The 72,089-nt window shown below is 37.0% G+C and overlaps 1 pseudogene; it reads right to left on the reverse strand.

Moving 5' to 3' along the window:
* Positions 1 to 36,484: 36,484 nt before the first annotated feature.
* On the reverse strand, positions 36,485 to 38,711 carry LOC139736810 (neurotrypsin pseudogene; annotated as a pseudogene).
* Between the last annotated feature and the right edge of the window lie 33,378 nt (positions 38,712 to 72,089).

Genomic DNA, 72,089 nt, shown 5'->3' on the forward strand with positions numbered 1-72,089 from the left:
TTCATGGATTCCACATAAAGTTTTTTTTTTTTCGGTGGGGGGTGGATACTTCAATCCTTTTCGAATTCTTTATCTCAATCTTAGTAACCTTGATTCACAGAACTCGAGCATCACTTTATCGAATTGATGCTCAAGAGTTACCACTCAGTTGTTTGTTTTTTTTTTTTTTTTGGTTTTTTTTGGGTATTTTTTTGGTATTTTTTTGTTGTTGTTGTTGTTGTTTTTTTACCAGACGATACAGTAGTTATGATCTTTGGTGAATAGATCATCAAGGAATCTACCTGATTAAAACGTCGGATTATGGAGGTAGTTTCTTTTCTGCCTCAGGTCAACCATTTTTTTCCCCTGTTTTGTTGACCCTTCTCATTCAAAATGACACATTTGTCCAGAATAGACTGCTAAATAAATACGTCCAGGAACTAGGACTTGTAAAATGGCAAGCATTTACCTGTCGGTATACACTCTACACCAGCGTCTTCACCATGCCAACAGTTGTGCATTTCGTATCCGCTGTGTTGGCAATCTGCCAAGTTACCCTCCGTACCATTACAATGGACATCGTCCAGCAGAATCGGGCCAGATCCTTGGCCATACTCGGCGCAGCAAGAATAACGTAAGGCACCCTCAAAGCCCAGCATTCGACACACCACGTTGGCCTCTTCGATGTCCCACCAGTCGTCACAGACAGTCCCCCATTGACCATCGTAGTAGATTTCCACTCTGCCTTGGGTGTTGTCTTCCCCTCCTACAAGTCGCACTTTGGGCTCTGAAATCAAAGTTGGGCCTTGATCATTTACCTTGATTGAGCACCATTTGATATGCCAATTGATTTCTCCATTGATAACTATTTAAAGCTACTTAACAATTTTACCAAGGATCTCGTCAGTACATTGCCCTTTGTTTCAGTCATCTGCATTGAGGAAGAATTTAGGCCTATGTTCTTCTGTTTCAGCTCTGTCAACATCGACTGCCATCGACTTTGGGGCAAAGTTAATATTTCTTTTAGCATATTTAGTGATATTTAGTGGTATCTAATCAGAAATCAGAATTAGAAATAAACTTCTTGACAACATAACATACCATAACTTTGAATATTTGTCGTTAGTCAAAATGCTCTTTTTTTTCTTTTCTTTTTTTTTTTTGTTCAGCAGTTCGCTGAAATGTAAAGTGAAAGTAGACATTCTGTTCTATCGAATTCGGATAAAACATAATTGGATAACTTTGGACTTAACACTGAACTGGAAATTATATGAAAGCACATGATAGCGATTTGACTTTCGACTGACATGAAGTTAATTTCATGCTTATAGTGAAGTATAACTGTGCAATTACACCGACCAATATAAAGTGAGAAAACGAAGTGGAAAAAAAAAACATGTGTACAATAGAAACAACAAATAAATGTTGCTCTTCCAGCAGTTTTTTCTTCTTTTTTGTATAATATAGTAATTGTTAACCCGCTGTTCATGTTACCATCAGGGAATTAATCTCGGGGATGATACAAATGCCAATGCAATCAAACGAAAACATTTCATATCAATACCGTACAGGTATATCTTACGGCAAGTGTAGCACGACTTTTGTGTTTATCAATTGAAATGACATTTATTATCTTGCAGCTCAAAACAACCATTTTCCAACTCATCGTTGGGAATCTTATTTGTCGTTTTTTAGTTGTTTTTTCAGATTCTCATGTTTTCCTTCCAAGGTTTCTTTAATGTTTTTTAATCTCCCAATTATTTCGAAATTTAGATGTCACTGCGACAGTAAAATTATCATTTTAAGAACTTCATGCATTCTTCTGGAATTTAGGCCAACATTGATAGCTAAAATATAGCGTTTCTAATGTGCGTGTAGACGAACGCGTAGAAGTGTATTACGACTTTTATATTTATTAATTGAAATGACATTTACTATCTCGCAGCTCAAAACAACTATTTTCCAACTCATCATTGGAATCTCATTTCGTTTTTATAGTTTCTTTAGATTGCCATGTCTCCTTTCAAGTTTTCTTCAATGTTTTTTTTTCTTTCTTTTTATCTCCCAATTATTTCTGAATATAGTGGTCACTGCGACAATATCATTTTAAGAATTCCATACATTCTTTTGAGATTTAGGTCAACCTTGATGGCGACAATACAGCGTTTCTAATATAAAAATAGGCGACAAACGCTGTCTCATTTTGCATTTCATTGGTATAATACAATCATATCTATACCTCGTGGGCAGAGTCCCTCAGAAAGCACAATGTCGTCTATGGCGATGTCACCTTGGTAGCTACTTCCACGTACACCTTCCATGGTAATGTAGAATGGCTGGGTGTAATTGTCGATGGGAATCTGATTTAAAGAAAAAAAAATATGATGTGACGTTTTTTCTTATAACAATCTAAAGTCGCCAGAAAAAGCAAAAGATATTATCTATGTAATCGTTCAGTGTATGTTAGCGGTGAGTGTATGTTGACGGCGGATATAAACTGGTACTGAATACTCTTTCTCACAGTGTATCGGACTCACGATTTCGTCATAATATCGCACACATATGGGTTAACGCATGCATAATTGTAGAGCCTATAATGAATTATGTCTCCCAATTCGTAAAGGACAATGATTATTTCTCTATACTTTATATATGAAATGCAAATTGCACCTATTCCCACAAGTTTCCAATATTCCAGTATGCAAAACACAAGACCTGTCAGGATCCTGTTGTCAAAAAGTCAAATAGAAAAGAAAAGAGTAACTGACCAGATAGGTTTTCACCGTACAGATTGTCACGCAGGCATATTATGTTCACTAGAAAAATCTTAATAGCTATAATCTATGAAACAGCGGATGTTAAAAAAAAAAAATGTGGACTGCTATTGTTAAATTAGTTTTTTTTTTAAATTTTTTTAACATAACATTTACATTTTCCATAATCCGTCCATGCACGAATTCGTTCGATGAACACACATACATCTTATGTATTCACAAACAGAGTTTTGAAAAACATCTGTGTCATATTAAACTAACCTCTTTTTCATACCACGCATTTCCTCTAGCTCCAGTAAGTGAGAATAACACGTCATTTGAGCTTGGTGTCGTTGATGCCGACAAGTACACATTCAGTGAATTTATTGTGCTGCCGTGCATGTGGTACCAGAATATCAGACAATGGGGCCCGTAACGGTACTGGGAGGAGCTCGTTAGGCGTGCGTCTTGCCCGGGAGAACGTGGAGAAGACGTCTCGATGTACATGTAATATCCGTCTGCGAAGTCAGTGTAATTAAAATGAATACATAAGCAAACAAAGTAAAAACAGAATGTACGCTCACAGTCTGTTATCCCGAAAAAAGGGGGCGCAAGCAATACTATTTCTTGTGCTACGTCCGCGTTTCATTTCACATTCTTTTTCTTTTTCTTTTTCAATAACAAATAAAGAGGGGGCGAGCGCCCGGTGCGCCCCCTCTGCGAAAGCTTATTATTTCGATAGTACGATATTCCAAATGATTGTCAAAATCCGAACAAAAAAAAAAATGTAATGCCGAAACTTGGTTTTTCAAATAATAAAATAAGTTCGTTTTTTTTCGATCGTTCATTAATCCAAAATGAAGATATTACTGACATGTTTACATCTACATTCGGTAAAATGACCTTGCTATTGTACATGAATTGTTTATGATTGTAAAATATCGATCGGGCCACCATTATATTTTTGTGACTCGACATCAACTTTTGGACTTAAATTGGGCCAATGTCGAGAGCTGACACGCTTTTTATTATCACCTAACACATCATAGCATACACGCATGTGGGTAGTAGAAATTTGTAGCAACAGCTTTCAGGGTATGGTAGTGTCTGTTCATCATTTACTTTTCATGTACCGTACATCCCTCCCTCCCCCTCCCCCCCCCCCAAAAAAAAAAAAGTAGGAGTAAAAAAAATACGGTGGGACCGTCTGCAATGATAACTTTACAAACAGTGAATCAATCCAAACACAATTCCAGGGTGTGAAACTATAACTTATTGCCCACATCTTACAGAAAACCCCCTCCGATTTCCTCCAGTCGTCAAAGAGAAGTAAGGCGTTTTATAGAGAATGTCAGAAATCCTTCCATCCAGGTTCTGTCCATTGTGTTCACACATAAAGCAGTTCCGAGAGCATATCCAAGTGCCTAACTTGGAAGAATCTGACCCATTACATGCTTTACAACAATTCGCAATTCTCTGTGATCACATTACCAAATTGAATGGAGTTTTCTGCATAATACAGCTAAGATGTTATATTCTAAGCCCCTGAGGTAGCATTTAGACGGTTAAATCATATTGGGAGATATCAATAAGAAGTTTAAATTGCTTTTTTTGGGGGGGGGAGGGTACATATACGTTAAAACTATTGTTCTTCTTTCTGCGCAATGAACAGAGAAGAAAAAGACAACGATACTGTTGCAGCGTTTGTCTGTTGTTGTTGTTGTTGTTGTTGTTTCAGAGTGGACCATTTTTCCATGCAGATATGGTAAGGTTTATGCAAAAAAAAAAGAAGAAAAGAATGTTAAACGTACGAAAAGGCAATAAATAATGTAAGAGCTTACAGCCGGTTGTATGGTCACCGCTTGGTCCGGTCTGGTACGACGAGGTGTTACCACTATTACGAGACCAGTCAAAGTCATCATAGTATGATTGCTGCCAGCCACAAGTATCGTATTCAAAGTCACAGTCAATGTTGTTTGACCCTGGAAGATATCAACGTAGTTAGATAACGGTCATTTTTTTTTTACTTCTTAATAAGATGTCTAGTAAGACAGATAACATCAGTCACTCTCATAAACAAAATGTGCCTATGAATTTGTAAGACAACGTATAAAACATATCATCAATAAAGTTATTTTTTTCACTTGCAGTTTGTATACTTTAGCGCCTGTTACAAAACAGTGGGTATTTTGTAGTGTTAATAACATAACTTTTATACTTGCTATAAGAAATTGGAAAATGATCCCGATATATCTTACCGTTGAGCGGTAGTGTTGTAGGTTCATAACGTCCGCCCGTTATGGTAACTAAATCAGTTGCTTCTACGTGAGAAAAAGACAAGGACAGACATGATGTCTCAAACCAGCTCCTTTGTCAGACATTACTGAATGTAGTCAACCATGCAGGCTTAGAAAATAAGAGATATAATTTGTTCTTTTAAGACACCATGCTGCACAGAACACGATAGTGTCCCCACAGTGCTTCACAGTGTGAGTGTATGAACACAGAACACAGTGTCAGAGGTCTCTGACCCCACTAAAAATCCTTTCCATTTACTATACATAGCAAACCATTTAAGAACTCAACAAACTTGAATTCACAAACCAATTTTGTTGACAAAACACACACCCCTGTGTGCTGTCATTCCCTAATAAAAGTCGGACTTGACGTGAAATTCAATCAAGTATTGAACCCTCACTATTGTCGTCACTCGAGCACTACTTTCTTTTCACATAGTTTGCCATAGATAAGCAATTAAACATACGATAAAATCATTTCAAATTTTGACTAATATTGGTACATTGTTTTTATCCTCTCCGATGAACATTTTTCTTTGAGATTACCAACAAGAATCATGTTTAATATATCAATTTTCTCATGGATTTCCAATGGATAGTTTGGTTGTTTTGTTTTGTTTTTTCTCGATCATTCCAATAGCTGGCTGATGCGGTAACGTGCACATTGCTATGCATTTTCCATCAACAAACACTCAAAGCTAAATTCCATTTATTTCCTGAGTTGACTCATCGGCATACCTATTGCCCTTTCTTTTTTTTTTTCTTTTTTTTTGATGAATAATAATATTGTCTTTGGGATTGCCCCCCCCCCCCCAAAAAAAAGAATGACAGTGAAATTAATCTTTGAATGCTAATGATCGTACAGAAGAAAGCGCCTTGTTATACAAGCCTTGTAAATGAATTCCAATGAGAAAAATGTAGCATAACCATGACGTTAACCATTTTCTCCTGAAGTTCGTTTTATTGATGGCAAGTGTCTTCTACACCCCTTTTTTAAAAGAAATTTCATTACACGTTAAATATGTAATTTGACCTGATGTATTTTTACGGTGTTTATTTTTTTTTTCAGATCATATAAACTGGTGAACCGTTGCCTTGGATCGCAGCATTGCCAAGAATAAATCTAATGAAATGAAATGACATGAAATGAAGAAAGATGATATTTTTTTTAAACAAATTTCAAAATGGAAAGATAATTGTTAGAAAAATGCCTTCCAGTGCTGTTAAAGCAAATAAGCCTATGGTATAGTAATGAATATTGAGACGTATTAAGGCCTTCATTATATTGGACGCATCAGTTACTAAAATAAACAAACAAACAAAGACAGACCTATAGCGCTCAGTCTATGACTCTTTTTAGGGGCTGCTTTAATGAAGGCAGAATATGATTGTGGCATAATTTCTACTACTCATGACATTTAGAAACAGATAAACAAATATGAGATATATTCATACGTTGCATTAAAGACATGCATTTATTAAAAAATTATATAGGTTTTCCCAGTCAATTTCATACTTTTGCCATTCAAATTAATTAATGTGTATTCAAATTCACACAACGCAGGCACGCGAAAATATTCGGGCATTCAAATTCAGAATCCGAGCGATCAATTTCACTTATGGGCATTCTATTTCGTTTTCGTCAAATTAAATTCACGATTGGGCGTTCAATTTCCAAATGCGAGCACCGACTTTCCTACTCGTGCATTCAAATTCACACGATAGTCGTGTGATAGTCCCCATGAGCTTGCTTGGAGCGTTCAATTTCATTTTTAGACAATCAAGTTCCTATTATACTTCGTTCAATCAATTTAACGAAGAAAAAGGAGTAGACTTTTGAAGAAAGGAAAGAGGGCCAACACAACCAATGAAGGCTTGCATATAGTGTAATTATGATTGTTTACAGGTTCTACATTGTTCTCTGTTCACGTATTCTTTGTTTGTTTTTTCATCTCAATAAATTTCAAATTGTAAGGTCCAATCAGCAGTGCATCCAAACAACACAACAATTTAATCACATTTCTTGATAATACTGCATGCTGACAACGCCCCAACACCAACCACATAATGACAATTCATCAGTTTAAAGACAAACTGACACACAATGATCTCACATAGTCCCGCAAAAGTAAACCAATAAGACAGCAATACACAACAAGACGTATAAAATGTTCATGTATCAGTTTCAATATAGTCGAAATTATTTTTTTTTTCCTCGAAGGTGTCAACCCTCGTATCTCCTCTGTAGGCCTATACAGTGCCTAATGTTTGTTTGTTTGTTTGTTTCGTTTTCCATCTAAGAAGATGGCTGGATAACCCATATTCAGCTGCAATAGCTGGTCTTCCATATGGGATCCAGTTACACTTAAACAAACACCCGGCTCTTTGCGATGAAGAAATGAAGTGGAATCTTTTACGTGCATGAGTTGTGACTCTCTCACACATGGGACCTCCATTTTATGTCCAATCCGAGGAACATGTGCCTGTATATTCCTTTTCGCTAAGCACGAGTTAAAAATTGTCAATGAACAGGTGGACCTCTACTGCAAAATAATCATCAGAAATCCCAATATATTCAAAGCCAAATGAAAAACACACGCATACACTGCCCCAAACTCACTAGGTTTCAAGACTTATTTTAAATTGAATGCAGTTATTTGGAACATGGTTGCCTATTCACGAATTTGAATGAACGACGAGATTCCACGGCCAGCTTGACATGAATTTGTATGCTCATTGATGAAATGTGTGCTCCTTTCTTAAATTTGAATGCTCCGACAGTGAATTTGAATGCTCCGATAGTGAATTTGAATGTTCCGATAGTGAATTTGAATGCTCCGACAGTGAATTTGAATGCTCGGATAGTGAATTCGAATGACAGGATTTTGAATTTGATTGCTGATTCAGTGCTGCGAGAGTGGAAATCGAATGCTCGGAATAGGAACTTGAATGACAAAAGTATGAAATTGAGCGGGAAAACCTATACTTCATGGACTCGATACAAATGGATATATATTTTCTCCCATACCATATTGCCTTCTTTGATCTGTGTTCTACATGAACAGTTTACAGGGGCGCCATAGAATTTCATTTGATCAGAATGATGTCGAATAGTTTCAGTTTAGTTTCCAGCAAAGTGACAGCAGCTGTACATTAGATAATTGGCTTTAAAAGCTCTATACTCTTTACTTTACCTCGTTCTTTACATCATAAAAGCATCAACATAACTTAAACAGATACTTCGTGGAGCAGGGATGATTTCTGCTTCAACTCAACCACCTACTTTTTTTTATTGACCCTTGTCATTCCAGCACTAAAATGTCTTTATTGCATAATGCGCATGTGTTAATACACGCATTCAACTGACGTAAAGCGATGTCGTTAATTTTCATTTCATTCGCCTGCTTTAATCTGTTTACATGAGTAGTTACTGATTGTGTCAATGAATCGTATGAATCTAATTAAATTTGATCAGATTGACCCCGTAAAGTTACCATTCACATTGCCTCCAGGCTACAGCTAATACCCCAAATACACGCCATCGCATTGTTCTTCTCATTGTCAATCAACACATCCTACAGCAACGATGCAGTGAGGAAGTAGGCTTTTGTTAATTTTATTGAAGCATCTCATTCGTTAATACATTAATTGGTCAGCGGATACGTGAATGCGCATTTACCTGTTTGTGATATGCACTCTACGCCAGCGTCTTCATGGTGCCCGCAGTCGTGCACTCCATATCCGTTGTGTTGGCAATCTGTCAGGTTACTCTCCGTGCCGTTGCATTCAACGTCGTCCAGCAGAATCGGGCCAGATCCCTGACCGTACTCGGCGCAGCAAGAATAATTTGAGGCGCCCTCAAAGCCCAGCATCCGACACACCACATTGGCGTCTTCGATATCCCACCAGTCGTCACAGACAGTTCCCCATTGACCATCGTAGTAGATTTCCACTCTCCCTTGGGAGTCGTCTCCCCCTCCTATTAGACGGACTTTAGTTCCGCCATTTTCATCTAAATTGTGAACAGATAATGAAATTTATGACTACGGCTGTACTTTTTAAACTCTGTAACTCTTGGGTAGAGCTAAAAGAGGGGGTACAAATGAGGCGCAATGATAGCAAGAAGATTTAGTCACGAAGTATAATATAATATACTGTGACATTGCAGCACAAAACGAACAAAAAGTCGCACCCCTTGATTTTATGGTAGGACTCCAAAAAGATGAAAACGGTCACCCAAGTTAATCTTAAGTTTTAATATTTTTCTGAAAGAGCTATTCTTAATCCACATTATTTATAAGTTTGGGGTTATAAAACGAATTGAAAGGTGTATATTTTCGTAGAGTAGTGAGATTAGTTATGTCTTTAGAGGTCACTTTTCATTTCTTGAAAATTCTTTGCACACCCTTCACTTTCAACTCTAATAACTTTTGAAAGGATAGTGCGACCGCCTTGAAAGTTAGCAGTAATTATGGACAGAATATGTTAATAATGCACATTTAATTTCATTTTAATCTGATAATCCCTTCGTTGTTGTTGCTATTGTGGTTGACATCCTGATTTTTTTTTGTCCCATTCATCGCGCAGCCAGCATGGCTTGGTAAAGATTAAGTGCTTGAATAGACGCTGTACTTCAGAGCCTCTTTTCTCAGTTCACACTTTTTCAGAAGGTGTGCTTTCTTTCCAGTATATAAATAGGTTAGGAGAGTCCTTTTGAATTGAGTTATACGTCATTTTAAAGCTTGGAATCTTGCTCTTTCAGAATCTGCCCTTAACTAAAAATCCATGTCTTGCGACTTTCTGTTGGTTTTGTGATGCAGGGTCACAGTTATATATACATATCTTCTTTAGCCTCGGTCGTCCTCAAAGACGGTTTTCAGCTAGAAGCAACACCTCCATACATTCCCCACAAAGGAATTTGTCCAGCATGTATATTCGCGAACTGCATTCGTCTTCTATATTCGGTTTTTATACACGAGTAGCTCTTGATCGTGATATTGAAACACGATTTTTATTTCATCAGATTGATCTCGTCAAGTAATCATTCAGTTTTCTCTAAATCTGTTATACGTTTAGGCTTTAAAACCACGAAACTCTTAATGTTTTCTTATTGTGCTTCTCAGCGCAACTGTCAAGCGTCTTTTTTTTTTTATTTACAAGATGTTCAGCATATAATCTGTTGGGTGAATTATTAATGCGTTGGGTCTAATAAAAAGAATTTACCTGTATGTGGTATGCACTTTACACCAGCGTCTTCATAGTGATAACAGTTATGCACTCCGTATCCTCTTTGGTAGCAAACTGCCAGATTACCCTCTGTGCCTCTGCAGTGGACGTTTTCGAGAAGAATCGGGCCAGATCCCTGGCCGTACTCGGCGCAGCAAGAATAATCTAAAGCACCCTCAAAGCCCAGCATCCGACACACCACGTTGGCGTCTTGGATATCCCAAGAGTTGTCACAGACAGTCCCCCATTCACCATAGTAGTAGATTTCCACTCTCCCTTGGGTTTCGTCTTCCCCTCCTACAAGTCGGACTTGAATTCCGGCAAATTTGTTTAAATGGTAAACATTCAAAAACCATCACGCCAGTTTAGGACTATGCTAAAGAGGGGCCGATAAATCAGGCAAATTTCCGCGAGAAGTCATCAGTTACGAAAATTATTCACTTCGGATGATAGCGTGCTCGAAAGCAAGTTTGGCTAGAAACACACAAGGAATTTGTGTCTTCACTCCATTAGTCTCATTACTTTTTAAATCTATTGTACATCAGCAGTTCCTGAGCGTGTCATTGAAACATAAACTTAATTTGACCGAGTTGATGCTGTACAACATTCACTTCGCTAAAAGATTACAGCTAGGCCCTATATAGGCCTACACTTTTGTTTTGAAAAAAAAAAAATTGGTGCATCCCCAAGGACTGATTCTGGACAAAACCATCATGGAAAATGACATTACATGATATACTGCTTTTCCAAGAAGGTATTTTTTTTTTTAGTTTATGTGTGTGTTTGTGTGTGTCTATGTTGTGTGTGTGCGTGTGTGTACAAATTGTGAACAAAATCATACCATCTTGTTTTTCATACATCGCAATTTAAAAAAAAAACGGTCACCTGACCAACATTTTCAAGAAGATATAATTAGATCTTCTCAGACTCACATAAATGTCACTCAATCATTACAGTTTGCCTGACTAGAACCCATTACTCGTTATTTTTACACTTTCCACTGTAAATGCGTTGCCGATTAATTTGATAGAAGCGTACACATGCTTCACTTTCCAGCGTCATGCTTCCAAAGCCTCATTTCCACATGATTACACTCATACTTTGAATTCGTAATGAAATTTGATTCATACGCCTGTAAACTTGAGTCACTACATGTCATTTTTTTTGTCTTCACCTAGCTCTCATTTTGTTTTGTTTTTGTTCTTGTACTTATAATCTTTCTCCTTTGCTATTTCAGCCTTCATAACACTTTATAGCAATGTCATCAGTTTGTGCCCTTTCTCAATTGCAAGACGTATTCACATTATAATTGTTCCTCGGTTCCCGAAGTTACCAACTATACTTTTGCGCTTCCTTCATATTTTACATCTCTAATGCTGTATTTGCTTGTTTGCACTATATGTATTATTTTTTATCAAAGTGAAGTCAAATATGAGTGTGCCGGAACAGTGCATTGGTTTTGAATGTAAGACTGATGCAATTTTGTCGTAAAATTCAACTTCATTTCTATGTTATTGGTGTGTATGGAGAGTGTTCGTCGTTCTATAGCGTAAAGTTTATAAAAATGTTGTAATATGGATGCCCAATAAAAGTTTGCGTTCACTGTAATTTCTCGGGACATCCCCCCTTTTATGAGATCGTTGTTAAAGGGACCGTACAGAACTGATTTAAGTGAGGATTCAGGTTGATAACATTCGTAAGTGAGATAATGAGAAACCTCTTATGAAATATGAAAGAGCATGTAATTTTAAGGATTCAGTGTTTATTTGATGAAAATTGGTTTTCAAATGGCTGAGATATCCAAAAAAAAAGTGATAACAATAAAAGACTACAGGCCATAACTTTTATTAAGATCTATTTGTTTTATCTTGTTTCTTTTATATCTCACTCATTTCAAAATTGATTTTCATCAAATACATTTTTGATACCCTTTAGAATTGCATGCTCCTTGACATCTCACAGAGTGGTTTCTAAACATCTCGCCAAATGTTAAAAGCTAAATCCTCACCCCAATTAGACCTCTACAGTCCCTTTAACTGTCACGTTGCGTGCAGTGTAGCATTGTGACTCGTGACTGGTCTGACTGGAATGTATTTGAAAAAAAAAATGATCATGTCAGTATGGAAATAGTTACTTTACAGGTTCAGTTTAATCACCAATCTTTTTTTTTTATTATTATTATTGACCCTTCTCATTCCAACGGTAAATTCGTCCAGCAGTATTTTTTCATGGTATATTACGTATGCATTAGGATTTGTAAAAATTCTACCATTTACCTGTCGGTATGCACTTCACACCAGCGTCTTCATAGTGAACGCAGTCGTGCATTCCGTATCCGTTGTGCTGGCAATCTGCAACGTTTCTCTCCGTGCCATTGCATTGGACATCGTCAAGCAGAATCGGGTCAGATCCCGGTCCGTACTCGGCGCAGCAAGAATAATTTGAAGCACCCTCAAAGCCCAGCATCCGACACACCACGTTGGCGTCTTCGATATCCCACCAGTCATCACAGACAGTCCCCCATTGACCATTGTAGTAGAATTCCACTCTGCCTTGGGTGTCGTCTCGCCCTCCTACAAGTCGGACTTTGGGCTCTGAAATCAAAGTTGGACCCTAATCATGTCCCTTGACTGAGCGTCATTTGATATGATTTCCCCAACGATAGGTATTTAAAGCACTACTTTTCAGGTTTGATTGATCTTTATTCGATTCGATGAAAATTTTCGTCGATATTCCTAAAACAAGGACACAGGGAAATCGATAATTGTGTACTACTGATCATGAAAGAGGAAGGTCTCAATACAAGAACTGAGACTTATCTCCGAAATTACAAAGATTAGTATAACCACATAGTCGGCGACACATGGTCGATATTACTATCCGCTCTCGTCCTCTACGAAAAAAAAAGAACATTTTGTTATTAAAATTAAAAAGGTCAAAAGTGTTATCATGGCTAAGCGAATTCAGTTGTATTGTCTCGATGTTGTTGTTGGCGTCCTTTTCTTTTCTTTTTTTTTAGAACTATGCATCATTAAAAGAACGTCTTTCGCTGCGGTTGAAGTATGGACTTAAGGTAAAGTAATAAGTAAAGTGACGTAGGCCTTCAGGTACAGAGAGGGCTTCATATGTTGCATCACCCCTCCCCATCCCCCGAATTACATCACGGACACACACACACACACACACACACACACACACACACACACACACACACACACACAAGCACACACACACACACACAGAGGAAAAAAACACAGACACTTTTTTGTACCAATTTCGTACAAGAAGAAATTGCTGTTAGGAATAAATCGGCGTTGAAGGCATATCATATTATGCGTTTGGAAAGTTAGGGAAACATTATCTTAATGGTTGATAAAGAGAGATTCATTACTATAATAGAGCTGGGGATTTAAAGTGGACTCTCTGCTTCTCTTGGAAAGTACTAAAAGAAATGAGAAAATCCAGCTGTTACTGTGGGCTGATTCAAAGAACAATATTGTGCGAGAAACAGTATTTCATTGTTTACCGTTTACAAAGGGGTTTGTATTTTCGCCGTATATTCATCTTTTTAAATCGGCCTTTTATAGTTCTGTCACGGAAACATGAACATTCAGGCAAACAGCCTACTGGCTTTTAGTAACCTGCACTAGGGAAGTATTTAGGCCTAAGTTTCTGCTTCAGCCGACCCAATTTTCTAACTCCAACTGCCAATTCGTTCAGCAAATATCTCTTAAGTGAATATTTTGATCTCTTTAACATTATGTAGTGATATTAAAAGTCACAGAAAATGTGTAACTATGAACTGCTTGACAACATGACATATCGGCGATGAATATGTTTTTTCTTCAAATTTTTCTTTCATCATTTTTAGGCTTTCTGTTATGTAAGATTGGTGCTCTTGAAATACTTCAATCGCGCACGAAGATGTTAATGAAAACGAATATTTTGTTACTAATAATTCCAATAAAGACAAGTGAACTAGTAAATACGCTGTCCATGTTACCATTTAGGAAATAATCCGGACGATAATACAAATTCATCTGCAATCAATGGATTTTGATGTAACTGCCGCTCAATAGTTCCCAATTTTGTAGCTCCTTATTCATCAATAGAAATGTTACTTATCACTCCATTCTTTTCGATTTCATCTATTGGAAGGGAGAGTTTTATAAACCAGTTAGGGTCAACATAAATCTTGGTGTCAATCTATAGAACAATTTACTTTTCATTGTATATTTTCTTGAATCATCATGTTTCATTTCACTGTATGTACATTAACAACTTACTTCATTTTTATCTACCAGTCATTTCTGAGTACGGATCACAATCATCTATGACCTGAAATATTTCATACATTCTTCTGGCAGTGAGGTCAAACTTGATGGCTAAATAAAGTTATACTGTTAAACTTATGAATACGTAGGTCTTCCTATTTTCCTGCTTTATGGAGGTAATCATATCTATACCTTGTTGGCAGGATCCCTGAGAAAGAACAATGTCATCGAATGCGATGTCACCTCTGTAGTCACTCCCACGTACACCTTCCATGGTAATGTAGAATGGCTGGGTGTAATTGTCGATGGAGATCTGATTAAAAAAAAAAAAAAAAAAAAAAATATATATATATATATATATATATATATATATATACAGTTAAACTCGCATAAAGTCGATCTTCTCGGGAATGAGCAAAACACATCGACTTAGGCGATTTTCGACTTACAGTTACACCACACGTACATATGTATAATGTACATGTATGTTGTCTACTCTGGAGCCGAGAGCTGGAGCGGTGTGCCCGATATTTGCCCTTCAGCAAGACACTTTATCCACATTGATGCAGTCCAGGGCTCCACACTAACTTTTATTTTGGTGGCCCGAAAAAAAACAACCAAGCAAAACTAAATCGGTCCTATTAAACATAGAAAAATAAATATTAAGTATTACTGAAGTGATACAGGACGGTACCCACGTCTGAAATAAATAAAAAGAAAATGTAATCATCTTATACCGTTATTCTGAGTTCTAAGATTGAGCAAATAGGCTTATAGATTATTATAAAAGTTGATGCCTATTTAGGTGGTCAAAATTTACGTTTGAAATGAGAAAGTGGGAGCATTTGCAGACATTTGTAAACATCCGACATTTGTTTTAGCATCGTAAAGAGCCGAAAGTTACCGTTATTTATTTCTGATTGTAAAAGCAATCATCCACCATTTGCAAGTATTTTAACACCTTCCGGAGCCGAATGTTACCGTTAATCACTTTCAAATGTAAAAACAAGCAACCGACATTCATTCTAGGATCTTACGGAGCTGAATATCATCCTTAATCATTTCCGAACGTGAAAGCAAACATCCGCTTTTTATTTTATCATCTAACTGAGCCGATTGACACCGTTAATCATTTCCATCTGTTACTTATTTTAGCATCGTACGGAGCAGAATATTACCGTTATTCGATCTCCAAATTCAAAAGCAAACTCCCGTTTATTTTATGATCGTTAAGGAGCCGAATGTTACTGCTGTCCACTTCCGAAAGTGAAATGAATCATCTGACAATTATTTCAGCATCGTAAGGAGCCGAATGTTATACTGTTTTTCATATTCGAACGTCAAGGCAGACATCCGACATTTACTTTACCATCAAACGCAGCTGAATGTTATTGTTATTCATTTCGAAAAGTTAAATAGCAAATGTCTGATATTTATTTTAGCATCTTGATTATGGAGCAGAATGTTACTGCTATTCACTTCCGAACGTAAAAGCAATCATCTGACATTTATTTTGGCATCTTCCGGAGCCGAATGTTACATGCTATTTACTTTCGAACGTATAAAAAGCGAACATTCGACATTTGTTTCATCATCGTACGGAGTTGAATACTATTGTTATTCATTTCAGAACGTCAAAGGGATCATTCGACATATATTTTAGCAACTTCCGGAGCTGAATGTTATTGCTATTTACTTTTGAACGTAAAAGCGAACATCCGGAATTTATTTCATCATCGTACTGAGTTGAATACTATTGTTATTCATTTCCGAATGCCAAAGCAAACATTCAACATTTATTTTAGCATCTTCCGGAGCTGAATGTTATTGCTATTTACTTTCGAACATAAAAGCAAACATCAGACATTTATTTTATCATCGGACGGAGTTGAATAATATTGTTATTCATTTCCGAACGTCAAAGCAAATATCAAACATTAACTTTACCATCAAACGCAGCTAAATGTTACTGTTATTCATTTCGAAATTTAAAAGCAAACATCCGACAGTTATTTAGCATCGTATGGAGAAGAACATTACTGCCACATGTATTCACTTCCGAACGTAAAAACAATCATCTGACATTTATTTTAGCATCTTCTGGAGCCGAATGTTATTGCTATTTACTTTCGAAAGTAAAAGCAAACATCCGACATTTATCTCATCGTCGTACGAAGTTGATTATTATTGTTATTCATTTCCGAACGTCAAAGGGATAATTCGACATTTACTTTAGCATCTTCCGGAGATGAATGTTATTATTTACTTTCGAACGTAAAAGTAAACATCAGGCATTTATTTTATCATCGTATATGGAGTTGAATATCATTATTATTCATATCCGAACGTCAGAGCAAACATTCGACATTTATTTCAGCATCTTCCGGAGTCGTATTTTATCATGATTCATTTCCGAACGCAAAATCAAATATCTGACATTAATTTCAGCACCGTACGGAACTGAATCTTACCATTATTCATTTCCAAAAGTATTTAAGCAAACATCCGACATTTATTTTAGTATCATACGGAGTCGAATATTACCGTTATTCATTTCCAAAATGAAGAGCAAACATCTGACGAGCATCTTATGGAGCCGATTGTTACCGCTGTTCATTCCCAAAACTGAAGGCAAACATCCGGCTTTTTTGGTGGCCCGGCGTGCGTTTTTTGGTGACCCCGGTCGCAAATAAACCATTCGCGAAATCGTAATTCGATTCGCGAAAAGACTCCGCTAAATAAGGCATAGATCGCTACACTCGGCAGGGGCTACGTCGTCCTTTCACCAGGTCTCGTTACAAAACCAAAATCTCGCGTGAGTTCTTGCGTTACCTATCGTTAATGTTAACGAAACATCGTTAATTTGCGCTAGGGATCGTTACTCATCGTGACTACAAACGTCAATTTTCCCGATCGTTAGTTTGCGTTACTAACGATTCAGGTGAAACCGCTTGCGTTAAATGAAACGTTAATGTTTATTAACGCAAAGTTTCTTTTGGTATATACTGTATGTAAACAAAAACTGGCGTCTCATGATTTTGACAGTGATTTATTACACAATAAAATCTTATTCGACTTAGGCACAGTGAATTCAATGGTTTTTCCGTGAAAGTGTTCTTGGAATTTCATCGACTTAGGCGAGTATTCGACTTTAAAAATTCGACTTGTGAGTGAATTAATACACGTAAGTCAATGGGGAAAAATCGGGACTTTTTAAAATCATCGACTTGCGCGATTATTCGACATATGCAATGTCGACTTAGGCGAGTTTAACTGTATATATATAATTATTTTATAACGTCGGACGCTCCTTCTAAACGATGTAGTGTAGCCAGAGATATCAGAAGAGAAATTGTTCAGTTAAAAGCTGTGGTTAGCAAAATAATGATGACTAATGTGATTTGCGACAGAAATTTGAAGTCTATCTTATCAGATGTTTTGTTATGGACGTTCAATCTCATAACAATGTATCTATTAAGTCATAACTTCGTCATACATCACACACAGATCTAAAGTGAGGACATTACGCAGTCCTAAGTTGTTCTTTCCGCAAATAATTTAGAACCTTCAATTACCCTAAACGAGATTATTTTGCCCGTTGACAAAGAACGGACTGGTTGCTAATCCACCTGTCCAAAAGCAGTAAAGGAGAACATGCATTTCTTTTTCACGGCTAACCGCATGTGCAATCGAATAATGCTAAATATCTGGATCTGTGGTATGAATAGCGCGTACGCTTTACTCCCAAAATCTCCCTTTTATTTGCACAGTAGGGACACCTAGGGGTCACCCAATTGGGGTCATAACAATTTGCGGGAAATTGAGCACAGAACTTGGTTAAAAGAGTAGAAGGCCTATATAAGTACCACAAAAATGCGCAATTTTCGAGACACTGAGAAATAGAAAATAAATATAGCGTCAGTTTAATCTTTGTAGTTATTTCTTTTAAACTCTTTATGATACAGTTGTACTTACAAGTATTACTTTTAACGCACGAATGAAGACACTCTGGTATTTATTCAAGATGCTGGCACAGCTTGTTAAACATAAGAAACAGGTTAACTGTAAGTCTATTACACTCCATACGTAAATACAATTATTTCTCAATTATGAATTATACCGTCTCCCCCGAGTTTCCATTATCTCCATAGCCTTAACAAAAAAAATATGAAGATCCTGTTGTTGATAGGGCAAAGAGGAAAAGGCTGACCCAACGTATTTGTACATTTTATCAAACATTCAAAAAAGAAGTTTAAATTGTTTAAGCGTATGTTAACAACTGCTGTTAGGAAAATGACTAAAGACTGCTACTGGTGATATGAATTGATTCTTTATTGTTTTTTTTTTTTTTCTCTCTCTCTCTCTCGCTCTACTTCAATATTATTTTCGGAATCGAATAGGTTTTACATTGAAACTTGATACTACATCTGCTTTCATCCATTCCTCCATGAACATACTGTATGATAAATTATAAAGTCTGAGAAAGATCTCTGTCATAACTTACATGTGCTTCATACCACGCATTGCCGCTAGCTCCAGTAAGTGAGAACAAAACGTCATTTGAACTTGGTATTGTTGATGCTGACTTGTATACATTCAGAGAATTAATCGTGCTACCGTGCATATGATACCAAAATGTCAGGCACTGTGGCCCGTAACGATCCTGGGCGGGGCTAATTAGGCGTGCCTCCTGTCCGTGATGTGTCCAAGATGTCTCGATGTACATGTAATATCCGTCTACAAGGAAAGGTAAAAACAACAAAAAAATAAGTACACGTGAAAGCAAAGTGAAAAAAAAAGGATGCATGGCCGGCGGAACCGTAGGGGCCGTGGGGGCTCGGGCCCCCACACTTTTTGTGCACCATACAAAGGAATACCATGTCATCACTTTTGGCCCCCACACTTTTTTTAACCCGAAGTACGTAAGTGGCACTAAATAGAAATAGATAGAAGTTGTTTTTTTTTTTCCGGTGAAGACATTTTTTTTTTTTTTTTTTTGCTTGTCAGCTCATGAAACCCGGAAGTGGGCCCCCACACTTTTGAAAACGCTCCGCCGACCCTGGGATGTACCGTTTAATACGTTTCGTTCCGAAGCTCCGCTGTTCGGAAGGTTACAGCTCGTTATTCCGAAGGTTCGTTATTCCGAAGGCTCTTCAGTCCGAAGATTCGTTATTTTGAATTTCATTTTCGGATTAACAAATCTTCGGAGCAACGAACCTTCGGAATAACGCCACAAATGTTGGGATTACCGAACCTTTTTTTTTTTTTTTTTTTTTTCATTTTCGGATTAACGAACCTCTAGGTATATGAATTTGGGTGTTTCGGATCAAAGAACCTTCGGAATAACGAACCTTCGGAATAACGAACAGCACCCGTTCGGAAGGTTCGTCATTCTGAAGGGATAATCCAAACTGAAATAAGTTAATTACTTTCAAGTTCATTCATTCATTCGAGAATAAAGAAGGTCCCGCGACCGTTATTCCGATGCTACGTTCGTCAATTACGACGGTTTGCTATTCAATACGCACCTTCTGTTCCTTTTCGGATATATTACGTAAAGGCAATAACACTGAAAAGAGCTTACAGCCGGTTGTATGATCCCCGCTTGGTCCGGTGAACCATGACCATGTACCTCCAATGTTACGGGTCCAGTCAAAGTCATCATAATATGATTGTTGCCAGCCACAGGTACCGTATTCAAAGTCACAGTCAATGTTGCTTGATCCTGTAAGAAACGAGTGTAGTGCATAAAGTTATCTTTTTGATATGCAATTGATTCACAATCGTTGATTCATAATCGTTCACAGAAAAACTATTACGAATATTTCGGACAACATAGCATATCAGTAATACCAGTGACACTCTTTTTCTACCTTCCTGTCATCATCTAGGTTAAAAGACAGTAAGTTGTTGGGCACTTGTAGAGTGATATAAACTAAAGATGTTATCCCTTTTCATTTCACTGATCACATAACAATCTTACCGTTGTGCGGTGGTGTTGTTGCGTCATTGTTTGCGTCAACTGTGGTAAACAGATCAGTCACTTCTACACAAGAAGAGAAAATGACAGGCACCACTAACAAACCATACGTTTGTAAATAGATAATTGCAATTTAATCTAGTTAGTAGGAAAAACACACGCGCACTATTATAGCCTATTATCTATTTGAGTGAAAATGTTCATTTTTACTCAAATTTTGTTCTAATCCCACTCTAAATTCATTATTTTTGTATTCACTCCCTCAAGAATGAATATTTTCACTCATATTTTTAGAGTACAGAGACAACAGAACAAATAGGATACAAAAATTTACGTTAATTTCATTCTCGTTTTTTGCACTCTTAAACAGTAAGTGCATAGTATAGCAAAGAGTGGACAGTTTATTATTTTTTTTGTAATAGATTCTTAATATCCAAAAAGTATAATGATGTAATTATATAAATCAGCGCGATAAAATAACATTATGTAGTAACATATACGAAAACACTGTTTGTTATGAAATACTCACGTGATTACACAGCTTCATCGAAGTTCATATAGAATATTAAGTAATAGATTGTGACTTGACTTGGTAAGTTTGAAAGATACTGCATTGATTATGAACAATATATCAAAAATGTATACATGAATAAGATTATCTAATTTGTTGCACTGTACCTACCCTCATACACTGTAGAAACTTCATCCCCACACACGTCATAATAGTCAGGACAGCAGTCCCTTGAGTTTGTACAATCTTCATCACAGTGGCAGGGGCCTGGGTACTGGATGCAACTCCATAAGCTGGAATTCACACAGCAACTTTCTTGGCATGAACCTGCCACGGTAATATTTGTGGCTATAAGGTAGAAAAGAAGCATTCGTGTAACAACACTGTTGTAAAATAAGAAAAAAAACAGGTACGAGTTCAAGCGTTTGTCTTTAAAAGTCATTGCTGGTTCGGAGCGAAAAAGTCCAGAAGTATCTATTTTAATAAAGATGATAATGCTAAAAACTTATTCTAATGGACATCGGTTTAATTAAAAAGAAATAATAACAAGCCAATCACTAATAAAAAAAAAACATGATTACTCTTTATTCTCTATTTTCACAAATACCTGCCGTCTCTCCTCAATTTTTGCATGCATCTATATATATAGACCAGAATTGTTTTGAAATGACTTCTTTTTTTAGAACGATTTTTGTTATATGAATAAGGTTCAACACTCAAAAGTCATGACTGAGCATCTAGTTTGTCAGTTTTGACAAAAGTCCAGGTCTAGTGCTACAACTGTTTTAGCCTTAATTCTACAGTATGTAAGCATTCTTGTGTATCGTTTATGTCATAAAGTACAGCTTCTTGTTTGATTTGAAATTCATTTCTCCTATTTTTTCATGAGTTGGGGATAGTTACTTTTTTTTCATGTCACCACTCATTAGTGACCTCACTGTCACGTCATTTTCTAAAATCACGTAGGCGTCTCTTTCTCCATTTTTGCAGTAAAACTAAGTGGAACCGTTACCATGTAACAATCTTCGTGTACAATATTATTACCTAACAAAATTATTGTGACTGGTACGTATTGTGCACCATGATTGTATGAATAAATTGAGGTACAAATGCTTTCCATTTTCCATTTTCTTTTTTGCATTTTCACACTATTTCAAACGGTTTTTTTTTTAATTCAGAAAACATATTACATATATATTGTATAAATATACATGCATTTTTTTATCATTTCCATATCTTATTATATACCTTGTTGACAGGATCCCTCAGAAAGCACAATGTCATCTATGGCGATATCACCTGTGTAGCTTCTTCCACGCACACCCTCCATGGTAAAGTAGAATGGCTGGGTGTAATTGTCGATATTGATCTGGTAGTAAAAGAAAATACATGGCAATGCTATGTTGTCATCGTTGCGTCATGATATTGTACACAGATTTGTACTTTGATTAGCGCGCACGTGAAGCATCGTTCACGCTAAATCCATTCCATTTTATGAGGACACTTATTTCTGTATCCTAAATTGAATGTGGTGTAAGCTGCAGATAGTCGACAGTTCACAGCAGAGGGGAAATTTCCGGACAGGTTCTTAGCACACACCCCGTCAAACAAGTGATATATATCATATTAATCGGAGAAATTCAACTATTCAAATGTATATTAACAACGGTTGTTAGTGAATGATGGAGACCGTTTTGTTCTGTGACATAATTGCATATTGATTGTTCCCCCCCCCCTCTCTCTCTCTGCCATGAATATTGTAATCATAAAACAGTATTGATATTGAAATTTAATATGCCTACTACGTTGCTTTCATTACACACGTATTTATGAAGATATGAAGTCGTGAAAAATGTCCCCGTCATAACTTACCTGTGCCTCGTACCACGTGTTTCCTCTAGCACCGTTGAGCGAGAAAAGTAAGTCATTGGAACTTGGTGTAATTGATGCTGACTTGTATACATTCAGTGAATTAATCGTGCTACCGTACATATGATACCAAAATTTGAGACATTGGGGTCCATTGCGGTACTGGGCAGGGCTGGTGAGGCGTGCGTCTTGTCCGGGAGAACGTGGAGAAGATGTCTCGATGTACATGTAATATCCGTCTACAAGGAAACGTCAACGTAGCAAAAAAAAAAAAAAAGAAAGATAGTCAACAAAGTGAAAACTTACTTTAGAGTTATAATCCTTTCATCCAAAGGTGTCATGCATCAATATGAAATAATGTTCGAAATTCTCAAAGGTTCATCAAACAAAAAAAGATTATGAAAAAAAAAGTTCGTACTACTAATTGTTTATTACTCGTAAAGACATAATTAACCATTTGCAGATGAAACAAAAACCTAGGCATTAGTGTTTCAAAATAGTTCTAAAATATAAGTTAGAGATAGAAATATCCAATGTATCTAAACATTATAATTGATGTTAAGTAGGGCCTATTGTTGAATATACAAAATGTGAACAATGGTAATAATAAAAATATTTCCAGACTAAACCGCTTGCAGTTATGGTTTGAATTTATTAAGAAAAAAAAAACCATTTCTCCTTATAATGTAGGCTTTATTGCAAAAAAAAACAAACATGTGTATATATATATATATATATATGCTAGGATGTTTTGTGATTCAACTGACCTACACATCAAAAGTGATATCTTGAATATTTCTAAATCACTGCTCCCAAAGGTAAACAGGAACTTTAAACGAAATTACGTTCGAATGACTCTGAAAGAGCATCTCCTCATTACCCATTTGCGGTACCAAGCAGTGAAAAAAAAGCAAAGAAAATCCTTCACCTAGACACGAAAAAGCATAAAATACTGTAAATGCTTACAGCCGGTTGTATGGTCCCCGCTTGGTCCTGTGTTGGTCGACCAGGTACCACCACTATTACGAGACCAGTCAAAGTCATCATAATATGACTGCCGCCAGCCACAGGTACCGTATTCAAAGTCACAGTCAATGTTGTTCGACCCTGGGAAATAGCAACGCTGTACAATAACGGACTTGTTTTTTCTTCTCTTAATATAATATTTAGTGACATTGATACATCAATCACCATCAGAAAAAGCATGACTATGAATTTATTGGACTTCATAGCATGTCAGCAACAAAGATTGTGTTACACTAGGCTTGAAAGATTAACGAACGTAAAAGTGGCGGTTATAATACCGCATACTAACATTTGATTATAACAGTATTGTTACGTTTAACTGATCCCTACATAATCTTACCATTGAATGGTGATGTTGTTGGCTCATAGTTTTCGTCCATTGTGGTAATCAAATCAGTTGCTTCTGTGTGAGAAAAGACAAGGACAGATAAGATGTCTCAAACCAATTCCTCTGTCAGACATTACTGCATCTAATCTCCATGGCAGGTCTAGAAAAAAGATTAAAGATTGACTTCACATGGTAAATAATCTTAATCCTTACAACAAAAATAATCAGAACAGTTGCACATTTATTACAATTCTTGTCATATCAACAATTTTATGAATACTCGTGCACTCAGCAAGCTTGATTTCACAAAGCAGTTTTGCCGGCATGAAAAGATTGCAGTAATATGTGTACCTTCACGGTTGCCCGTAGCATTCCATTCTCCTTTGTCTTTCCCCCGATAAAGAATCGAATATGACCTAAACTCAAACACAGTAAGACCCTAAGTATTTCCTTTATCGAGATCTCTTTTCTTTCCATCCTTTATCGCTTTCATCGATAGGCATTTTAACCATGTTCCATTTATGTAAGAATTATATATTGGTATTTTGTTCTCTTCGACGAACAGTTTTCTTTGACATTATCAAAAAGAAACATGGAAATCCATACCTGATTACTGATTATCATTAATCAGAATCAAACGATACTATATATTCTAACAATTTTCTTTAATGGTCCATCTACAAATCGCCATTTGCCAATGGATTTTACATACGAAAAATAAGAAATCCAAATTTTTTCCACAAATTTCCTTTTAAGGTCACTAATAACTTTAGCATTCTTTGAGATAATGGTGCTAATAATTGTAAGGAAGAAAGCGCTTTGCTACACAAGTTTTGTGACTGAATTCGAGTGGGCAAAGTTCAGCAAAACTCAAGATCGACGACGTTTCCCGAAGTTTGCTTTTTTTATAGGGTAGTCGATCTCTTCTACATTAGCTGGGCTTAAGAGAACAATGGATATTATTTGCGGCCCTGCATCACAAAACTTTCAAAAGGCAACACGCTGTGATTATGCTTTTACGATATTTCCTTTTTATTCTGTCTCATATGATAACTCCTGAGGGAGTGACTAAAAAAGTAGTTAATTTGATGTTGTGAAATTACCGTTTAGTTTCGTACCAGGCGAGAGCAATTCACTCTAATTCAACCACGAAACTCTCGTTCTTTGCTTTCACAGTTCTTCTCTCCACCAAACAAAATCAAAAAGTATCTTATGATAACCTTGCCCTGAGGAAGTAATTGCTTCTCTGCTTAATTGACGCTTCTCATTCCAATGGTTAGATTCGGTTAGCATATAGTCTGTTTCGTTAATTCAGTTATGTACATGTGTAACAATGTAAGTATGTAGGATGTCTCAAAACAGGGGGGAGCGAAAGAGATTGTAACATTCACCTGCCGGTAAGCACTCAACACCAACGTCCTGATTGTGTCCGCAATCAGGATATCCATATTTGTGCTGTCGACAATCTGCCAAGTTACTCTCCGTACCGTTGCATTGCACGTCTTCCAGCAGAATCGGGCCAGAACCCTGACCGTACATGGCACAACATGAATAGCGTAAGGCGCCCTCAAAGCCCAGCATCCGACACACCACGTTGGCGTTTTCGATGTTCCAAGAGTAATCACTACAGACAGTCCCCCATTGACCATTGTGGTAGATTTCCACTCTCCCTTGGGTTTCGTCTTCGCCTCCTACAAGTCGGACTTGAATTCCGGCCATTTTATTGAAATGATGAACAGACAAAAATCGCATGCCAAGTTTAGGATAGTAAATTTGATTACTTGAAAAGGGGAATATAAGACAAGGCAGAATTTCCTTAGAGAAATCATGAATCACGACGAAAACAACAACAAAAAAAAAAGATCCGTTGTAACTGCAGACTGCCTCATTTTCGAGTACAAATATTCGACTACAATTAACAAGATTTCATGGATTCCATACCAAGGGATTTGTGCATTCCGAATGATATAATTGTCTTCTTTTAATCAGTTTTATATAAGCAGTTCTTGAGCTTGTATTTTTTTTGACCTAACGTTTCTTTGAATACATAGATGGTGTAAACTTACCCATTCACTTTCCTAACTGATGCACACTTTGGCTTTTAATACTCTGGTTCCATGCTTTCACATAGATGCTCCTCATCATCCAACAACAGAATTATCTAGAAAGGAAAGTTGCCCTGAAGAGGTATAAGTTTGTCTTTCTGCTATAGCACAATTTTTTTTGGTGACCTTTCCCCACCAACCAATCGAATTCGGCCAGCAAAGCCTGTTCAACAAAATCATATGTGCATGAAACTCCATAAAAGTCCAGCATGTACCTGTCGGTATGCACTCCACACCAACGTCTTCACCATGCCAACAGTTGTGCATTCCATATCCGTTGTGATGACAATCTGCAAGGTTACTCTCCGTGCCATTGCACTGGACATCGTCCAGGAGAATCGGGCCAGATCCCTGTCCGTACTCTGCGCAGCAAGAATAATTCGAGGCGCCGTCAAAGCCCAGCATCCGACACACCACGTTGGCGTCTTCGATATCCCAATAGTCGTCACAGACAGTTCCCCATTGACCATCGTAGTAGAATTCCACTCTCCCTTGGGTGTTGTCTTCCCCTCCTACAAGTCGGACGTGACCTGTGTCAGCTGCAAACATTTATGTAAAAACAGGACCCCACTTATTTTCCTCGATATAGAGCATTATTTTCCTTCGTCTTGGCATTAAATCTTAATAATTCTCCACGCACCTATACCCATGGGGGAAAAAGCGATTTATATAACGTTGGGTCGACGCTGAAATCATGTCATAAAATGATTACAAGTATTTTTCGAAATTTTATAATCTAAAACGGTGAAAAGGATCAAAACAAAATAAGTAATATAAGGATTGGATTAAACTGCAAACCGGCTAGGAAATTTTATTTCCATGTCTTTATGGTGATGCTATTCACATCTTCTGTAGTATGATTTTTAACGGCAGGATGGGTGAGGGGTTTCAGCCTTAAAGGCTGATATCCAAGCTGCGGATCCAGTTCAGGGCAGATCCGAGATGGACAGCGGCGGTAATGTTTGCAGCGTGAGATTGCTCTTGCACTCAGATTAGTTCGACGCATCAACAGCGGCTTTTTGTACCCCTACCCATCCCTGGATATTTCTTTCTTTGTTGTTGTTGTTTTGAAATTTCTCTTTGTGATACTATCAGCCTTTGCAACTGGATATCCTTGTCCTTTAAATATCCATACTATACGTTATGTAAGAGAATTGTGGAATTATTGTTTTTACATTAACCCTGGGGAGAACTGTGAAAAAGGATCGAATGCATACTCGAGAAACATTATATTGATCTGCAAGTAGTCATGACGTATTAGAGAACTATTCAAATTAACTGCAGGCTACCTCAAAGGCTTTTTAACTTGACTAAAAGGAATAATTCATGGATTCCATAGAAAGGGATATGTATATTTTCACTCTATTCATATCGTTTGATCAAACTGCTTTAAATGAATAGTTCCCGCATTTTGATTAATAGAAGTTGTAATGCTACCTTCAGTTTCTAACCAGGCTTCGGCGTTTTAATACGTAAAATCTACGAGTATAGAACCACGAAACTCTTGTTCTACACTTTAACATAAATATACTTCTCTTGATCTTCATTAAATGAAATATCTTTAAATATGGTAAATCGGGTTCATTTGAGGAACTAGATATTTGTTTACTTTAGCTCAACCACCTTCTCGCTGCTACGGTCGAATTCGTTCACAATTAAATATTCAGTGAATACATAGGTGCACGTACGTGTTACGGCTGGTACAAAGTCTAGAATTTACCTTTCGGTATGCATTTCACACCAACGTCTTCACTGTGCCCGCAGTCGTGCCTTCCATATCCGTTGTGTGGGCAATCTGCCAGGTTACTCTCCGTGCCATTACATTCAACGTCGTCCAGCAAAATCGGGCCAGATCCCTCACCATACTCGGCGCAGCAGGAATAACGTAAGGCGCCTTCAAAGCCCAGCATCCGACACACCACGTTGGCGTCTATGATATCCCACCAGTCATCACAGACAGTCCCCCATTGACCATTGTAGTAGATTTCCACTCTCCCTTGGGTGTCGTCTTCCCCTCCTTCAAGTCGGACCTGAATCCCAGCAGTCGTGGACACTGGAATAAAAGTATTTTACCAGATTAGATACGGTTTTCTTTACCTCTTCTTTTTACCGATAAGCATTTGAAGCTAGAAAAGTCTACGCTAAAAACATATTTCGTAAGAGTTCTCTCAATATCATAAAGCATTTTCGTTCACTTCAATGACCTTTTATTTTAATTTCCATTCTATGATTAACGTCGAGGTACCTCAATTGTTACGGGACCAGTCAAAGTCATCATAATAATCGACTGCTGCCAGCCACAGGTACCGTATTTGAAGTCAAAGTCAATCATACTTTGCCTTGGTGGGAGGTAGCCGTATAGTAAAGAAAACATCATTTTCTTCTCTTGTATCGAATGGAACTGATACATCAATCAGTCGTAATAGCAAAAGTATGATTATGCATTTTAAAAAGCAATATATTAATCCACAACGAAGAAATTTAAAATTTACCTTCTTTTTTTGCAATGAAATGATAAGTGCATGTTTCATAAGAGCAGATAATTGCAAACTCATATTAAAGTGATTACGACGGAAAATTTTTACATTTTTCTTACCGTTGAGCGTTGGTGTTGTTGGTTCATTATTTGCGTCCGTGTTGGTAAACCATTCAGTTACTTCTATGTGAGAAGAAATTATGACAGATTCGATGAGTTTCAACCATAAAATCAAAATCATATTATTGCAATTTGACTGGTGAAGTAGGAAAAAAAAGTGACAAAACTCTAGCAAGATTTGGCAAGCAATGTCGTTAGTGTGACGAATGTAATGCACTTTAACAAATCACTTGTTGTACCTTGCATAATCTTAGTGACTTTCACACATTAATAATTCAGTTTAAAAAAATGGTTACTACAAACTTTACAGCAGAACACATCATCTACAAATAATATAAATTTTATCTTCATTTCCAGCCCTAAATAATCTTTGCATGTTACAAAACAGTGGGGAGTTGGATACACATGTTTAAGGACAAAGTTCACATTTAAGCATTGTACTTGATCAAATCGTACAGTATCTTACCGGTGTAGAGCGGTGTTGTTGGTTCATTACTTGAGTCTTCTGTGGTACACCAGTCAGTTAGTGTCATGTGAGAAGAAAAGTAATAAATGCGACATTTTAATCCATAAATTGGGAAGTGGGTTTTTGCCATTCAATTGGTGAACTATATACATTTACAACAAATCAGCCTTCGTTTCGGAATAGCAATTTTGGTGCAAATCAACAATATAAGAAAAAAGATAATTTTATTTTTTCTCCAATTTACGCGCCTCCTGTCAAGGTTTCTACACACTTGTTTGTTTGTGTTTTGTTTTTTGTTTTTTTTATTTGTTTGTTTTCTTCTATCTCACCTCTATTTTTGAGTAGGGATCACAGGCATCTATCATTTTAGCGTTTCATACATTCTTCTTTAATGTCATGGAACCCTAAATGACAATTGTTTGTTTTGTTTTTGTTTTTGTTTTTTTACGCAAACGTTCTCTTTTGATAGTTTGCTGCAAATGTGCGTGTGATATTTACCTAGTTGACAGGGTCCCTGGTAAAGCCGAATGTCATCTATGGCGATGTCACCTGTGTAGCTACTCCCACATACACCTTCCATGGTTATGTAGAATGGCTGGGTGTAATTGTCGAGGGAGACCTGGTAATGAATAAAATGAAATACAATGTCATGTACCACGTTCTTTTTTCATAAGAATATCATGTCGCCATGATTTTGTCATGATATTGCACATAGATTTATACTTATGGCGTGACGGAAGTTTAATTTGTAAATCAACCCCATCTCATAATGAACTAAATCTATTTTTTCTTTAGCAAAGGGCATGTGCGAATCGTGATTTCAATATCTGAGGAGACTTTGCCTAAAACACATCAGGATAATATAGTAAAGTCATATAATAAAAAAACTGTAAGACACAGATTATTTAAACTTACGAAATATACATATATATATATATATATATATATATATAAAGAAACAAACTGGTTCTGCATTTTCAGCCTATAAAGAATGAGTTTATTCGACTCGAATTTTCGGCGTCCTACGCCTTCTTCAGGAGTCTTGACATTGAAGGTATCAAAACAACGAAAATTCGACTTGAATGAACTCATTCTTTATTGACCAAAGATGCATTACCAGTTTATACCAATTTATTTCTACATTTCTTCGTGGAGTCAATACGTGAAATCTCAACATATATATATATATATATATACATATAGTGTGATGATGCTGATACTTTTACCGTACGCTTCTGTCATCTTTGGAAGAATCTAATCGAAACAGCCACAAGACAACCCAAGAAACACACACACGTCTGCCTAGCAGGCAATAAAGCTGATGAAAACCCGAGGTCGAAAGCTTCTACCACCAGCCGGCATCGTGCGACATTGTCTGTTGTCATTATTGTCTCGATTGATTATATATATATATATTTATATTTATATTTATATTCATATTTATATTTATATTTATGTATACATATATACATATAAACATATATATATATATATATATATATATATATATATATTTATACATATATATATATATATATATACATATATATATTTATACATATATATATATATATATAGAGAGAGAGAGAGAGAGAGAGACAGCCAGAGCTTGAAAGTCATTATACTCTTTGCAGATGATTCCTATCTTTTTTTCGCCCAGCCTGATCCTCATACTCTTCTTCATACCCTGAATTCAGAATTGATAGAAGTTTCACATTGGATCAAGGCTAATAAACTCTCCCTTGATATTGCTAAATCTAAGTTTATGGTTTTCAGTAATTTAATAGGAACATTGCATGGGGACATATATATCGATAATACTCCTCTTGAACAAGTTAATAGTATAAAATTTGTTGGTATTTGTTAAACTTACATGGAGAGATCATGTCAATGTTCTCTGTAAAACAATTTCACGAAATATAGGTATAATTAATAGACTGAAACATTTTTACCAACTTCTACATTAACTATGCTTTACTCCACTTTTATTATACCGTATTTTAATTATGAATTATGGAATTTTAGTGTGGGGCAACACGCATCAATTCCTGTTGGAACAATTTTTATTATTGCAAAAAAAAAAAATCGTTAAGAGTAATCTCTAATTTAAATCCCTGTGCTCATACTGATAATTTGTTTTGTGATAGTAAATTATTAAAGATAAATGATTTATATTTATTTCAGTTGGGTCAATTTATGTTCAAATATAATAATAAGAGTTTACCACAAATATTTGATCAAATCTTTCGACGTAATGATGCTGTACACAATTATCCTACTCGACGTTCCAGTGAATATCATTTACCATTACTACGTACAATTCTCTCCCAAAATACATTCGTTTTCACTGGCCCGAGGTTCTGGAACAGCCTTGATAATACTATAAAAGATGCTTTGACTTTACCTTCTTTTAAATAAAAACTGAAAAAATTTCTTTTGTCACCCTCACGTAAACAAACAGATAAAAGAAGTTTTTGTATTTTCATTAAAAAAAACTAGCAAATGAATTAATGATGAGTAAAAACAATGATGAGTTTAAACAATTCAAGAATTTGTACTTTAAGTTGAATTCGTCAAGAATTTTAAGTTCTTCCTCATGCCTTATTCAGTGACCTCTTCAGATAACTGAATGTAGACATTGTCTTGTTTTGTTTCCCTCCCTTTCTTTGTCATGCCTATCTTTAGTTGTCTTTTCTGTCTATTCCGTCCATGCTTTTCTTCTTGTCCTTGTCATAGTCTTTTTTATTTTCTGATTATTACGCCCGACATCAGGATATCAAAATCTTATACATGGAGTCCTTGACGGATCTTGAGATGCCCCCACCTTCTAGAGTAATTCACAAATTTTACAAGCTATGCTTTTCTTGTGAATTCCTCTTTTCCATATAAAGTTATAAATTAAGATTGTATTGCTTACTTGTCTATTTATCCAAACCAGCGTTGATTTCATTATGATACTTGTAATCATGTTTTGTTGAAAATTACGTGATTGAAAGTTCCTTTTGATGTTATGTATTCATGTAAGCGTTACGTATATTACTTTGTATTACTTTATATGGAAATAAAATCATTTTGAATTGAATTGAATTGAATTGAATGACAGTCCTTACCATTTGGTTACAACAGCTCTTAGCAGTCACTGAAATAAATTTCTCTGGTGAAATGTTAAATTCTATTTCTCTGTCACTATGTTTAGAGGGTATTGCAATGGCGTTGACATTAAAACTTGAATGTACACTTTCTTTCAGACACCAATTCATGAACATGTCGTCACACAAACTCTTGAAAGACATCTCTGTCATAACTTGCCTGTGCTTCATACCACGCATTGCCGCTAGCTCCAGTAAGTGAGAATAATACGTCGTTTGAACTTGGTGTCGCGGATGCTGACCTGTAGACATTCAGTGAATTAATCGAGCTACCGTACATATGATACCAAAATGTCAGGCATTGAGGCCCGTAACGAAACAGGGCGGGACTCGTTAAGCTTGCATCTTGCCCTGAATAACGTGGACGAGATGTCTCGATGTACATGTAATATCCGTCTGCAAGGAAAGGTAAATGTAACAAATGAATAAATAAATGAATAAATACAATAACGAAGGTAAGGTATTTGAGCCCGTTATTTCGAAGGTTCGTTGGGCGGTGATTTGGCTAACATAGCTATAGTAAGTCGGTATGAGCGCGTTTTTTCGCCACAACCAAAGGACCCGGGTTCGACTCCCGAATCTCACAGACCAATGTTGTGTGTAAGCATTCCATCCCCTCTAAAGTAGTCTGGTTTCCAGACCCTTTTCCAACTGGACTCCGCAAAGGCAAAAATGAAACAAGGTTTGTTATTCCGATTGAAGATAATACTGACTCGTACACATTCAGTGAATTGATTGTGTTATCGAACATTGGTATGATACTAATTACTTACCAATATCCAATATCAAATTTTACTAGGTTCGGCCACTGATCCGCCATAAATATCAAGTCCTGATAATCCTAAATGTCTCAAAAGCTTTCAGTGGTAGCTTTCAATCACTTTTTGTTATTTTTTTCATGATCGTTAAAAAGCTATTTTCTTCTATCAGTGCAATTAACAGATCCCCAAAACGAAGACAGCTCTCAGCATTTTATAGAGGAAAAAATATGTATATTTTTCATGGACCTACATGTAAGATGCAATGGGAAAACCAAAACAAAAAAATTTAACCTACGAAAAGGCAATAAAAAGTGTAAGTGCTTACAGCCAGTTGTGTGGTCCCCGCTTGGTCCAGTGTTGAACGACGAGGTGTTACCACTATTACGAGACCAGTTAAAGTCATCATAATATGACTGCTGCCAGCCACAGGTACCGTGTTCAAAGTCACAGTCAATGTTGCCTGACCCTAAGAGAGTGATATAGTGCAAAAAAGGGATTTTTTTTCTTCTCTTAACATATTTAGTGACATTGATACATCAATTACTCATAGAAAAAGGAGGACTACGAGTTTCTAAGACAACTTAACATATCGGCGATAAAGATTTCATTGTATTTTTGGGCTTGAACATTAACAGTGTGTGTTGCAAAAGAGTTAGTAATGAGGATCTTATGTTAAAGTGATAACAACGGAAATTGTAAAATTATCACGAAACTGATCCCGACACATCTTACCGTTGAACGCTGCTGTTGTTGGCTCATACATCGCGTCCGTTGTGGTACCTAAATCCGTTAATTATATATGGGAAGAGAGAAATGATTTTAAAAAAAAATATCTTGAGACAGCTCACAGCTCATAACGTTCGAAAAAAGCGCGCGGGACGCTCAAAGCATGAAAACAAAATTTAAGAAATCATTTTCTATGACAAGCATTCAGATCGCAGTATCTTGTTTACAAAGGAATTCTTAACTGAATTTTCTCTCGTCTCTTCTGAAAGATACTTTAATTTGTTAATTGCTGCGCTGTCATGATGCAGAATGTGTGAAAAGATTTTACTGTCGTGTATACATGTAGAAATATCGGATTCCCGACCTTCACCTGACTCCATTTGCTAAATAACTTATATCCTTACTCACATCATGAATTATGAAAGTCACGAGAGCAGTTCCCGAATTGGTACAATTCTGCTCATATTATCAAAAAAGGGGGAGGGATAGTTCAACTCAACAAGCTTGAGTTCACAAAACAATTTTGTTTGCCTAAACACATTGCTCTAGTAGCTATATGGTAGAATTCCACATGCCCTTGGGTGTCGTCTATCCCTACTATACAAGTCAGACTTGACCTAAAATCAAATCAAGTAGGACCCTAATTGTTTTCATCGAACGAACATCATTTTCTTTGTCTCTTGATTTTCCATGGATAAACATTTAAAGCTACGTTCCAATAATACTATGGCTAAGTATTTAAGTCCACGTTCCAATTATTTCAACATTTGATTAATTCGTATTTGCTTCTGTTTCCTCCAATGAACAACTTTTTTAGATAAGCAAAAAGGGGGGAAATTTATATCTTTAAAATTGATAACTCTACTATCCCACCATTTCCTTGGTAGGCTCATAGGTAAATAGCCTTTTCCGTTTGGATTTTCCATCAAAAAAAAATATTCGAAGTTACTTTATAATCATTTCATATTAAGTTGGGTCATCAACATATTTCCCTTTGTTCCCTTGAATTGATCATTTAATGCAAATTATGGTATGGAAGAAATCGCTTTGCTGTACAAGCCTTGTGACTGAATTCGAATGTGCAAGGTGAAGTATAACCCTATATATGGTCCATGGTGCATCCTAAGTTTGCTTTATTATCACCTAGTCTCTCTTACATTACCTTTCCTTCAAAAAATGGCAATTATTTGGGAATAAAATATCCTAACAAGTTAAATTAAAGAATCATTTGTCCCTGTTACTCTTATGGTGTTCGTCTTTTTCTTTTCTTTTTAGACAAAATTGTTTCGTGAACGGTTGCATGCATTTGACTATTGTACGATACTTTCACATCTTTTTTTCTTCGTTATCAAACAACACAAAATATCTTGGAGTAACGATAAACGTAAGAAGTTATTACTTCTCTGCCTAAACACAACCAGCTTTCTTTTTGTTTTTATTGATGCTTATCATTCCGACGATGAAAAACTTTCAGCATAATCTGTTCCGTGAATTTAGTTATGTACATGTGTGATGTAGGATGTAACATTCACCTGTCGGTACGCACTCGACACCAACGTCTTGCTGGTGCCCACAGCCGGGCGCTCCATATTCGTGCTGTCGGCAATCTGCCAAGTTCCTCTCCGTGCCGTTGCATTGCATGTCTTCCAGTAGAATCGGGCCAGAACCCTGACCATACATGGCACAGCAAGAATAACGTAAGGCGCCCTCAAAGCCCAGCATCCGACACACCACGTTGGCGTTTTCGATGTTCCAATAGTTGTCACAGACAGTTCCCCATTGTCCATTGTAGTAGATTTCCACTCTCCCTTGGGTTTCGTCTTCCCCTCCAACAAGTCGGACTTGATTTCCAGCCATTTTATGTAAATGGTGAACAGACAAAAAGAGCATGCCAAATTTAGGATAATGATTTCATTTTGCACATTCTGTAACTTAAAGAGAGTGCTGGAAAAGGGGAACAATTATTTTCCTATGTAAATCATGAAGCAAGAAAAAAAAAAAGGAAATCATCCGCTCTAACTGTAGGCTCCCTCATATGTGATTGTTGGAAGCAATTTTTCATGGATTCCATACCAAGGGTTGTGTATATAGCTGATTCACCATCTTTGATCTAATTTACGTAAGCAGTTCCTGAGCTTGTACTTGAAACATTAATTTTCTTTGATCACGTTGATGTCGTAAAAATCACTATTCAGTTTCCTAACAGGCGGACAGCTACAAACTTCGGCATTAACTTTGGTTCCAGGGTTTCACATAGTTAGGCCTACTCCTCGTCATGAAATAACGAAATCATCTAATAGTAACGCTGCACTGAAGAAGTAGTTACCTTCTGGATAAACGTAATTTCATTGTTGCCCCTTCTTAATCAAACAGTCGAATTCGCCCAGCATAGCCTAATCGAAAGATGTCTAAATTAGAACAAACACGTATAAGAATGTCTAGCATTTACCTGTCGGTATGCATTCAACACCAACGTCTTCAGAGTGCCAGCAGTTGTGCATTCCATATCCGTTGTGCGAGCAATCTGCCAGGTTAGTCTCCGTGCCATTGCATTGGACGTCGTCCAGCAGAATTGGGCCGGATCCCGGTCCGTACTCGGCGCAGCAAGAATAATTTGAGGCGCCCTCAAAGCCCAGCATCCGACACACCACGTTTGCGTCTTTAATGTCCCACCAGTCGTCACAAACAGTCCCCCATTGACCATCGTAGTAGAATTCCACTCTCCCATGAGTGTTGTCTTCCCCTCCTACAAGTCGGACGTGGCCTGTGGCAGCTGTAAACATTTATATCAAAGTAGGACCATAAGCTTCTTCGACCGAAAATCATTTTCCACAGTTATGAATCGGGAATACGATAAGTTTCCAATACTTTAAGTTTAGCCATTGGCAAATTGCAATTTCTCCCATGGATAAACAATATCATTTGAGATTGGCAAAAAGACGCAGATAAATTAATCGTTGCTTGCCGATGATCAATCTTGAAGAAAAGAGCGCTTTACTACAAACCATGTGACAGAATTCGACTAGGAGTAGTTTCGCTTAACCATGAAGTAGACGATGCATTGCTAATTATGCATAATTGGTTGGTGTTCTCTTCCCCTACTTTTCTTAAAAGAATGAATAGGACATTATTGATGAATGAAATAAACCTGAGCCAAAACAAAAGTCTAAATGATTCCTGCCATGTTGTTACTGGGTTTACCCAGCATATTACCTAACGAAAAGTTAGTCGCCACAGTTTTTCCTCTCGCTCTTTAACATTTATAAATTTTGCTTCATAAAGGTAGGCCTAGTTTTCTCCTTCGGGCCCGTGAGGGGGCAGCTGCGAGACAGGTTGTTGCTAATCCTCTGGACCATAATGTTCACAGTATGAGATGCCCTTGAACACATGGAAAAGATGACCTCGACGTACCAGCAGCGGATATTTATAACACCTGCCCAACCTCGGGTATTTTTTTCTTCTTTGTTATTGCTTTGAAATTCCTCTGTGCGACGATAGCTGCCTTCTCACGTGGGCTATGTTAAATCTCTGAACACTACATGTAATTATACTAATGACATGTAATAGAATTGCTAATTTATTGTGTATACACTGTAACACTTGGGCAGCGCGTAAACAATGGATTGAATACATAAATAAAAAAACAATTCATCCACGAGTAGTCATGAAGTTAAGAGAAATATCCACTTTATCCGCAGGCTACTCCTATTTAAGGCCAAAATGGCTGGGAGCAGTACTACATAGAACTCATAAAAGGAATGTATTTTCACCGTGTTCGTCTTCTTTAATCTGCTTTAAATTAGCAGTCTCTAAGACGTGCCCTCGAAACATGAACTTTATTTGTTCATTAATAAATATATCGTTCAGTTTATTCCCGGGCTTCGGCTTCAGCATGTTCTTTGTGTTTTTTTCTTTTTCATCCTATTATTTGTTTATCCATAAATTTCATTTATTACATATATGTAATATATATGTAAACATTACAAAATCTGATAAAAATTATGTGCTTATATTTTATGTCAAAAAAATGTATTTATAAGTTCTGTTGGAGATTGAAAAAATAAATGAATGAATCAATGAACATACCTTGACTTTACAACCACGAAACTCTGGTTTTACGCTTTCACTTACTTCTCATCATCAAACAACGTTATAGTAACGTTGTACTGAGGAATTAGTTAGGCCTACCTGTTTGCTTCAGCTCAACCCCCTGTCTTTTATTGACCCTTCTCTTTACTTCGGGCAAATTCGTTAAGCATTATCTTTTCTCTGAATATTTGCATGACTTAGGAAATATAAAAATGTCCCGCACTTACCTGTCGGTATGCACGCCACACCAACATCTTCATAATGTGCGCAGTTGTGCACCCCGTATTCGTTGCTTTGACAATCTTCCAAAGTACTCTCTGTGCCAGTGCATTGGACATTGTCGAGCAGAATTTGGCCTGATCCCTGGCCGTACTCGGCGCAGCAAGAATAACGTAAGGCGCCCTCAAAGCCCAGCATCTGACACACCACGTGAGCGTCTTCGATATCCCACAAGTCGTCACAGACAGTCCCCCATTGACCATCGTAGTAGACTTCCACTCTGCCTTGGCTGTCGTCTTCCCCTCCAACAAGTCGGACTAGAATTCCAGTAGCCGTGGACTCTGAAAATAAAAACATCGTCTTCGATTAGATACAGTGTTTTTTGCCTCGCATTATTCATCGATAGTTACTTGAAGCTTTATAGTTTATAATGAAAAAACTATATTTCAGGAGATATCATTGTGGTATAAAGCGTTTTTCGTTCCCTTGATTACTTAAAAAAAGAAAAAATACAGAAAAACCGAGAAACAAAGTTCCACCTTTTTTTACAGTGTTTAAGAGAGTAACTCTAAGGTTTATAAAAATGTCAACAATTTGTTAAAAATTGGGCAATCCTATACCCATTCAAAAAGTGATTAATATGAGAGAGTTAGGAGGTACCGTTTCGTAGAAAGGGGAGAAGAGAGGTAACGCGTGTGGCTCTCTCAGGCTAGCTGTGAATGTGCTCAAGGCTATTATATAGTTGTGAATATATAAATGTATGCATATAGGCCTATATAAACACTGATATATGGTCCCAGACCGGAAAAAAAGTCAGTTATCTTGATTTGGCTTTCCTGTTACGCCGCCAAACTTTGAAAGTAGTTAGAAGGAAAAGGTGAAAATAAATAAAGAATTTTGATTGAATCATTTCTTTATTCAAGAAAATGTTTATACATAACCAGGTCAATTATCTCTTTAGATAATTGCAGGTACACATTGAACATACAACACAAATAACATCCATGATCCAAGAAGGTGAGTTATTCTGACATATTCCGCTCAGCTACAGAGAATCGTACAGAGAATGAAGCGTTGTAAGGACTACTGATGCCGATTTTGTAATCACATCAATCATTTCCTCAGTAGTTTCAACTTCTGTGGTTACTGAATAAACACAATTTCAGAATAAAAGTGACTATTTGATCTTGCAAAGAATGTTTAAGTGAATAGCAAAAAATTAATGCAATGAGTGTCGGGTAATGTGTGGTTGGGCACAAACTATAGAAGATGAAAATAAACCCCTCGTGCAGGGAAAAAAAATCACATTACTGTATTGTTGGCAGAAGCAACGTATTCCAGCAAATAAAACCTAATGCACTGCAAAACAAAAAGTGAACTTTATTTCTTTCGATACAAATTTAAACAACACTAGCACAAGAACGAAAACCGTATAATAATTCATGGTCACGTCAGAATATTTGTTTCTTATTTAAATTAATGACTTTCCCTATCTGGAATTATAAGTAAAACACAAAATGTATAAGTAAAACATAAAATAAAAGTACTTTCGTTAGACATAATTGCTCATTATCAAAACATCTTCAGTACTCTGGACATCTGTTGGGAATACTATTATTTGCGGAGCAGTTGTTGAGTCAGTAGTTAATCGAGTGGTTTCAGTGTCGATATTATATAGTTGTGAATATATGTATATATATATATATATATATGCAATTATATATGGTCCATGACAAAAAAAAGAACGTCAGTTATCTTGATTCGGCTTTCCTTTTAAGCCTCAAAGCTTTGAAAGTAGTTAGAACGGGAAAAAAATTAAAACAAATAAATAAATAAAGAAGGCGAGTTATTCTGATATATTCCGTTAAACTACAGAGAATCCTAATATGCGGCTTTTTGCGAATGTCGAGCTCGGTGGTCACATAACACTGCGACTGAGTTCATTATTTCATGTGTCTAATCTAATTTACTGAATTTTACTGAATATAATGATTTTTTTTACTGAATAAATTTCGTTATTGGGTAATGTAAGTTAAAAATAAGGGGAAAAAACGTCGTTAAAAATGACTGCTCATTATAACTACACACCTTCTGTAGTCTCAGCTTCAATTGTAAATACTATCGTTTGCGGAGCAGTTGTCGAGTCCGTCATTGCTTGGATGGTTCCAAGTGTCGTTTCTTCTGTTGTTACAGGAACAATTGTTGACTCAGTAGTAATTTCAGTAGTTTGAACAATTGTGTCCACTGTTGTTCCAGGACCAGTTTTAGACTCAGTAGAGGCTTCCATTGTTTGAAGTGTTGTAAGGACTACCGTTGCCGATTTTGTAGTCCCATCAGTCGTTCCCTCAGTAGTCTCAGCTTCTGTGGTTACTGTGTACAATTCCATAATAAAAGGGACGATTTGATCGTTAAAAAAATACCCCAATGGATATCAACAAATCAATGTAACGTGTGGGGCTGTGGATGGTGGGGAATCAAACGTTAAAAGGTGAAAAAAATACCCTTACACAGGAAAAAAGGATCACAGGATACACATTAGTGTTTTTGTCTTTTTTTGGGGGGGGGGGAGGTCGACGTATTATATAAAATTAAACCAAATGCACTACCAAACAAAAACAAGAACTTGATTTCTTTTGATATAATATGTTAAAACACAACCACAACATCAAAAATAATCATAATTAATGGTCAAGTTAGAAGATTTAAGTTTTGCTTAATTTAATATTTTCCCTATTTAACTGGAAATATAACTAAAATATAGAAATGTAATTACTTTCGTTAGACATGAGGGCTTACTGTTACTACACACCTTCAGTAGTCCAGACATCTGTTGTGAATAATATTGTTTGCGGAGCAGTTGCTGAGTCAGTAGTTGCTTGGGTGGTTTCAAGTGTCGTTTCTTTTGTTGTTACGGGAACAGTTGTTGAATCAGTAGCAATTTCAGTACTTTGAGCAATTGTGTCCACTGTTCCACCAGGGGCAGTTTTTGACTCGGTAGAACCTCCCACTGTTTGAAGCGTTGTAAGGACTACTGTTGCCGATTTCGTAGTCACATCAGCCGTTTCCTCAGTAGTCTCAGATTCTGTGGTTACTGTGTACAATTTAATAATAAAGGAGACAAGAATAATTATGATCTTGCACATAATATTTTAATGAATAGTAAGAAATTAATGTATGGGTTGTTGTGTACCAAACGTTAGAATTTGAAAATTCAATAAATTGGCAGGAAAATTGGATCACATGTTATACATTATTGTAATTGTGGAGGAGAATGATAGTGACGTATTCTGAGAAATAAAAGATATAATACACTGCCAAACAAGAAAAAAAACCAAGAATTTGATTTCTTTTTATACAAAAGCTGAAATTACTAGCACAAGAACGAAAACAATAGTGATGGTCAAGTCAAAAGATTTTTTTTCTTATCTAATTTAATGAATTTCCCTATCTGGAAATATATTACAAAACATAAAATGTAAGTACTTTCGTTAGACATAATTGTTTATTATTACTACGCACCTTCAGTAGTCTCAGCATCTGTTGTGAATACTATTGTTTGCGGAGCAGTTGTTGAGTCAGCACTTACTCGAGTGGTTTCAAGTGTCGTTTCGGCTGTTGTTACAGGAACGATTGTTGACCCAGTAGTTACTTCAGTACTTTGAACAGTTGTGTCCACTTTTGTCACAGGGGCAGTTGTTGACTCAGTAGTTACTTCAGTAGTTTGAACAGTTGTGTCCACCGTTGTTACAGGAGTAGTTGTTGACTCAGTAGTAAATTCAGTACTTTGAACAGTTGTGTCCACTGTTGTAAAAGGAGTAGTTGTTGACTCAGTTGTACCTTCAGTACTTTGAACTGTTGTGTCCACTGTTGTCACAGGACTGGTTGTTGACTCAGTAGTAAATTCAGTACTTTGGACAGTTGTGTCCACTGTTGTAAAAGGAGTAGTTGTTGACTCAGTAGTGACTTCAGTAGTTTGAACAGTTGTGTCCACTGTTGTTACAGGAGTAGTTGTTGACTCAGTTGTACCTTCAGTACTTTGAACAGTTGTTTCCACTGTTGTTACGGGAGTAGTTGTAGACTCAGTAGTGACTTCAGTACTTTGAACAGTTGTGTCAACTGTTCTTACAGGAGTAGTTGTTGACTCAGTAGTAACTTCAGTAGTTTGAACAGTTGTGTCCACTGTTGTTACAGGGGCAGTTGTTGACTCAGTAGTTACTTCAGTAGTTTGAACAGTTGTGTCCACCGTTGTTACAAGAGTAGTTGTTGACTCAGTAGTAAATTCAGTAGTTTGAACAGTTGTGTCCACTGTTGATACAGGAGCTGTTGTTGACTCAGTAGTTATTTCAGTACTTTGAACAGTTGTTTCCACTGTTGTTACAGGAGCTGTTGTAGACTCAGTAGTGACTTCAGTAGTTTGAACAGTTGTTTCCACTGTTGTTACAGGAGCTGTTGTAGACTCAGTAGTGACTTCAGTAGTTTGAACAGTTGTGTCCACTGTTGTTACAGGAGCTGTTGTAGACTCAGTAGTGACTTCAGTAGTTTGAACAGTTGTGTCCACTGTTGTTACAGGAGCTGTTGTAGACTCAGTAGTAACTTCAGTAGTTTGAACAGTTGTGTCCACTGTTGTTACAGGAGCTGTTGTAGACTCAGTAGTAACTTCAGTAGTTTGAATAGTTGTGTCCACCGTTGTTACAAGAGTAGTTGTTGACTCAGTAGTAAATTCAGTAGTTTGAACAGTTGTGTCCACTGTTGTTACAGGAACCGTTGTAGACTCAGTAGTGACTTCAGTAGTTTTAACAGTTGTGTCCACTGTTGTTACAGGAGCTGTTGTAGACTCAGTAGTGACTTCAGTAGTTTGAACAGTTGTGTCAACTGTTGTTACAGGAGCTGTTGTAGACTCAGTAGTAAATTCTGTAGTTTGAACAGTTGTGTCCACTGTTGTTACAGGAGCTGTTGTAGACTCAGTAGTGACTTCAGTAGTTTGAACAGTTTTGTCCACTGTTGTTACACGAGCTGTTGTAGACTCAGTAGTAACTTCAGTAGTTTGAACAGTTGTGCCCACTGTTGTTACAGGAGCTGTTGTAGACTCAGTAGTGACTTCAGTAGTTTGAACAGTTGTGTCTACTGTTGTTACAGGGGCAGTTGTTGACTCAGTAATAAATTCAGTAGTTTGAACAGTGGTGTCCACTGTTGTTACAGGAGCTGTTGTAGACTCAGTAGTAACATCAGTAGTTTGAACAGTTGTGTCCACTGTTGTTACAGGAGCTTTTGTAGACTCAGTAGTGACTTCAGTAGTTTGAACAGTTGTGTCTACAGTTGTTACAGGGGCAGTTGTTGACTCAGTAGTAACTTCAGTAGTTTGAACAGTTGTGTCCACTGTTGTCACAGGAACCGTTGTAGACTCAGTAGTGACTTCAGTAGTTTGAACAGTTGTGTCAACTGTTGTTACAGGAACTGTTGTAGAGTCAGTAGTAACTTCAGTAGTTTGAACAGTTGTGTCCACTGTTGTTACAGGAGCTGTTGTAGACTCAGTAGTGACTTCAGTAGTTTGAACAGTTGTGTCTAATGTTGTTAAAGGGGCAGTTATTGACTCAGTAGTTACTTCAGTAGTTTGAACAGTTGTGTCCACTGTTGTTACAGGAGTAGTTGTTGACTCAGTAGTAACTTCAGTAGTTTGAACCGTTGTGTCCACTGTTGATACAAGAACAGTTGTTGACTCAGTAGTAGCATCAGTTGTTTGAATAGTCGTGTCCACTGTTGTTACAGGAGCAGTTGTAGACCCTGTAGAAGTTTTGGTTGTCTGAAGCGTTGTATGAACTGCTGATGTCGATTCTGTAGTCACATCAGTCGTTTCCTCAGTAGTCTCAGCTTCTCTGCTTACTGAATAAACACAATTGCACAATGTGAAGACGATGCAATCTTCCAAGGAATATTTCAACGAGTGGCAACGAATGAATATAAGGAGTGTGGAGGGATCGGTGGTGGGGGGGGGGGGGGGGGGGGCAAATGTTAGAAAACGAAAATGATGCCTTACGCCGGAAAGTATAGTATCACATGATACGTATTACTGAGTATTCCATTTATTTATTTATTTTTTTTGGGTGGGGGGGCATGGTGACGAAGCCCCTTGTCAAATGAAAGCATTTCCATTCGTAAGTTCAAGTCTCTTGCAATTTTTTTGTTGAAATATTTGTGACCGTGCACCTCAAAACGAACATAAAGTCGCACACACTGATTTTGCGTGAGGACTGAAAATAAGTGAAATGTGTCAACCTAGCCGAACTTGACGTTTTCATATTTTCTGAAAGAGCGGGTCTTCTTTTACATTATGCTAAAATTTGTTATCATAAAACGGGCAGGAAAGTGTGTTTTTTTACCAGTTTATCTCGAACATTTTTGGTAGAATAGTGTGATTAGGTGTGTCTTTAGAATCCCTTTTTCATTTCTGAAAAAACCTAGTCCACACTCTTCACTTTCAACTCTAATAACTTTTGAAAGGATAGTGCTAATGCTTTGCACGTTGGCATTAATTGTGGACAAAATGTGTTAATGAGGCATATTTAATTTCAGTTTAATCTGATAATCCCTTCATTGTTGTTACTCTGGTGGTTTACTTCCTGTTTTTTGTCCCATTCATCGCACAGCCAGCACGGTTTGGTAAAGATTAAGCGCTTGAATAGACACTGTACTTCAGAGCCTCTTTTCTCAGGTCACATTTTTCCTGAATTTGTGCTTTCTTTCCAATATTTAGATAGGTTAGGAGAGTCCATTTGATATGAGTTATACATCATTTTAAAGCTTAAGGTCTGCTCTTTCAGAGTATGGTCTTAACTAAAAATTCATGTCTGACGACTTTTTGTTTGTTTTGAGGTGCAGGGTCACATTTAGAACACGGTCGATCTGTACAATGATTTACTTCCAATTTTATCATTTTGAACAGGTCATGGATAAAAAATCGAACCATTTGGTTACAGACAAGTAAGAATTGCAAACTTTAGATTTTGGGAACTGATTACGTTCCCTGGGGTAATGGCAGTATGGCGAAGGGCAGGGGGTGGGAGTTCTCCATCCTTCCCCTCTAATCCCTACCATCGATCATCGCTAACGAATATAAGCTAAGGCACTACAAACCTTGATTAATCTTGAAAGCCAAGAGCCAGATGAACTATGAATAGCGATCATCTCTATACCTATCTTTCAGGAAGTTAACAATTCAATTTAGATTATATATGAATAATATACAGATTATATATACCATGTACAATTGTAAGCAGTGGGGGGGGGGGGGGGGGTAGCGTTCCAGACTGTAGTTTGTCAAGGCATAACATTAATACAAAAGGGAACTGACAATTCTTCAAAAAGTAGCATACATAATACTTGAAGAGTTTGTTCGCAAAAACCGATAAGTCCATATTTGTCAAATGGAGATATTTGCGATTAAAGGTCAAGAAAAATAAAGAGAATAATAGGAAAATTTTTGCTTCTTTTGACCATAACTACAAAAATGTACCTTTATGGTGACCAATATATCATTTAAAATGTAATTTTTTGTACTCTATGACAGAGATAGTACTTCAAAATCTTAAAAAAACGGACTTATCGGTTTTTTGCGAACAAACTCTTCACTTATTCTCCCACAACACATCGTCACTCACTATCAACGGCGAACGGAAATGAGGATTACTTGATGATTAGCCCTTGATAACAGGGAGTTCACCTTCATTTTTCAACGTGGTACATGGTTAAATTCTATCCAAATTTGGGAAGGTGATAAAGTTCTATTGAAACATCATGCAAACATGGCATTCATTTTTTTTTCCGGCATTTTAAAGACTTTCATAGATGAATCAATACCAGAACAATACATAAAAAAGTTGATTATTGGTGAGCTATGAAAATTTTCGTTCGTGAGTTGAGATCGTTGAAATCCGATTTAACACTCGTCGGACCTGAATCCAATCTAACATAATTCGATCTAGCACAATGTCGAACCTAAATCCGATATAACACCTGTCGGACCTGAATCCGATGTTACACTGATCGGAACTGAATTCGACTTAAAACTGGTCGGACCTGAATCCGCGGTAATGGTAACACTGGTCGGAACTGAATCAGATGTAACAATAGTCGTACCGGAATCGAATGTAACATTGGTCTTCTCACCTGAATCCGATGTAATACTTGTCGGACCTGAATCCGATGTAACACTGGTCGGAACTGAATATGGCGTGACACCGTTCGGTCCCGAATCCGCAGTAATGTGGCTGTCAGTCGTGTCAACTGCTTGAGTAGTGTTCACTGGAACCGTGGCAGTATCATTCGAGGTTGATATTTCGACTGGAAAGTACTCTGAGGACGAAAAGTGGACATCAAAACAGTATCATAAATTCTTATTCTGTCTGGCTTAACTGTCAAAATTTCGGTGTTGTATATCAAAAACATATTGCTTTATTTCTTCTCCTTTTTAGTAACAGAATCAAAGGACAATTGCTTGTGATTATATTCATTAAATATTCAATTCCTCTATTTCATTCCACGTAGAATTATATGCTATTTCATATATCATAACAAGTGGCCATGATCTATCACTAAAAAGATTGGACCCGAAGCCCCATCTTTGCCTAAACTATACCAGCTCTTTAGCTGTCGTGAAATTTTAGATAAATCATGTCAACGATGAAGGCTGTGGTGATGAGTAGGATTATAATGAAGAATAACGACTTTGATGGGGAAAAGAATAAGAAAGCGCACACTTTTCAGTGCATTGTACTTTATTGACAGAGATTGCTGTTGCGGAATGCACGTCTTCTTTCTGGTGATGGGTGATGAATGTCGATAAAGGAACTGGCAAAAAACGATCTCACAATAAAGGCACAAATGGCTACTAAAGTGTTTTTTTTTTCAAATTGATTTGAAGGTTTTTGCTATATCATACAATGTTTCTAGCAGCCAAGTAAACAGTTTAAGCAAATAAACTGACGAAGAAAGGTATGAGGAATAAAAGAAGATCTGTTTTTGTTTTTATAATTATTATTGTGAGAGTGTGTGTGTGTTTGATCTAACAAACCTATTTCACAACCCTTCGAAACACTTCCTGCAATAAGCAAAGGGTCGAAATGACTTATTAGAAAAAGTAATCAATATCAAAAATATTTGCAAAATTCAAGACATCTCCAAGATTTTCTTTATAGTTGCAAGTATTCGTTACCCATGACAAAGAAGACAATAAACCATTATCTTTATAACAACATAGCTTTTCAAAACATAGCCTTGAGATATCAAATTCCTATATATTATGTCCAAGTTGGAAGAGACCACAATGACACCTGTTGCTGAGAGTTCTGTTGTTGTTCCCTCTGATGCATTTCCAGCCGTGTCACAATCAAGATCCAGCCATGCAATTACAATATCTGGGCGGAGAAAAGTATCAACAAATAACATACATTCAGCAATTAATTATGTTTGTTCATATTTTAAGTGGCGCACATCAAGCAATCACATTATATCTTTATATTTTATCTAAAAATAATTAATGCAACTATCTTTATCTGAAATAACTTACGACACTCACTTAAAAAAGAAAATCGTCAAGAATATGTACCCAGTACCAAATTCTAGTTTTTAATCAGATTACATGGAACAATTTGTATTGTGATGACATCGTCTTCAAGTAAGCACGTATAATAGGCTTTGTTGCTTGGCTATAATATACTTTCCCCGGTGGCCTTCGGTTTCATCGGCTCTTCCTCTGGGGTTGATTACAGTATGTTGATAGAGGTCAACTGCGATATTTCATAGCAGACACCATGAAAGAAGGATTAAAACACGTACGCACCTTGTGGTGTAGGTTACATAACTCTGTAAAACTGTAAACGACTATACACGTGCGTTTAAATAAAAAAAAAGCTGATGTGTTGATGTACAGGATCAACTCTTTGGTAGTCAAGGCGCGGGCAAATCCTTCAAACTTATTAAAGAAATAATCGTCATGTTTCAGATCAGCGTTCACGAACTTTTAGGCTGAAACCTATCCACAGCCAGCCAGACAGGCTGGCTTCGTGAAATACTGTCACAACTCCATTCACTGTCATTTATGATGTCAAAATCGGTGGGGGCTATCGATTTCCATAGACATAGTACTTAATGAATCCTTTAATGATTTACATTTGCCAAGGATATTCATCTTCATCACTTTTTCCTCGCTTGGAAATGTTCTAAACATGTCATGAAAATGACGCATCAAATCTGCGGTCTCCAAACTTCAAATATTCAAGAGTTCCCCGCTTACTTATTATTGCATGGAAATAATTATATTGGTCTGTACGTATATGAAAGCCACGAGAGCATTCAGTTTGGGCGGGGTTTCTTCCGTGCACCATAGATGCACAATACCAACGTCAACCCACCAGATTTTGTTTATAAATACAAAGGCTCCCTCAGGTAGGATGAGGGATACCCTTTCCCACATCCTCCCTCTCTAGCGAGTTAATCCTCAAAATTAAGATACAAGATTGTTCCTTCTTGGTGATAAATACTTCAAACCAAACTATCAAAGGTAAAGAATGGATCGGCTTTAACATTTGAAAAATTAAATGTAACTCTCCCACACCTTGCCTATATACGTATGATTACAGATATTATCTTCCTGGCTTTGTTTTCTTTTAAGAAAGATCCACTTTATCTAAGTTTAGACACCCAACCCCCACACTCTCACCCCACCCCTTAGAATCCTCGCTATTAATTGCAAGGTCCTTTTTTACACCTGTCCACAATCCTTCAGTGATACAAATACTTCAAGAATCTCTCTGCATTTATCTCGGTCAACTATCTGGTAGGTGCAGCGTCGAGGTTCAAGTGATGTCACTTCGAAATATTCAAAAATACCTGTCACACTGCTTGCAACGGATTTCAAGTTTCCTCCGAGACTGACCAGCACAGATTGGGAGTTCTCGCTTGTTGCCGCTTCCAGAACCCTCCTTACGGAAGTTGTCGCAGTGTCTGAAAACTGTCAAAATATAGCAGCAAAGTCAAACTCTATACAAGGAGATATTATAACAAATATTGCATATTGCAACTATGGGATTATTGCGCGTGAAAAAAAAAACAATCAGCTCAAGCTGTAGAAAGTTCTAATCATCGGCACGTTTTCCCTACGTACACATCAAGCGATCGCGTTTTATGTCTCCGTGTTTTCTAAGTCTCAAGCTGGAAAAAACAAATGAGTATATGAATATAAGAACGACCCAAGTCCACGGAAGACCATTTTGAGTAAACTAAAAAAAACTTCATATCTTTTTTATTTGTCCAATAATATTCTATTTAACTGTGATGGGAAGGCAACATTGTATGACACATTAGAACATATATTATTATGACAATTGACATTTACATTAATTGTGGAGAGGCCATTTTGTGTGGTGGACTTGGGTCGTTCTTTGATTCATATACACGATATAGAGATGAGAGAAGGATGAGAGAGGGCGCTTTTATATGAATGTAAGAATGACCCAAGTCCTTCATTCTTACATTAATATAAGATTTAACTCATTCATTTGAGGTACTTCCGGGGGTAATTAGGATTTATCATTTATACACAAGATGAGTCCATGCATAAGCTACAATTTCCCATGTCAAACTGAATTTGGCCAAAAATTGGACTTGGGTCGTTCTTATATCCAGGTCTTCAAATGCCAACAGGATACGACTCCTCATCATGACTGTAAGGCTGGAATCAGTGGTAATTAGTTTGCCCTCATTTACTAGATAGGTTAATTAGATGCATGTAGCAACATAATGATACTCTATTTTTGCTAGTTATGAATTTCTGAAACAACCTCATTCGGAGCTTCATATCCCACAAATTGACCGGCTTTTTATAATCTACAATAGAAAATCGTGGATCAGATTATCAACCCTTTCAGAATGGTAACAGCTTGAAATAAAAACATTATTTGATAATGAAATTTCACTGCCAGTATTTGATGACAATCATTATATGATACTTGGAGAAGATTTTTGGTTTACACTGTAATTCCTTTTCAAGGGACAGTGTATGTGTATGTGTCTTCGTGTGATCCGCGTTTGCGTATTCATGTGTGTGTGTGTGTGTGTGTGTGTGTGTGTGTTTGTGTGCATTCAGGTAAGCGGATAGAATGTACATAGACCCTTGAAATTACTATTTGATGCCAATCAAAACCGGTCTATAAGACCTTCAAAATAACTAACTTCCTCACTTCATTTTTGTTTTGTTTTTAAGGATTATAGCTTGCTTTTAAAATGACCGTACCTAATCTTAACTATCGAAACTAAATCATCTTAAGGAATAATGACCCTACAAAATAACGTCACAAAACAATGTTTGGAAAAATAGATATCTAGGTACACGGATGTTTTGGTGTGTGTTATAAAATACAATATAACAAACATTCACACACACACACACACACACACAAGATGAAAGTTACCGTTTTAACTGTGGTTGAACATCTGCTTAGGATTTCCTAATCATTTCTTGAGGAGTTAAAAAATGAATCTATATCAGCAATTTATATAAGACAACAGCATAGAAAATGTGTCAATGCCGAACGAATAAACAATCACACACACATCCATACATACACACACACACAAGAATGTAATGACGAGAGATTTTTAATGTCACTTGCCTGTTCGCGCAGGTTTTGGAAACCTTCAGACGTTCCATCGTTGCACGGTATCTCCTGCTGGTATTGTACGGTGATCACAAAGTGGACAACGACACTTCCGGGTCTGGACAAACGTCACACACACACACACACACACACACACACACACACACACACATACACACACACACACGAGAAATGATTGCAAAATAAATGATTATCAGCCATTCCTTCACTTTCAATAGTTTTAAAGTCTAATCATACTTGAAGCTTAGATTAACAGACGAGTTTGAGGATTAGAGTCTTTGTCCCAAATATTCCTTACATTCCTAAAATGCAAGTTTGTCTATTATTCTATAAAGATATTCGATGTCCGAATTTTCTGGCAATATAGGGATAAAATGCTAACCTCATAGGCAGTGAAAGGACTGTGAAGAGGTTGGCCAGTCCACAGCTGCGTTTGCCTTGACAATCAATTGTGCAGACATGCCGAAATGTGAATGATTATCTGATTTCACTAACTGCTTTTAGGCAGTGATCTTATTATCTTCATCAGTTATATATAAATCAATGATTGCAATTACTGTATCTACCCGAGGTGTTTGCAAAATAATGACAATCGAAGAGGAATCACCGACTAACTACGTTGTGATCGACCCCCTCTGAAAACGACCAGACATTATATGCGCTATATTTGATAAAGGAACCAAAATAAAATCAGTTCATCTGGACTTACTGTTTTAATTCCAGTAAGTAAATCAATTCATCTGGACTTACTGTTTTAATTACAGTAAGTCCAGATGAATTGACTTAATTTTGGTTCCTTTATTAATCGTTACCTGGATGAATCACAACTTACACCATTTGCTATATTTGATAGTTGTTAGTGACAGACTAAACGTGCTACGTATTGACTGAGGCCGTGTTACTTACGAGAAGCATATCACTGCTAATCGTTACTTACGAGAAGCATATCACTGCTAGGCGTTACTTACGAGAAGCCTATGACTTCTGTCCCTCCGTATGTTGAAGCTGCTTCATCGGCACCAAACGCCTCATTAATCTGTTGGTTTGATATACAGAGTAAACAGCAAAGCGCAGTGTCAGCAGATAAATTCATTGCCATCAGATAAAACGTAAATCATTCATGTCCATGTATGCAGATGTATACGTATAGATATCACAATAGGCCTAAAATGTGTGTTAGTGTGTGTGTGCGTATGTGTGTATAAACGTGTCTGTTTGTATGTGTGTGTTTGTATGTGTGTGTGCATACTTTCTATATCATTAGCACAATGAACGTGTAATTTATTGATTATCAGATTGACATTAATTGTACAGGAAATTGCATACTTCTGCGAAAGTTTGTTGTTGGCATCCAAGTAGATAATAGGATAGATCTAATTTTTAAAAAAGTCTATAATATATATAGATTGGAATAGTACTTAAGTTATTACGTACGTTTTCTTGCGTCAAGGTAGGGCAGTGTATTTGCATTCTGTTCGCGAAATTCTTCAACCGTATTCTTTATGTGTGTTGCATCAATACAGTCATTGTTAATGTATCAAAGATACTTTCGCTGTTGGATCCAAATGCGAAATTTCTTTCTTACCGATAGGACTATAGCTTCCTCTAATTCCATGTAAGCTCGCGAAGTTGGTGACGAGTAGTCCGGAATAAAGGTTTTGTTGGCGAGTGATATGCTGCCGGTTACCGGGACAGGTGCTTGTGGAAATAAGAACACTGCGTGTTAGTCATTCGTTGAAAGGATGGTATGTAATAGTAATAAACTTACAACATGTCAAAGGAGGAATAACCAACTCTCCATCAGTTCCAAACTGTCAGACACTGAATTCACATCTGTAAGTACAATCATTTGTATTTAATATAGAAATCCTCCTCCAGGAATATAGACTATCGTATTCTCTACCTAAGATTGGTCGTTTAAATCAAGGGTCATGCAAAGACTGGAAAAAAATATAATCATTTGTCAACGAGGCAAATCGAAATAGAACGTGACAATATTTACGTGTGAATTTTATACAATTTCTCCAAAATGCATATTTTCAATATTTAGACATTCATTCATTCATTCAATCATAGTTTATTTCCAGTCAACGAAAATCAAAACGTAGTACAAAGTATACATGTCATGAATTAATATTGTTCAAACACTTGCAAAAGATTCGTGTAGTATCCGAGATAAATTATATAACAACATATTATATATATATGAAGAGTTTGTTCGCAAAAACCGATAAGTCCATATTGGCCAAATGGAGATATTTGCGATTAAAAGTCAAGAAAAATAAAGAGAATCATAAGAAATGTTTTGCTTCTTTTGACCATAACTTCAAAAAATTAATGTACCTTTACATGTAGTGACCAATATATCATTTAAAAGGTATTATTTTGTACTTTATGACAGAGACCTACTTCAAAATCTTCAAAAATGGACCTATCGGTTTTTGCGAACAAACTCTTCATATATATTATATACAATAATTAGGAGGAACAATACACATATACTTCGTGGGCGTGCGGAAAATAGATACGATTATGGAAAATAGTGATCCACTAAAAAGCAAAGCTTGTTGGACGTGGATCGCTAGATAAATAATGAGTAAATAATATATTATTCGAGAGGTTTTTTTTTTTATAGCTATTGTATTTGATATAGATTATTCTGTTCTGCCGACATGTTCTGTCGGCAAGTGAAAGAAAGTTCAAAAAAGAAAAAAAAAGTCGAAGGAGGTGCCAGGAGCTACGTTTATTTAGGAAGAGAGTTAGTGGTTTGGCTATAACTTCGCTTTTTGCAAGATATTCCAACACTTTCAGTTGACTTTCATAGAGCATATCCAAGTACGACACGTGTGCTTATTGCTGCTAGGACGAAACTTACCAGCTATCCTTCCCATAGTCTGTGTGGTCAGCTCGGTGGTACTCCTGTTTGTTGTCATGACAGTAGTGGTCGTTTGTATTCTTCCCGCGCCCGAATCTATCAGTAATAATAGGATGCACGGGAAAGCAAAATAACAGACACTGTCACAAACGAACGAACAGAATGTAGTCGTTATGTGACACAATGAACCTCATGAATAACTTCGATCTTCGGAGTCGTAGCTTTTGCACTATAGCACTGGCGTAGCCAGGGGGGGGGGGGGGGGGGGCGGCGATGGGGGCGGTCGCCCCCCCCCCCCCCCCCCTAAGATTTGGACCGGGGATTTGGGAGGCGGGAAAAAAATGCGTGTATACTGTATGCATGCACATGAAGCGGGTCTCCTTTGCAACCTTTCATCAAATAAAATATTTTTTTTGAATATTTCACTCAAAGTGTGCGCCAGATTGTTGAATTTCAATTCAAAATATGCAAAATCTCTCGTGCTTGGGAGGGGGTATCCCCCTCCCAAACCCTCCCCCTCTGTGCCTCTTTCCCTAGCTTAGTACACTACACTTAGTACACTACACTTGAGTGCACAAGACTTATCACTTATATTCCGAAAACTGAAGGTTTCCTCATGTATAAGGGGAATTTCCCCTTTTAATCGACCCTTTCCTCCCTCAGTCCCCCTCCCCCATCAGTTTTTGTGTGTGTGTGTGTGTGTGATTTCCCAAATTTCGATTCCATCAAATATGCGTATACGAGATATCTCAAATTCAACCTTAAAAAGGCAAAAGCTCCATCGGAAGGGAAGGGTGGAGATAACACTCGCCCACGCCTTCTCCCTGCTCGCCCGCCCCTCCCCCCCCCCCTTCCGCCATACATAGAAGTAGACTGTGGCTATACCCACAGATCGCTTTATTTCAATTCTAAAAACGGGGGAATCCCCCTTCCCCTAAGCTCTACCTCACGAGACTTTATACATACACACAGATGGTGCACATACGGAATAAGAGCTAAATTTCGTGATTTTAACACTTCGATGAAAAAGTATTGCACCAAAAATTTGCACCAGATCGCTGAATTTCAGGTCTGAAAACGCAAAATCACCTTCGCGTGGGAGGGTATATGCCCCTTATCTACACCCTCGTGTGCATGCTTTTTCTGTTTGATTGCTGAACAGACAGCGTTCATGATATTCAGTGTAAGAATAAATACAAGAAGATTATCTAAATGATACCATTTTATAGGCAAATTGTTCAATAATAATCTACACTAAAATATACTGTAACCTTAAACAAGTGGAACTGTTTCAAATCGTTAACACACGCAAAAACATGCATCAAATTGCACCATTTCCAACATCAAAATGCAAAAAGTTCTCACCGTGGGAGGGGGACACCCCCCCCCCCTCCCACACCCTCCCCTCCCACTTCGCTCGCTCCGCTCGCTCGGGTTCAGTCGCGTTCATGATATTCAGTGAATAGAATTAATACAAGAAGATTATATGAATGATACCATTTTATAGGCAAATTGTTCAATGATAATCTACATCAAAATATACTGCTATATCTTAAACAAGTGTTACTGTTTCACGTCGATAAAACGCGCAAAAACATGCATCAAATTGCACCATTTCCAACATCAAAATGCAAAAAGTTCTTACCGTGGGAGGGGGGACACCCCCTCCCACACCCTCCCCTCCCACTTCGCTCGCTCCGCTCGCTCGGGTTCAGTCGCGTTCATGATATTCAGTGAAAAGAATCAATACAAGAAGCGTATTTAAATTATACCATTTTATAGGCAAATTGTTCAATAATAATCTACATCAAAATAAACTGCTACCTTAAACAAGTGGGACTGTTTCACGTCGATGAAACGCGCAAAAACATGCATCAAATTGCACCATTTGCAACATCAAAATGCAAAAAGTTCTCACCGTGGGAGGGGGGACACCCCCCTCCCACACCCTCCCCCCCCCCCCCCCCCCCCCCTCGCTCGCTCCGCTTGCTCGGGCTCGGTCGCTTCGCTCCCTCGCAGACTAACCGCCCCCCTAAGATGAAATCCTGGCTACGCCGTTGCACTATAGTTCACATCTTTCTCTGCCAGTCAGGGTTAGGGTGTTTGTGCAGTAATGGTGACACGACATGAAGTTTTGCTCCTGCAAAACCGGTCTTATTTTCCCCCGAGGACTTAGTTAATGTTTTGTTTGTGGGTAGAATTCATGTTTGGCGGCTTGTCATGGAACCGCTGCAGTTATAGTAGGACACCTACAACAGCGCCATCTAGTGTTGGAAGTTTATTTGTCTTGTATCAATGCCGTGATTTGGCAATTATAAAGCTTTGTCTATAATAGTGATCACGAGTCAACCCCGATTTCTCTTCTTGTTCTTGCGCTCGTTGTTTCCTTCCATTCAAACCAGTACCAGGCAATGCTGAAGGCAAATTTTACTTGCAAGGGCCTCTTTTAAAGCACTGCCAAAGCTGAATGCTGAAGATTCCATAAATTCTAAGTATAGAAGACTTTGGTCAGAAAATCATGATGAATAGAAGACGATTTGTTCAGCCAAGGGTTCGTCTCGAATGAAAATGTAAGGGCAAAGACTAGAGATCAGTAGCGATCTGGGAAGAAGGGTCGATACTTCGAATTTTCTAACAGAACGAAAACAATGTCAACATACAGTTTTGGATCACGAAAGTGTTTGTTTTTTTTTTCTACGTTACATTCATTAGTTACTCTCATGGAAATGAGTACTTCGAGGAAAACGCGAATATCAACTCTCAATACGTTGACTAATACGTCTACGCGGACTCATCAAATTCGTTCCGCCATTGATTAAATCAGCCTAAATTCTCCGGACGGCCCATTCAAAATCAAGTTTGCTTCTTTTTTTTTTCAGTACAAAGAAAGTTCCTGTCAGGCATGTCAGTCGTGTAGTCAATGAGATCAATTGGCATGCACAATTTTCTTGATAGGCAGTTGGTTCAGTTTTGATTCTGTCTGACAACAGCCTTTCCACCATTGCACATTTTGTGATTCAATTCAAATCGTTCTCGGGAGGTAGCCTATGATATGATTACTCTGTAATACAATATTATTCTGTAATATCTTAGGAACTTGAAGAAATTTACTTTGCTCGTCGGGATGGTCATTGCAGCATGACATATCGGACTAAAGACGTTTTCATGCAACCCAACTTACCTCGTGTGAGTATTACCAAGAGGGTAATAACAACTACCGCAACGATGTCGAGCAACAAGATGATCAGTATTCGCAATATCCACCGCAGGGCCTTTCCCGGGGACTTGCTTCCATCGGGCTCATGGCGTTCTCCATCCCCGAGTCGTGGCGGGAACACTTCGTTGGGGCCAGCCACCGGCCTGTCGTAGGGCGATTCGTTGAGGAGTGGGTGCACCTGTCGAAAGTTCCTGTGTTTTACAACATACAATGTAATGTGATAACAAAAATTATTCATACTCTCTTTACTCGGTAAGACTCTCGGACTAGAACTATGTGAAAGCCATTGGTTTTGTAATATTTCACTGTTTTTTTTTACTTCCTTGACCTTGTCATTTTCCTTGTGTGTTTGTGTGTGTGTGTGTGCGGCCACTCTTTTAATATTTATGATTTATATATCTGTATATATGATACTTACTTTTTTGTCAATCTTTCAAGTGTACTTTGGTTATTTGATAAAATGTTATGTATATTTTATTATGCTTCATATGTTTATTATGTATTTTCTTGAACATTATGAAATAATGCTTGTTAATTGCTTACAATACTTGTTTCGACGTTTGCTTGTTTTTTGTGAACGAATGGAAATAAAAAATAAATTTCAATTTACCAATTTTACAACAATCCAATGACATGACACATCTAATCGGAATTCATGTTTTCGTCAAGAAAATTCAGATACCTTCCCAGTAGTTACAGTTAAAGGGATCATACAGTTTTGGTTGAGACCTATAATTTCAGGTTTCTAACATTTTTTGGTGAGATAATGACAAACCTCTCATGGAATATGAAAGAACATGTAATTCTATGAGGAATTTAACGTTTATTTAATGAAAATTGGTTTTGAAATGGCTGAAATATAAAAAAAAGCGATTCTAATAAAGTGTGGGACCCACACTTCATTACGATCGCTTTGTTTTACTTTGTTTTTGGATGTTCCAGTCATTCCAAACCCGATTTTCATCAAATAAACTTTGAATTCCTCTTAAAATGGTATGCTCTGTACTATATCATAAGTGTTTTCTTGGTATCTTGCAAAAAGTTAAAAGCCCAATTCTCATCTCCACCAATACTGTACCATCCCTTTAACTTACAGACCTTTTTCATTTTTCTGGTGCAATATAATTATATTTATACATACAAATCTAAGAGTAAGGAAGTCTCGCAGGCGACTTCAGTGGTGCCGTTTCACTGCACTCGTTTAACAAGTCGATTTATTTGTTGTAAAAACCTAAAACATCAAAGCCACCTTTTTAATTCACGAACTCTAACAACACACCTGTTAGTTCTCCATCCCCGCGTAGGGATGGGGTCGAGTCGTGGAGACCTGTCCCAGCTAGCTGCTGGCTGGCTGCCGTCGGGTAGATTGGGTCGGCTGTTTGATGACAATAAATATCTGGGTCATATTAAGTCATGGTAATGCAAAGCAATGACCGTTACTATGGAAACGGTAAGAAAAAATCGTTTAATTTGACAATTTTCATTTAGTACCTAAAAGAATTTAAAAAAAAAAAACTTTCTGTACATCATGAATCGTAATGATTTTTTTTAAATATCTGTAAGACATTCAGCAAAAAGAGAATGCTTTTGCTTGACATAAAGTATCATAATTGCTGTAACAATGGTTGTATGAATGTCAGGGAAGTTTCGATGAGAAAAAATGCAAGTTGTGATTTTACAAGGAAATATCTTGTATTTTCAAGTAAACCCATTCCAATTTATCTTTGAAGTGACACTTCAAATGAACATAAATGTCATAAAATGTTGGATATCTATGCGAGAAAATGTGTATATCCAGGGCAACAGTGTAAATGAATGTAAATTATTCAACAGAATATTATATTAAATTCCATTTCATTGAGTCCATTTCCAAAACAAAACAAAACATGCAATTGCTTTAGACATTTCATAACACCTAATTACACAAAATTAGTGCAACATTGTAATAAAGGAAAATACCGTGATGTGAAGAACGATAATGAGACTTTTAGGACATAACGAATCAAAATTCTTGGAACGTTGACAGAAAGCCTGCTTAAAAGCAAGGCTTGCATTTTGATTTCTGCTCATAAACATAACTGCTTACAAAACTAACAAACTTCTCAAATTAGTCTGGGTGCGAGAGGCTGAACATTTTGCCGTATGCCCGATGTTGTTGTTTTTTTTTCTTTTGATTTTTTTTAATCCGAATCTGGATGATGCAATCCTACTTTCTAGAGGGTTTTGAGATATTCATTCATGATGGTCGCCAAAATGGCCTAAAAAAAAAAAAAAAAAAAAAAAACCTCTGAAATGCCCATATGGCCATCTTAATCGTGAAATGTTATTAAAAACATATGGTAGTTTTACCAAATTTCGAGGGTGCTGAATCTGAATCAGTACAATGCAAGATAGCCATAAAATAATAATGGCTCCAATAAAACAAAATTTCCCGTGTATTTCCTTTTATAAATGGTGACAAAAAAGTGAAAACAAATGTTGGTTCTTCCCCATTTCGAGGGTGCTGAATCCAAATCTGCATGATGGAATTCTTGAATCCTTGAAGCCTTAGAGATATTCAAAATTGCTACCAAAATGGCCATCTCAAAACAGTCATTCAAATGTGTTTTCTTTTAATGGCGGTATAAAAAAAGGAGCAATTGAGAACAAAATTGGTGGTTTTATTATGATAAGAGAAATCCAAAGTTTAGTTTATGAAAATTGGTTTTGGAATGGCTGCAATATCAAAAACAAAACGATCCTAATAAAAAGTTGGACGCACCTTTTATCAGGATGGCTTTTTTTTTTACTTTGTTTTTGGAAATCTGAGCCACTTCAAAACCGATTTTCATCAGGTAAGCTTTGAATTGTATAAAGTTTGCTCTATATTTCATTACAAATTTTGTTTGATGGAAATAATTGAATTGAATTGGATTGAATTGAATTGAATTAGATAAGAACAGATTGTTTGCGATTAGTAAGTAACTCGTGAAGAACTCCAATGTCCTACTCTGATACCATTGTGGAATAATCAATGATGAATATTGTCATCGATGGTATCAAAGACCTTGGATAAGTCCAGGAATACACAAATAGAATGATGATAAAATTTATCATTGGATTTTGAGACTTTATCAATGGGGGCCAGCATTGCCTGCGATGTGTGGCCGTTTGTTGTTTTCTTTGTGTGTGTGTGTGGGGGGGGGGTTGTGTGTTGTTGTTGTTTTTGCCGAAACCAAACTGCTAATCAGAAATGATTTATGGATATTTAAAATCCTCCCTTTCTCGGTTCCTATGGACTAGAATTACCTGAGAAACTTTCGTAGCGAAATAAAAACTTCATGTATAAAAAAGACGAAAGACGCAGCAGCAATGCTGTAGGCCTACAGGGCCAAAAAAAAAAAACCTAAATCTAAAAGGAAAAAAAAACAAAAAAAAACACCATGAAGACGCAGGACGATGAAGGCTTGCAAAAAAAAAAAAAAAAGATTAAAAAAAAAAACTTGTAAAACCTGCCGTATCCGAAACCTCTTGTGTGTGTATATATTAGCGGAATGAGAGTTAGAAGAGAGAGAGAGAGAGAGAGAAATAGGGAGAGAGATGTGCAAATATCAGACGCTATTTTCGTATATACATGTATTATAATAATTTGAATATAGTATTTATTTATTTATTTATTTGATGTAATCCGCTGTGTGTAAATTGAATATAGTTTGATATTGGAGTTTATGTTTAGGAAGAGAAGATTGTGAGAAAATATTTTTTGAACCAAACTGATTATTTTTGTGTAAAATGTGTTGATTTGAGTTATATATTTACTGAATAACAACATCTGTATTAATAAGTATAAATGACCGGCATACATAATTGATATAATTTTTTTTTGATAATCATTGAGAATAGTGATATATGACGTTGTATTTGTAATATTTGTTTTTGTTTTGTATTATAGGTTGATCTCAGTGTGCAATGGTTAAGATGAATAAGATTGACCCTTTGTTGTTCTATGCATTTTTTTTTTTATTGCTACATTGTATTTTGTATTTTTAATGTATTCATGGCCATTTGTTAACAATGTCTGTAATTCAGCCTCTGGGTTGCTTTAGATATTTGATGAATAAAACGCCTCTTCAATTTCCTTTTCAAAAAAAAAAAAAAATCACCCCAAATCATGGCGTCATGGAGACTTATACTCTCCTCACGCCACCTACGCCAATCCGCGCACAACCAAGCTCGAGTGTATCCACTGGTATAGCGTTTTAATTGTTATTTCGGCATTCTGGTGAACTCTTGCTGTGGCATGTACTTTTTGATGTTACTTTGCAATGTACAGTATGCTGGTATGTATCTGCACTGTATTATGTCATCTTCTGTATATACGTTTTGCTATTTAATGTACATAATTATGTTCATCAACATTATTCAGGGCTCCATGGAAGACCACTATTTATTGGTGAATGGACTACCCTGACAAAAGATTAGAAATAAATAAATAAATAAAATAAATAAATATTGCTATAGAAGCTTTGTGGGGATCAAACAAGAAATATTAATTATTGCATTCTGTTACGTATCAATCTTCCATTCATTGATATACACTCATGAAAAAAAAATATTAAGAATTTTTTCAGCCACTTTATGTCGTTTCGATATCTTTTCATCCTATTAATAGCTATTCCATGTAATGGTCATCGTCAAACTAAAAAAAAAGAGAGAAAATATGTTGGGATATATAAACTTAATAATTCGAGTTATTCTTATGAAGAGTACTATGAAATTATTTCAAATCTTACTTTTTGCTTGAATCCAACTTTTTTTTTTTCTAATTACAGTCTCATGGGTAGGTAAAAAGTTAAAGGGTAAAACAATGCAGTCATTAGAACAAATACTTCTTTTATATAAACAGTTTCTCAATAAAATTATTATCTCTTTTAAAACGGGCTTCATAGGTGCCACGCGAGTCACGGAAAGAGTTTAATTCGGGGTTTACAGTAAAACTTGGCTTTTAGATGTTCAAGGGTGTGCTCTGGGATAAAATTTCATGCTATAGAGACAGTCTGCAATACATCTACATTTTTCTTTTTGTGTGTGTGTGATTATTAATCATTACGTGGCATCTCGGTGTTGCTTCAAAAACATATGTTTAGAGAGGCAGATTTATAAATTGATGGCTGCGGCGGCTGCTTGTAAAATTACTATCAAAAGAAAGATTCGAAGAATTTTTCTTTTTAAATCTTAACAGAAACAAGTTATCGTTAACAGAGAAGGAATATAACATTTTAGCATACATGGAAAATTATTCCCGGAAAACTCACATCAACTTCTTGAGTAAAATTCCGTCCAGGAACACAAGTATCCTAAACAAAATGAAAGATTATTTCCTACCCACATAATTATTACAAATCCTGTACTAAAATATGATTTTCCCATACCCGTCCGCAACTACGGGACTTCAGCACGGGGTGACACGTCCAAATTTTTGCTTGACTCGCTTTCCTTTTTCGAGACAGTGCTATAAGTTAACAATGAAGTTTACTTCTTCAGCACGAACGAAATTTTCCTTAAAACAAAAAAAAAACAAAAAAAGGCTGACAGATTTGTTTGATTACAATTTAGACTTGATGACTCTGTTCTCGACATGAAATTCTTGTGGAAGGCTATAATATCATTAGACTATAGATAGAAAGGGAAGTGGCGGCAAAATAGCGCCATAATGATCATGAAACTATTCCGTTCGTAACTCGCCATGACTTTGTAGTGAAATGATAATTGCAAACCTGAAGTCATTAATGTGCTTGTATACTGGTATTGACCTCCAGATACAGATTCGCCCTGCGATCTCCAATGTGCCCTATCTCAATAAAACTACGTTCCCACTCAGCCGAGTTGTAGTGGCGAATTAGGGCGAGTTGCCTATGTGGTAAAATGAGGCACTCGCGAAACTCCCGCAAAGTTCTTCATGTATAACTCGGGAAATCTCGTAAAAACTCGACATGGTTCGACGTAACTCGGCCCAACGCTGCTAGAAGTCGCGAGCATATCCCCCTGTCATCACAGGTTTACTGAAGAAGTCAGTAGCATGTATCACTGGTGATACGTATATGGTACAGTATTGGTGGAGATGAGATTTGGGCTTTTAACTTTTTTCGAGATACCAAGAAAATACTTTTATAGTACAGAGCATACCATTTTAAGAGGAATTCAAAGTTTATTTGATGAAAATCGGGTTTGGAATGACTGAAACATCCAAAAACAAAGTAAAACAAAGCGATAGTAATAAAATATGGGTCCCACACTTTATTAGAATCGCTCTTTTTTGGATATCTTAGCCATTTCAAAGCCAATTTTCATCAAATCAACGTTGAATTCCTCTTAGAATTACATGCTCTTTCATATTTCATAAGAGGTTTCTCATTATCTCGCCAAAAATGTTAGCAACCTGAAATTAGGTCTCAACCAAAACTATACGATCCCTTTAAGCTAATTCCACTTGACCAGAGCAGTTTCAAGTTTATCTCTAGTAACGTAAAGGGCATTTGTCTAGCGGCTCCCAGGCATGTTCAGCTGTCACATTATACATCATATTTCACATCATTTTTGCTACCACTTAACATTCATATTTAGATAGATTAAAATGAATATGAAACCCTCCCCTTTTCCTAGAGACAATTCTTAAGCATGGATCTCACATTTGTCTCAAATTGGTAGCTTCATTATAATTATGCCTGATAATAGACACCTTTTAAAATCAATGCCTTTATTCATGAGTAAAGAAATAATCAGCAACGGTAACTTCAATCAAGCACAGGAACACAATACTGATCCCTTGAAGTAATTTCATTAAATTATTAAAAAGGAGATACGTGCATATTGTAAGACTCGGAAATCGAACCCATGTCCCTTTTGTTCTGGAGCCAGACGCGCTATATGGTATACTTACTGAGACAAAATCACCGACCATTTGGAGAGAGGCAAAAGTGTTGCGTTTCCCACGCCTTTGATCGAATGAAACCTGTACAAAGCTTGGAACGAGCTCTTGATAACTCTTTGGGAGGTCATAAAAAATCAAGTCGAACATTGGTCATCCCAACTCATAATACTAAGCTCAGTGTGAGTCGTATCGCGCTCGGTTCACTCGGCTAAGCGGGAACGTAGCAAGCATATACACCTCATCCAGACAGACAAATCGATTAAAATTTAATAGTTGAAGATTTCAGCAGGGTTTCCACTTAGCCGAGTTACGGTGCCGAGCTTTGGCGAGTTGTGGCGAGTTGCCTCAAAGGGGCACTCGCGATCAGCAGGGTTCCCACTTAGCCGAGTTACAGTGCCTAGCTTTGGAGAGTTGTGGCGAGTTGCCGCAAAGGGGCACTCGCAATAACTCGCTTTAAAGGGATGGTGCAGTATTGGTGGAGATGAGAATTGGGCTTTTAACTTTTTGCGCGATACCACGAAAACACTTATGATATAGTACCGAACATACCATAAAAACAAGAATTCGAAGTTTATTTGATGAAAATCAGGTTTGGAATGACTGACACATCCAAAAACAAAGTAAAACAAAAGCGATCGTAATAAAGTGTGGGTCCCACACTTTATTAGAATCGCTTGGTTGTTTTTTTTTTAATATTTCAGCCATTTCAAAACCAATGTTCATTAAATAAACGTTGAATTGCTCATAGAATTACATGTTCTTTCATATTTCATAAGAGGTATCTCATTATCTCACAAAAATGTTAGAAACCTGAAATTAGGTCTCAACCAAAACTATACGATCCCTCTAAGCTCGTCATGTAACTCGTGATAAATCGCGATAAGTCGGCACGACTCGGCGTAACTCGTAGTGAATCTGCAAAGCTCCCCGTGAACTCGCGAGTGGTTCCAAAATTTTTGAACATGTTCAAAATATTCCCTAACTCGAAGTAAGTCGTGCTGACCTCGTTTTAAACTGGTAATATACTCGTACTACTCGTAACAAACTCTCAATACTGGTACGAAGTTCGCGATGAACTCTTCGTAACTCGCCACCTTCAAGTATACACGTGAGTTCTGCTCGAGTTTTGAAGAGTGCGATACGAGCACTACGACTCTACTACCAGCAAGGTTTCCACTTACCCGAGTTGGAGTCTCGAGTTGTGCCGAGCTGCGCAAGCTTGGACTCGCGTGAATTCGCTTGAAATTTAACAATTTTAATGAGCTGCGCATGAGTGATCTACGAGGCAACATCCAGTTTACTACGATAGCTGTACGAGTGAGCCGAGCGTGATACGAGTCACACCGACCTTGGTGTGAGTTGTGATGACCTGTGTACGATCTTAAACCGAGCTTTCATCGAGTTATAAAGAGCTTGTTACGAGCCCGTTACGAGCCTGTTATGAGTTCGCGCAATCCCTGATGTTCGTTTTGGCCTCCAGTGGGGTCTTTTCTCCCATTTTCTTCTACTGGGACCTGGTCTTGTGGGTCTTGTTTAGAGGCTTGGTCTTTTGACTGCCTCTGTAGCTCATCACGGATGATCTGTTCTGTTTCTACTGTCTCTTCCTGCTCTTCTACCTCTACTTCTACCATTGCTTGATTGATCTCCATTTCCTTTTCCGGTTTTTTCTTGGATTTCTTGAGCCAAGGCATGTTTTTTGTCTTAATTTTTACGTAGTTCTAGAAATGTAATGGCAGTGACCTATTTGTGCACGTGCACGTGAGTTTAGGGTTAAATGAATGTCTTCTGTCTTGAAAACGCTGGGAAAATGTGAATAATTCCATATTAATAGGTCAGTGCAATGCACTCTGAATAAGCTAATACAACAGTCGTTTTAAGTCGCAGAGCTCGATCTAAACTCTAAAGTTATCCCGAGTTACATGAAGAGCTTTACACGAATTATCGCGAGTGTAGCAAGGTTCCCACTTAGCCGAGTTAGAGTCTCGAGTTGTGACGAGCTGCGCGAGCTTGAACTCGAGTGAAATTTGTCAATTTTAATGAGCTGCGCATGAGTGATCTACGAGGCAACATCGAATTTACTACGATAGCTGTACGAGTGATCCGAGCGTGATACGAGTCAAGGATTGTTTCCAAGCCAACTAAAGTTACGCTGTCTACGTCGGTATCTGTTGATGTCAACTTTTTTTATGTCATTTCATATCAAGTAAAACGGGGGGGGGGGTGATTTTGCGCCATGATGGATTCAGTAAAGAAAACGTGAATGGCTCCAGATTAGGGAGAGTAACATGATACAACACTGGAGTTACACTTCGTTCTTTGAAGTCACATTATTACTCAGGTTAAACATAGAAGGGTTCTTCAATTACAGAAGCTTTGAAAAGACAGCTGTGTATTTGAACAAAATAATTATTCATCCACACTTTGACTACTGTTCCATCACGTGCATGGATGAAAGGGAACACACGTGCGACCTGCAAAGACTCCAGACTATACAAAATATAACTTTACGCATGTTGTTTGGCATGGATGCTCTATACAATGGAACACCAGGAAGGCAGTATACATGGCACCATAGAAATAGACAATTGCAAGAACGCTTGAGGAAGCACGGACAGGTGTAGTCGAAATTCATAAAGCCACTCACAATTGATTAACTGAAAGACTATCATATGTTCACTTATTGTATCAAAAGAGCATTATTACAATCTTCTTAACAATGACAACAAACCATGAAGCCTACGGCAAACATTTGGTACTCCGTTCTACATAATGATTTACTCTGAAACAGTCGAATCATTGACAACTTCATGACTTTTACGAAAGCAACCCAGAAACGAAAGCTAAGAATGAAATGAAACTATTATTGTCAGCAGACAAAATACTGTCATAACGCTTATACTGTATAGATATCATTATGGCACAAGTTGAACATAGTGATGGCAATGATATCCGGCAGTGATATTTGCTCATTTAATAGACTAAAATCCAATAAAACTGGCAGTTATACGTTAATTTTTACAGTTCTTGACTTTTTGTCCTTCTTACGCTTTTATTTGAATAATTATGTATAGGCCCTATGCTGCATACTAGTCTTCAGGAAAGATGTGTGATTTACATTTCTCAAACCCCTTCCCCCTTCCTCTTTTCCGCTAACCCTCCACCTCCCCCCCCCCCCCCACCGAAAAAAGATACAAAAGACATTCTGTCATTATAGGATCCCATCTCGTCCTATTGTATACTGTTCATGATATTGTTCATGTATACTGATGGTATAGTCGAACAAATGAGATTGGAGATATTAATTCGTCACGCGAGTCAATATATCCTATTTGGTAGTTAATGTCACAGTGAGTTACAACAGGGTATTAGAATCAAGATTGTATTTATTTAGCATGTTTCATATCTGACAAATAGATCACATGAAACCCAATCTGATTTTAATTGTCAAAAGAACCCTGGGAATTAACCCATATCAGCTGTCACACGAGTCATGCCTCAGAAATGGTATTCATTTCTAAAAATACAAGAGTGTTCGAGCCCATTCTTTTTATCCAACCATGTAATAAATAATATTTATATATATTATATATTATGGCATTCAGATTTTCAAATTAAAACGATCACAATGGAAAATCATTAATATCTTATTCTGCCGAGTTGATTGCTGAAAGATAAACAACAGGACAGTCCTGGCAAATTATGAACACAAAATTCATAGAAAATGCATGGTGCTGTCTGAAAGGTGTATGTATAAACTAGATGTGTAACTTTTGTATCATCCTGTTGCCATATAGAAGCAGTCATATTCAGGGGCGGATCTAGCTTTTTATAAAGGGGGAGGGTGTAGGAGGGGGGTGTCCCCCCCCCCCCCCCCCCTCGCACTGTAGGGAGAATTTTTGAAAATCTGTGTGAAAATGGCGTTTTCTTGCATCTAAAACACCACTTTTGTCCCCGGATTTTTTTTTTTATTTTTTTTTTGGGGGGGGTGGTTGCAACCCCCCCCCCCCAACACCCCCCCCCCCCCCCTCTAGATCCGCTTCTGATATTAGACATGTCATATCATGTCCATGCAGAAGTATCATTTTCATTATGTTTTTGCCATGGCATCTCTCAGCTTGCCTACGTAGTTAATATTGTTATCAGGAGAACAGGTGAACATACGGTTTTTGAAAGCTTCTCTTTTTCAGAGTGGGGCAAACACCGTGACACTTTGGAGTATGATTTCACTCATTAAATGTAGATAACAAACAAAATGTAACACTAAAGAACATTTTTTATTATGTTTCTATGCTTGTCATCAAAGGCAGTTTTGAAAAGAAAAGAACTTTGCTGCGGTAAATGAGTTATGCATAATTGATTACCACCGTAACACTGTGACGCAAAATGGGCATGGGTTTTTGTGCACTTTGTTTACTGACCAAACTCTGTGAAGTTAATGAACATTTTGGAAAGTGGATCTGTTCATTGGATGTACTGGAGAATCAATGATAATAACAAAGTAAAATTTGGCTAAAGAATCACGATAGGGAAATAATGACACAGATTATAAATAGGTGCACCGTAACACCGTGACTGTAACACCGTGGCCTCTCAAATGTGTAGAATGTGTAGAATCTTGTTGTCTTACTTACAACTCAAAATATTTCTCCTTTGGGTAATTTGAAATGACCATTTACAATGAATGTTTGACTTCACAGAATAATATTTCCAGATAAAACAAAACATTATTAAAATGATAACAGATTAAAATAAACAACAAAATAACGAAAAAACTATGCACCGTAACGCCGTGACACATCATATAATTATGTTTGTACACATACAGTCAGGAACACTGCTTGTTAATTAAAATATATCGTACGTTTTGATGCATAATTCCCTCTTTCATTATTAAAAGTTTGTTAATCATTTCTGAGGGAACTTTGAGGTTTTACAGCTACTCTTTAAAAGTATAATTTTTTAATATTTGAAGATGACATACAAATTTGAAACTTTGATTTTTATCTTTGGTCAAAAAGCAAGGTGAGCATACCTAGCAATTTCAGTGATTGAAAAAATAATGATATACAACTACATGTACCAAACTAATTGTTCTATTTGCAAGATGTATTGGAAATAGACAGAAAAAAAAGTATTATAATGCAAATTCCTACTCATACACATATTATTACAGTGACTGTGACTCCTTTAAATTTGAAACTTTTGATATTGCATACAGTACTACGCACAAGAAAGTGCAGTGTTCCAGCGAGATTAACTATGGGTGGGCCCATTGATGTTAGCTTCTGTATGCCATATTAAGTAATTCTTAAGGATACAAAGGAATTGCTGCAGGATTTCATGCAGTTTGTAATTGTTTGGAGTATACCAAAAGAGTGTAATAAACACCAAGGGCACAAGGAACAACCAGTCCTTGATACCTTTATACTAACATCAGTTTGCATGCGAATTGCCAGTCCGTGGTGTTTACCAATACCAATAGACTGGGGCAGCCATTAAAGTCCACAGGAAAAATAAAATAGTCCGAATCTTTGGCATTTCGATATTCTAAGAAATATAAAAGTTGACAGTGTAGCCATACTTGCTGGTGCAGAGTAAAGCGAACAAAGTGGACGACAACTTTCTACTATTTGAGTATACGACAGTAGAATTAAACCACATGATAAATTCTGTGTTTATTACGACAGGAGAAAATATGAAATAAATGGTATTAACTCAAGTGAAACTGTTGCCTTAAAAGTTCAAAACGTTCAGAAATGTTTGTTCAAGTTATAAATCTGGTAGGTGGCCTAGTGTGAGTGGGCTGCTGCCAGTTTAATCCTCTGCGTGATCTGTGTGTAGAAACCCCATAGAGTTCTACACACAGCTCAAGATTTTTTTTTTTTTTTTGCCTAGAAATGGTTAAAACTGAATGATGACGGCAACGAGCACAACTGATTCTCTTTGTGGATACAGCCTGGCCCTTCTGTTTAGGAACAACCATTGAAATACCTCTTTCACTTGAGTAAATGTGAGAGAGAAATCAGATGGTCACTTCAACAGTTAGTCATTTGGTAATTCGGTATGTGTTATAATTGCTGTAACACTGTGACACATTTTAATCAGTTTTAATTAGTTTAAGAAATGAGTAACCATCATTAGTATAATTCCTGTACATGGTATGTGATCATGATTTGGACAGTGAAAATACTTCTTATTATGCATGTAATTTTCAAACAATTAATGGTAAAAACATCAGTTTTTTACTGTAAAACCGTGACATTATTGATTAGGGTAGATGAAATATTCACTGAAGCATAACACATAGAAAATATTGAACATTGATCAATATGTAATGATGTTCAACCCTAAGTCTGAAAACAAATGAAAAGTTTTCACCTCCTTTTTCATTTTCTCATGCTACATCTATTTGAAGGGAGCGTATAGTTTTGGTCAAGACTTAACGTCACGTTTCTGACATTTTTTGGTGAGATAATGAGAAACCTCTTATGAAATATGAAAGAACACGTAATTCTAAGAGGAATTCACCTTTTATTTGATGACAACTGATTTTGAAATTGCTTAGATATCCAAAACAGAGCGATCCTGGTAAAAGGTGGGACCCGCCTTTTGTTACGATTGCTTGTTTTTACCTTGTTTTTAGATGTCTTAGCCATTCCAAACCCGGTTTTCATCAAATAAACTTTGAATTCCTTTTAGAATGGTGTGCTCTGTATTATTTCATAAGTGGTTTCTTGGTATCTCGCAAAAAGTTAAAAGCCCAATCCTCATCTCCACCAATACTATACTATCCCTTTAACTTCATTATATTTTTCAGATATAAATCTGAAATTTAATTATGCCTATATGCGCATATTTGGTAAAGTTAGTTACGTCTTTTTTCAAACAAGATCGTCAGGTATGGAAAATTCAGCCCTAAAGCTTTTAGTTTAATACCAAAATGATTGAGATTTGACCATTTTGAAAACGTGATGGTCATGCCCACTTTATCGTGGAATTGTCCAGTGTTCAGTTACAAAAAAGAAGAAGATATTTTTAAACCTTTTAGTATGTCTTAATCAAGACTATGGTACCAGCACAATTAAAACTGCCATATACGCACTACCTACTTTGGTTACCATATATTTTGACAAATGGGTGTCCTATACCTAGAAGAAGAATACAAGAGGAGACTTGTCATAGAGGAAAATGGGATACAGTTCATTACATTTATCCATGGCTGTAAGTATTGTACTTGTGTATTAAAAAAAACTGTGTATATTTATATAGGTATATTATTGTATGCGTGCACACATCTCTGTATGATAACCATCGGGCTGCCATAGCAACTGTATTAGTAAGCATGGCTGATAACCCTCAAACGCATCTTTATCTGGGATAAAATACAGAGTTTATTTCCACATTCTCGTATAATAATACTATTTTCCCTTGTCAACATGGTCAATACCGATTTGAGTATAAAGTCAATTGTACTATTCCTTCCTATTTAAAAAAAAACAAACAATTTTTTATATCGGCAGGCATTTTCTTTTTTACCTCGCCATGACCTTTTAAGCGTTTTAGATCTTATTTGCAATAAACAGGACTTGTCAGGAATAATTACCTCTTGCTAGACATTTTGTTTGATACCCGCGGCTTTGGTCTCGCATTTTTGAAATATGGTGTATCTAGTATTTGTCTTAATGCGTTGTCATGGTAACGGCCTTGCGGTGGCCACACACACACAATCAACTTTATGGAAAAACAGGCACAATCTGATAGCCGACAGTCCTGCAATCAGGAAAACGACACTTAAAATCGCTTCTAAGGTTGAGGGGAGGGCCTTTACAATTGGCTCGCGGTCTAAACAAATTTGATAGAAATATTAAGGCCTATGTATACATGGGTCAAGGAGTTTAAAACTCTCTCGCGTGCGCCTTCAGTATTGCCCGCTCACTGCACTCGTTCAAGAACAGAGTTGATTTCTCTGTCGTAAAATCCGTTAAACAGCATTGCATTTAAGTCCAAAATCCTGAAAACATTACCTGTCGGTTCCAGAGACTTGTTTCCGGTCGTTTAATGG

Source organism: Diadema antillarum, unplaced genomic scaffold, assembly GCF_040938485.1.
Source record: "Diadema antillarum isolate AM-2024a unplaced genomic scaffold, OU_Dant_1.0 seq00000663_RagTag, whole genome shotgun sequence".
Classification (NCBI taxonomy): domain Eukaryota; kingdom Metazoa; phylum Echinodermata; class Echinoidea; order Diadematoida; family Diadematidae; genus Diadema; species Diadema antillarum.